Here is a 72,089-nt window from a genome sequence, read left to right as displayed (position 1 = left end):
GACCCAGTGATAGCACTCTCAGACATATGCCCAAAGGATGCTCAACCATACCAGAAGGACACTTGCTTAACTATGTTCATAGCAGCATTATTCATAATAGCCAGAACCTGGAAACAACCTAGATGCCCCCCCAACCAAAGGATGGATAAAGAAAATGTGGTATATCTACACAATGGAGTATTACTCAGTGGGAAAAAAAACAGTGACATCATGAAATTTCCAGGCAAATGGATGGAACTCGAAAAAAATCCTGAGTGAGATAACCCAGACCCAGAAAGACAAACACGGTATGTACTCACTCATAAGTGTATATTAGATGTAAAGCAGAGGATAACCAAGCTACAATCCTCAGCCCCAGAGAAGCTAGGTAACAAGGAGGACCCTAAGAGGGATGCATGGATCTCCCTAGAAGAAATAGATGAGACATCCTAGGTAAAATGGGGGCAGGGAGAAGTAGAGCAAAGGAAATGATGGGAACATGAGGGATCGGATGGTCAAGTTTGGGGTGGGATGGAGGGGAGAGTAGTGAAAGAGATATCTTGAGAGAGGGGGTCAATATGGGATTATAGAGAAACCTGGTACCAGGAACCCACAAGGATGACCCCAGCTAAGATCCTAGCAATAGTGGAGAGGGTGCCTGAACTTGCCATCCCCTGTAATCAGATTGGTGACTCCTCTAATTGCCATCATAGAGTCTTCATCCAGTACATGATGGAAGAAGATACAGAGAACTACAGCCAAGCACTGGGCTGAGCTCTGGGAGTCCAGTTGAAGAGAGGGTGGAGGGATTATTTGAGCAAGGGAGGTCAAAATAATGATGGGGAAATCTAGCGACAGCTGACCTGAGCTTGTGGGAGCCAACATGGGAACAACCTAGGCCTTCTGCATCTAGGTGACAGTTTTGTAGCTTGGTCTTTTGTGGGGCCCCTAGCAGTGGGACCAGGACCTATCCCTGACTCGTGAGCTGGCTCTTTGGAACTTATTCCTTATGGTGGGATGCCTCACCCAGCCTTGATGTGGGGAGGAGGACCTTGGTCCTACCTCAACTTGATATGCCATGCTTTGCTGATTCCCATGGGAGGCCTTACCCCATCTGAATGAAGACGGAAGACTAGATGGAGGGTGAGGGGAGAAGGGAAGGGAACGGGAGGAGAAGAGGGAGGGGAAACTATGGTTGGTATATAAAAATAAATTTAAAATGATGAAAAAATATTTTCTGGGCCTTTGAGCAGAGATTCTTCTTATTCCTAGTATTCTTAGGTTTGGCCTTTTCATGGTGTCCCAGATTTCCTGGATGTTTTTATGTCAGTAAGTTTTTAGATCTAACATTTCTTTGACTCATCTCAATGCATTAGATTCTCTCTTCCATGTCTCACGTTCTGTTGGTGATGTTTGCATCTGTAGTTCCTGAGGGGTTATAGACTTTTTTCAGGATTCCTTCAGTTTGTGTTTTATTGCTTCGATTTCCATTTTCAGATCTTGAACAGTTTTATTCATTTCCCTCAACTTCTTTTTTCTTGGCTTTAAGAGATCTACTCATTTCCTCCAATCGTTTGTGTTTTCCTGGATTTCTTTGAGGGATTTGTTCTTTTCCTCCTTAAGGACTTCTATCATCTTCATACAGTTGGTTTTAAGGTCATTTTCTAGTGCTTCAGCTGTGTTGGAATATTCAGGCCTCACTGTATTAGGATAGCTGGGTTCTGGTGGTGATATAGTGCCCTGGCTGTTGCTGATTGTGGTCTTACACTGGTGTCTAGGCATCTTGGTTTGGGGTAATTACAGGACGAGGTATCAATTTCTGAGTTTATCTTTGTTGAATGGGTGTTTTTCCTTGGTTTCTGTTTCCTCTCTGTGGCCTATAGTTAAGTAGTGTCTCTATTTGAGTTGGGGGCTGCTGTTCTGGCAGCTGGCATGGCCTCTGGTCTATCGGGGGGGGGTCCTTCTGCAGGAGTTGGGGTTGGGATATGGTGATGAGGAAGCGTGGGGGTTGGAGGTAGGCTGGGCAGAAGGAGTGAGGACAGTGCTGGGCTGTGCAGGCTACCTGTGGTTCTCTGGTCCAGCAGGGTGCCTCTGCTGGAGCTGGAGGCCAGATATGGTGATGAGGAGGGAAGGGCTTGTTTGGGATGGGTTGGGTGCACACTGAGAAAGTGGGAGTGGTGTTGGAATAAGATTGCCATACATGGGATAGGAGTGACATAGGTTAATTTTATTGGGAAGAAATCACTTACATGAGAAACCAACAACCCAGGGTCAGCAATCCGAGCATCCATGCTCAGCTACCCTCCGAGATTTGACCAGAATGCTGAAAGAGTGAGCCTGTCCCTCAGGCCTAAATCTCACACGCCCCATAGGCACCTGTGGCCACACGCATTTGGGCATGGCCACAGTACCTAGTACCACAAGTAACTAGTAAGCGCCACAAGTACCTAGTAAGATCTCCCTACAGGGTGGTCTATGGGCAACCAGTCTACCTGGAGTTCTGGCAGCTAGCCAGAATGGCCTCTGATGGGTTAGAGACCTTCCCACCAGAGTTGTGGGCTCAGATATGGTGACAAGGGGTGGAGGGGAGTTGGGGATAGGCTGTGCAGGCACTGAGTGTTGGCAGTCTGTAAGGGGTGGAGGTTAAACAGGGGTCCTGGTTGCCAGCGTGGCTTCTGGTGGAGCAGGGGGCTTGCACCAGGGTTGTGGACCCAGATATGGTGACAAGGAGAGGGAGGTGATTGGGGGTGGCCTGGGCAGGCACTGAGGGAATGTTGGCTGTCTGCAGGCAATGGGGACAGGGCTTACCTGGGGTTCTGGATGCTGGTGTGGCCTCTGGTAAAACAGGGGCAACAGTTTAAAAATGTTAAAATTGTTTGTCATAGAAAGTCTTTCTATCTCCTTCAATACTGGCAGATAGTTATGCTGATTATATTAGTCTAGACTGGCCATCATAGTCTTTATCTTTTCTTCCAACATGTGTGGCTTGTGCCTGTGCCTGTTCTTCCAACTAGTGTGGTTTGTAACTGTGCCTATAGAGTCTGCAAGGGAGGGCTGGCCACAGGGATGATGTTCGGGTGTGTGGAGTTGGGCAGCAGAGTTGGTCTTGGAAAGATAGAATCCTGTGGGTGGCAGGGGTGGGGCACAGTCTGGGGGCAGGTCTCTCACCTGCTTGCAGGCTGGTGTGGACTGCCATCATGGTCTTTAAGGACTGGGAATGCATTGCTCTAAGCTTTTTTGGCTTTTACAGTTTCCATTGGGAAGTCAGCTGTATTCTGATGGGTTTTCCTTTATATGTGACTTACTTTTTTTAATTTTCTCTTGCAGCTTTCAATACATTTTCTTAGTTATGTATAGTTTGTGTTTTAACTATGATATGCCATGGGGATGTGGGGATTTTCTCTTCTCACTATCTCTATTTGGTGTTTAGTATGCTTCTTGTATCTGTAGGGGTGTGTCTTTATTCTAGTTTGGGAAAGTTTCCTTCTATGATCTTGTTGAAGAGAGATGGTCCATGCCATTAATTTGGGATTCTTCTCCATCTATGCCTATAATTAAAAAGTTTAATTTTTTTCATGGTATCCTACATTTTCTGTGTGCTCCTTCCTTTTATTGTTTTAAATTGTTCATACTCAATGCTTATTTGGTCTAAGTCTTCAAATCCTGATATTCTATACTCTGATTCTATTTCCTACTTGTAAGGCTTTCCTTCAAGTCCGCTAATTGAATTTATGGGGGCTCTCACTTTCCTCTTCATTCCAGCTTGAGCCCTCTTCAATTTTTCTATCTCCTTACTGAATTTTGTTCTCAAGTCCTGGATTGTCTTTGTCATTTCTATCAGCCTTGTTTGTGTTTTCTTGGTCATCACTTAGGCACCTAGTCTCCTGAAGGCCCAGTGGTTGTCACCCTTCCTAATGCTGTGACCCTTTAATACAGTTCCTCATGTTGATGGTCTAGACAGTGGTTCTCACCCTTCCTAATGCTGTGTCCCTTTAATACAGTTCCTCATGTTGATGGTCTAGACAGTGGTTCTCACCCTTCCTAATGCTGTGACCCTTTAATACAGTTCCTCATGTGGATGGTCTAGACAGTGGTTCTCACCCTTCCTAATGCTGTGACCCTTTAATACAGTTCCTCATGTTGATGGTCTAGACAGTGGTTCTCACCCTTCCTAATGCTGTGACCCTTTAATACAGTTCCTCATGTTGATGGTCTAGACAGTGGTTCTCACTCTTCCTAATGCTGTGACCCTTTAATACAGTTCCTCATGTTGATGGTCTACACAGTGGTTCTCAACATTCCTACTGCTGTGACCCTTTAATACAGTTCCTCATGTTGTGGTGATCCCCAACCATAAAATTATTTTGTTTCTACTTCATGATAGTAATTTTGTTGTTGTGAATTACAATGTAAATATATGCAAAATATCCAATATTCAACCCCCAAAGGGGTCACAACCCACAGGTTGAAAACCCCTGCTTGAGCTCTTTCTCCTTAATTTCATTGAGCTATTTCCACCTTCTTTAAACTCCTTGAGTTCTTTGATGAAGTTTATCATTGTTCTTTTAAATTCTGTCCCTCAGGTTCATGTAGGAAATTCTCACTGGCAAACATTTCTACAGGACTGGCACATTTTGGAGAGAAGATACTGGCTTGATCTTTCACACTGTATTTTTGTGATGAGATCTGAGCATGTGGACTTGTTTTGTTTTGTCTAACAAGACAGAGTTTCTCAATTAGCCCTGGCTGTCCTGAAACTCTCTCTGTAGAACAGATGAAGATGTTCTTGACTCTGCCTCCCAAGTACTGGGATTAAAGGCATGTGTCAACACTGCCAGCTATGGATTTCTTTTGTTAGTTCTGACTCTGATAATGACTCTGATAACAGAGCAGATTGGGGCAGAAGAAAGGAAGTGTAGGCAGGTTGGGCCTCGAGGTTGAAAATGGCTTGGATGGATTGAAGTCAGGTAGACAGAGGGGACTAGACTGGCCTACAAAATGTGCTTCCTGGTCCAGTCCTGCAGTGGAAGGGTAGAAGATCTGGCTCAGTTGAAAGATTAGATATATCATGGGACGGTCTTGTGAGTTGTAGAATAGTTAGGGAGGATCCTGGCCAAAGCCTAGAGATCATTTTTGGTGTAAGCAGGAGAGCCAGACCAAGCTGGGCCCCCAGGCTAGATCTGGCAGGTTTGGGAGAAAGTAAGGATAGGGAGGTCATGGGACTCACCAAGCTAGATCCTAAAGGGGAGATGGAAATTTGGGGTGGGTGCAGAGGCTAGATGAAAACAAAAGGGACCTGTTGGTGATGTCAGGTAAGGAGGGTCTTGGGAGAAGCCTAGATGTTGGCAGTAGTGTAGGTGAAATGGCCAGATTATGCAGGAACACAGGATGTGGTACCCAGTGGAGGCCTCTAAACCTCTTTTCTTTCTGAAATGCCCACCGTAAGTATTTCACTGTAGTAGCAAAAAATAAATAAATGGATTGATACAATGCTTATACCACTGTGTATGGTATAGCTATAACAGACACCCTTATTAAGGATTCTTCAGAGAACATACTTGAATATTTACTCAATTTAGTGCAAATCGATCACTTACCCATAGTCATTACCTGGAAATTAATGCAACCTGGATTCAAATCCCAACTTGTTGGACATCAAATCCATGCTGTTTCTACATTACTAACCTTTTATCCTTGACAACTAATAGTAAGCAACAGGGTCTGATTGATGGTGTCTTGGTCCACAGAAATGACAATAGAGTAGGGAGTTTGAGTCAGAGAGCTAATCTGGTAGACAGGGAAGAGGGCAGAGATGGCATATTCCCTAGTGTTGATACTAGCAAAGGAGGTGACTATTGAGCACATGGCCTGTTGACACCACTAGGGACATTGACAGAATTCCTTCCCCTAAGCATGTCCGACTCATGTTTGTCTCAACTACAAGTACTGGCTCCCAGTTGGTCCCCTCCCCGTGAGGGCCCTTGCGTACGTGGATAGAAAGGCATGATGACAGAAAGTATCCTTGCCTGTCACCTCAGACAGACCAGAGAGCTGTGCTGCTGCACCCTTCTGGGGTGAGAGCTTGCGAGCCCAGGGCTACGTGACTAGACTAATGAACAACATAAAAGACAGGATAAATGTATATTTCAAAGAGTGATGTGAGGTATGGCAGAAGTGAGGGCTTTGTCCTTGCACTTACGTGCTGAGGACAAGAGACAGCCAAGGAGATTCAAAGCCCACTCTGAGGGAATTATTTTCCCAAGGCCTTTCTCATTATCAAAGAAAACTGGATTCAGTTAAATTGAACTACAAAAAAGTAGTGAAAACCATTCATAACCCAAAAGCCAGGAGGAAATTATAGTTTGATCTATCTTCTTTATACATACAAATACCTTTGTACTTACATATATAGAGACTATGGGATTTTTTTATAGGTTCCACAGTTGTAGAAGCAGGAATCCCAAGTGTACCCTCTAGTTTTAGACTGTGTAGACACCATGAGGGAAGACCCAGGGGCAGGAAGAATGTCTGGAGGGGTGGAAGAGTGGTGAACTAAAGGGAAACATTTTGAGAACCAATTTTATGTATCTTCAGATGGCAGTGAATTTGTTGTGAATCCAAAGAAGACTTCTGATATTCCTGCCTCCCCTGCCCAGTCACTGGGATTATAGGCATGCAACAGTGGGAATTAAACCAAGGGAGTCATTCTCCTAACTAGTACCTTCCCCCACTGAACCACACCATCAGCCCATTATTTTTATTTAATAGACATAATCGTATTGTCATTCTTACTTGAGAATATGATTTTAAATGGGTATATGATATTCTAGCATATGAGAGTTTCACTCAGTATTTTGCTAGTGTCTGATTGTCTGATTCACAGGCAAAAGTGAATATTATCATTAAAAATATAGCCAATCCAGGGGGATGGTTTAGTAGTGGGTAAAGCACTTGCTATGCAACCTTGGTGATCTGTGGGCAACTCCTCAGAACCTACAGCAGAGCAGAAGGCAAGAACCACTCGCACAAGTTGTCCTCTGACCTCCATCCATGTGTCATAGCACACAAACATACATGCATGGTAACATTTCTCAATTTGAATAAACATTTAGTCTGATATTTAAATTGTTGTTTCTATTTCCTCAGTGACTATGAAGATGGAGCATCTTCTCAAGTTGTCTATTTGCAGCTTTTCTACTATGATTCACCTATTTGAGTCTTTGCTCCAGTTCACTCTTGGGAATTGCTGTCTTCTCTTGTTTTGTCAGTATTTGGCAGTAAGAATATTATCCTAACCCATACACTTCAGAAAACAAATAATGTTCTCTTGGTTTTGCTTTCATGTTTAACTTTCTGGCTGGTATCACTTTAATTTTCAGAAATAGTAAACTTTTATATATTTGAATGCATTCATTTACACTGTCATTGTTCAGCCTTCATTGTATTCTCTCTCTCTCTGTCTCTGTCTCTGTCTCTCTCTCTCTCTGTCTCTCTCTCTCTCTCTCTCTCTCTCTCTCTCTCTCTCTCTCCCCCGTGTGTGTGTGTGTGTGTGTGTGTGTGTGTGTATGATGCTGGGGATTATTCCACAGCCCTGTACATGATCAGCAAGTGTTCTGCTAGAACAATGGCCTCAGTACTGTGCTCTTTGAGGTAAGATACAGAGCCCAATTTTAATAGCCCAACAGTTCAACAGATAAACCACAATACACACAAGCATGCTGTGAAGTGTGCGTGTGCACGTGCGCTTGTGTTTCCGTGTGTTCATGAGTGTGCGTGCATCTTAATTTAGAGTTGTTCTCTTCTGATCAGTAGGGGAAGAGTGAAACATTGAAATGATGCTTAGCCTTTAAAACAATAGGTTATTTATTTGGGGGAAAAAGGTTTAGACACCTAACTTCACAACATTAAAATAAATGCAAATATGCCTAAGAGGTTAAAAATTTAAACTACAAAAGATCTAGGATCAAATATAAACGGATGTTTGATTCTAGCTTCATAACACATTTCAATAAATGCATTATGCTATTACTCATCCAATAAGGCCCTTTTAATTATTATTTCATTTTGTATCTGATGAGTTGTGTTGTACATGTGTATTTACATGTATGGGTGCGTGTATAAGCAAAGACCAGAGGAGAACCTCAGGTGTCTTCCTCTGTAAGAATCTGCTATATTCTGAGACAGGGTCTCTCAGATATCCTGAAGCCTACCATTTCGGTGGCTCTGCTGTCAGGCTTGCAAGTTCCCTGGCTCCATCTGTCTCTTCCACACAGCTGGGATAAAAGGCATGCATGATGGTACCCCATTTTATGTGGGTCATGGAAACTCAAACCCAGGTGTTCATCCTTGCACAGGAAGTCTCTTACCCACTGACCAGTCTCCCTAGCTCATATTTTTAAAACACTGACATATAACTATACAAAATAACAGGACACACTGTGACATTTCAATACATTTCTCTATACTTATGTAGTAATCAGTTCAGGGCAACTGACATATATTTCTTTGTGATGTGAACATTCACAATTCTCCCTACAAGTTTTTAATGTTTAAAAAGTTATTTTTCAACTACAGTTATCCTACTCTGCTATAGAACATTAGAGGTTATTCCTCCTACCCAACTTTATCTCTGTACTCTGAAACCATTCTCTGTCCATCCTCTTCTCCTTATACCCTTCCCAGATTCTAGTAGACAGGATTCCATTCCCTACTTTCTATGCAAACAACTTTTAAAGGTTGCTCCTATCAACCTTTAAATATACGGTGTTGTTTTTCTATGCCAGATACATTTCATATAACAAATATCCTCCAATTCTATCCATGTTGCTGCAAATTATTAAATTGCATTTTTCCTCTTTCTACATTTAAAAAAATGTGTATGTCTGTTTTGTCTGCAAGCATGTCTGTACATTATGTGTATGCCTGCTGCCTATGGAATTTAGAAGACGATGCCAGATCCCCTGGAACTGGAGTTCCAGATGCTTGTGAGCTGCCATGGGGGCAGTGGGAATTCAACCTGGTTCCCCTGGAAGAGAAGCCAGTGCTCTTTACTGCTGAGCCATCTCTCCAGTTCCAAACTGCATTGTTTTGATATTGAAGAATGTTCTACTGTGCATTTGTACAACACTTTCTTTATATCTTCATCTGCCAATGAACACACAGGGTGCTTCCGTATCTGGGCTCTGGTGAATAATACTGCAACTAACCTATGAGTATTGAATCATACTTATTTCATTTCCTCTGGATTTGAACCCAGTAGTGGGACTGTTGTATCATGTGATAGTTCTAGTTCTCATTGTGAGGAATCTTCCTATTATTTTCCACAAATATATGTCCACAGCAACAATTTTCAAATCTTTAGCAGTATTTGTTAGTTTTTGACCTTTTTGTAGTGACGTAGTATCTCACTGTGGCTTCTTTGTATTCATCATCGATGTATTCTCTCAACTGAAGCTTTCAAATCAAAGAATTTATCCCTTTGAGCCTCATGTGTATATCTTTCAAGTGGATTCTGAGACTCACTATGTAACTTCACAATCCAGCCTTCTTTTTCTAACTGATTTCAGTATATGGCTTCTGTTTTGTCTGCTTTAGTTATACATCTCCAGGTTTTATCTCTGCCCCATTCCCTCTCCCCCTGTGATGGCAACATCCTCAATTTATCACCTTAAGGAACAGATTCAGCTTGGTATCATTAAGAAAATATTTATTGCTTACTATATACTTGGTGGCATTCTCTTCAATCTTTTAACTCCACACCGTAGAATGGATTGTTATTTTAGAGATGGGTAAGTTTACTTGGAGAACTTAAGTAAATTGTTCAGGGCCATAGAGATACTTTGTGATTTAAAAGGCAGGTTCAAAAATCTGTTCTGACATATATGCCATACTAGAAGATACAGAGCTTAAAAGACAGCAAATAGGACATTGAACATGCTATCTGCCTTAAAACTGAAAACTCCTGCAGCCAGAGATACAGACTACTTTTTGGAATTAGAAGTGGCACAGTAACTACTATGTTATTCCTTTACCCACCTGGGAAATGGACATTAAAACTACATTGTGATTCCATCTCACACCAGACAGAATGGCTACCAGCAAGAAAACTGATAATGGCAAAGGCTGGAGAGGATATGCAGAAAGAAAAATCCTTACACATTACTGGTAGGGATGTAAACTGGTGTGGCCAGTACACAAATCAGGATGAAGGGCACTGAAAAACACTAAAAATGCAAGTACCATATGATCCAGCCATAACATTCCCAAGTATATGCTCAAAGGACTGTAAGCCCCTACCACAGAGGACCTTACACATCCATGTTTATTGCTGTGTTCTTCATAACAGCTAAGAAACAGATTCAGATCAATGAGTAAGAAAAAATGCTCAATATATGCAATGGATTTTTATGCTGCCTTAAAAATGCAATCATGGGGCTGGAGAGAAGGAGCAGCAGTAAGAGTATCTGCTGTTCTTCTGGAGGACCTGAGCTCATAAGCACCTTTAACTTTCAGCGCCTGAGAATCTAGCACCCTCTTCTGGCCTCTATAGACATCCGCACTCATGTGCATACACACAACACCCAAGTGCACACGTATACATACAAATAAAAACAATACCTACAATACCACTTTGGGGCATATAACCAAAGGAGGTACATTCTTACCACAAGGGCATTTGCTCAACTATGTTCAGAGCAACATTATTCACAATAGTCAGACCTTGGGAACAGCCTAGATGTCCCTCACCTGAAGAATGGATAAAGAAAATGTGGTACATTTACACAATGGAGTACTACTCAGCAATAAAAAATGACATCTTGAAATTCGCACCAAATGGACAGAACTAGAAAAAAACCATCCTGAGTGAGATAACCAAGACCACTATGTACTCACCTATAAGTGGATACCAGACATAAAGCAAAAGATACCCAACCTACAGCCCCAGAGAAGCTAGAACCCTCTTCCAGAAACAGATGGGAGCAGATGCAGAAATCCACAACTAATCAATGGGCCAAGCTCCTGGAGTACAATGGAAGTGAAGGAGGAGCGATAATATGAATAAAGGAGTCAAGACCATGATGGGAAAACTCACAGAATCAGCTGACTCAAGCTAGTGAGAGATCACTGACTCTGGTTTGACAAATGGGGAACCTGCATAAGACCGAACTTGACTCCCTTAATATAGTTGACAATGGTATGACTGGGACAATATATGAGGCCACTGGCAGTGGTCCAAGATCTAACTCCAATGCACAAACTGACTCAGTAGAGCCCATTATATATGGGCTCAGCCTAGACATAGGGGTGTGGGGGTGGAGAGGTGCCTTGGTCCTGCCTCAATGAGATGATGGGACAGACTTAGTAGACTTACTAGGGGAGACCTTACCGTCTCTGTGGAGCAGATTGGAGTTGGGGGGTGGGAGGGATAGTAGGAGGAAAGGACGGGGAACTGTCATTGGAATGTAAAAAATAAATTAATAAAAGGCATTTAAAAGGGAGAATCATAACATTTATGAGAAAATAAATGGAATGGCATTGTGTGACTTAACAATTCTCACACACAGAAGAAAGCACATTCTCAATTCAGGTTGTTAGCAAGGCTCTTGTTCTTTTCCTCATTCTGCATGGCCTGCCATGCAGCTGCCAATGGATTGTCCCCCTGTCCTCTTTCTTTTTTCTTAGGAACCATCTTCATCTGGAAATTCTGATCCTTGGTCTTCTGTCTATTGTGCTGTTGTTGGTTCTTACTAACAATTCTAGAATAGGGGGCTGGAATGTTATACCTCTCTCCACCACCCATCTTCAGCTTCTTTGTCACCTTTCAGTCTGCTTTTCAGATCGCAGGGTTTCCACTCCTTGTCCTCTTCCCTGCTGCCAAGCCCAGGATAAGAGATGTTGCTTTCTGCTAGATCCTTTTCTTTGTCTCAATACATAAATTTTCATGAGCCAATCTGCTGATTTCAGCCTAGGAGCTGAGGCCAACATCGAGTCTCCTCAGCACACAATTCATTTTGACTTTACCAAATCCTAATATGATTAAGTGACTCAGGATTATTTATGCAAAGTACAAATAGCAAGTTGCTTTTCAGGGCTTATCAGCAAAGTAGCCAATTAAGTCAAAACAAATAGTGCCCAAATCAAACATTGAGTATCCTAAAGGACAAGTCCATAAAATAATTATGATCTGATTTTGAAGTACAAAATTCAGAAATAAAACTCACCCCCCCCAAAGAGAAAGAAAGCACATTTTCTCTCTGGTGCATCCTAGCAAAAATACACGTTTTTACTTTATATGTTTGTGGTTTTGTGGGTGTGATTATTGTCTGTAAAACTAGAAGGGAGACCATGAAGCCAATCTATTTATGGAGTATCTGTCCCACCTGGTCCCACAGCCGTTTAGCCTCAAATAAACACACAGAGACTTATAATAATTATAAACCGTTTGGCCGATAGATTAGGCTTCTTACTGGCTAGCTCTCTCTTAATTATTAACCCATTTCTATTAAACTGTGTATCTCCATGTGGTTTTGGCTTACCAGAAAATGCTCCAGCATGTTTACTCCTTCAGCAGCTACATGGCTTCCCTCTGACGGCTCCTCTCTGTGTCCTCTCCCCCTAATTTTCGATTGGTAGCCCCACCTATACATCCTTCCTGGCTACTGGCCAATCAGTGTTTTATTCATCAACCAATAAGAGAAACATATACAGAAGGACAACCCCATCACCAATCCCTTGGGACAAGAGTTACAGATGGTTTTGAGCTGCCATATGGGTACTGGCAATTGAACCCAGGTCCTCTGCATGAACAGCAAGTGCTCTTATCTGCTGGGTCATCTCTCCAGCCCCCACATGTCAATTGTCAAAAATTTAGAAGAGGATCAATGAGATGGCTCAGTGGGTGAACAAAACTGGCACCAAGCCTGATAACCTGGATTTGATCCTTGAGATTCACATGGTAGAGAGCGAACCAACCCCCACAAGTGATCCTCTGACCTCTGCACATATGTGCATGCAGGTTCACCAAGTAAAAATGGGAAAGTTTCAAAAATGAGAATTGGTATGCTGTACTATAGAAGGCTGTAATGAGAGAGTGTGTAAGAGCTCTGGTTTGATGTTTCCATGATACAGATGGTATATGTTTAGCTTTCATTACTAGTTAATGATTAAGGGTAGATGATATAATCTATGTACGACACTCTCCATGGTGCCTGGAAAATATCAATTCCAAAATCTTTTTATTCCAATTTTTAACAACTTTGAAATCAGCAGGACTCTTATGGCTACATTATAATTGGCAATATTGATCTTACAATTGATAGATCTTAGACTTGATGGAGTAAGGCACTTGGTGCTTAATAAATGTTAAGCTATTGTAGGAGATGATTGTTCGTTCATTTAGTAAGTTCTTTTTCCTGAATAAATCATATGCTAGGCAGTAACTGTTTTAGTTACTGGGACAGAATAGAAGATTCAACAACAACTCCTGTTCTTGCTAAATTCATCTTCTAGAGGGAAACATATTTGAAACATACATTAACATGTAAGGGACATAGAATGTCTGATAGAGACACAAAGTAAGGAGAATGGAAAGCCATGGGAATGCTGTTAACGTGTGTTTGTGTGGTGTGTGTGATGGGGGATGGTGTGTGTGGATGTATGCATGTGTATGGTGTCTGTGTATGTGTGTGTGTGGTGTGTGTTCTGTGTGTAGTGTTGTGTGTGTGTGGTGTGGTGTGTGTGTGTGTGTGTGTGTGTGTGTGTGTGTGTGTGTGTTAGTGTATATCTTTGTGCACATGCAAAGGCTAGAAGACAACAAGTGCCCCGGTCTATGTTTTTCTGCCTTATTTCCTTGAAACAGGGTTTCTTTTCTTTTTTTTGTTATTAGAAACAAGCTTGTTTTACATGTCAATCCCGGTTCCCTCTTCCTCCCATCCTCCTCTGTCCCCGATCACACCGTATCCCAGCCACTTTCTGCTCCCCAGGGAGGTTGAGGCCTTCCACAGGGGATCTTAAAAGTCTGCCATACTATTAGGAGCAGGGCCTAGACCCGCCCCATTGTGTCTAGGCTGAGAGAGCATCCCTCTATGCAGAGTGGGCTCTCAAAGTTCATTTGTGTACTAGGGATAAATACTGATCCACTACCAGAGGCCCCATCGACTGCTCAGACCTCCAAACTGACAGCCATGTTCAGGGGGTCTGAATCAGTCCAATGCTGGTTTCCCAGCTATCAGTCTGGAGTCCATGAACTTCCCCTTGTTCAGGTCAGCTGTTTCTGTGGGTTTCTCCAGTCTGCTCTTCACCCCATTTCTCATCACTCCTCCCTCTCTGTAAATGGATTCCAGAGTTCGGCTCAGTGAAACAGGATCTCTTTCCCACCCCCATATATTTTTAGCATGTTTCCCGTCCCCCAACTCCTCCATTTCCTTACCCACCCAACTTCATGTCTTCTCTGTCACTCTCCCCACCTCAATCAAAACAGAACACAGTAAGAAAAAAATTCAAAATGAAATGAAACAATAACCTCCCCACGCACATACATATACAAAACAACGATAACAACAACAACAAAAAAAAAAACATGGAGTTTCTTACTGGACTGAAGTTTGCCAGCAAGCTCCTCCACCATCTGCTGGTCTCTGCTTCCAGTGCTGGGGTTATGAGTATGCATGGCCATACCCAGCTAGGGCTTCAAATTCAGGTCCTTAAACTTGCACAGCAAGTGCTCTTACCCACTGAGCCATTTCTTCAGCCCTGGAGTGCCATTTTAAACAGGCTGGACAGGTAATGCTTCACTGACAAGATGACGGCTTAAAAAGACATGAATGCTCTGAGAGGGTGAGGTAGAAGGCATAGAAAGTGCAAGGGCCTTGAGATGAGAACACCCTTGGAGTTTGGGAGGGTCAATCTGGCTAGATGGGAGTACAGGAATGTACTAGACAAACATGGTGTATAGTCACTTATAAATGAACATTCGCTGTAAATATGCTATGATCCACAGACCTAGAGAGGCTAAGTAACAAAGAGGGCTTAAGGGAGAGCACATGGATCTCCCTTGAAACTCTTTGAAAACTGCTCTAGATTTTGGGAGTAGGAGCTGTGCATTAGGACTCAAACTGCCAAGTGTCATAGCTACGGTGCACTTAAAGCCAAGAGATGACTCGGGGACAGGAGGGACATTAATTTAAGGAAAGTGAGGACAGAGAGAGTTCCATTTAGTTTCTTAAACACACTAATGCACAGTCAAAATGATTCATGATTCAGAAGAACTTAAGGGCAGAAGGATAATGGTACGTGATCAGAATAAGGGAATGAGGCTAGCGTGGGGAAAAAATGCCATCCAGAGCCTAACATCAGATTAATAAGATACACTGCAAACTGGCACTAAACTTGGAAAAGGCATGCTGCCACAACATTCATCCACCCTTCAAAACTCAAGACTAGCAAAGACCATTTATGGATTGATTATAGGCAAGCTGGTTGTGCACAGAAGTCATGCTTCTGTAGCCAATATAAAGCAAATGCTTTATGCCTATCCTTTCGTAGAAGGGCAGGATCTGTGTGGGCAGACAAAGCTGAGCTCAGATGTCAGCTTAGTCACTACCTTCAAAGCTTCGGTGACCTCACCTCTGTAAACTGGGAATGATAATAAGCATCCTCAGAATTTCTTTCCTGAATCAAACAGTGTGTGGCAAGTGCTTAGCACTGGAACTGCTCACTTAAAGTAGAATTGCTACCAGGAGTGGGGGGGGGGGCGGCTTTAACATCAACACCTGGGAGGCAGGAGGATCTCCTGTAAAGTTTGAAGCTGGCCAGGGCTACACAGTAAGACCTTGTCTCAAGTGAAAAAAAAAAGAGGAAAGAAGGAAGAAAAGAAACTAGAGCTGCTTTGCCATTAAAAATGCATTGTGCACCAAAATCTGTTCACTATACATACCTCTTGAAACAAAGCAATCCAGATTTACAGTACCACCAAAATACATAAGCAGTAAAAATAATGGAAAAGAGGAAATGTTTCTGAAGTGTTCCAAAGACAGTACTAGCTTTCAAGGATTAGACACACTGACCTTAAAGGGTGATCCTTCAAGTTGACTTAGATCCCTAGAAAGCCTTACAAACAGCACACATCCTCCTCTTGCTAGGTGGAATCTTGTCTCATTTTGTTTTTGGTTTTTCGAGACAGGGTTTCTCTGTGTATCTTTGGAGCCTGTCCTGGAACTCACTCTGTAGACCAGGCTGGTCTCCACTGAGATCCACCTGCCTCTGCCTCCCGAGTGCTGGGATTAAAGGCGTGCACCACCACCACCCAGTGCTAGCTGTAATCTTAAAGTAAGGTATTGAATTGTGAAATATATTCAATAAAGGAGCTGAAACAAGAAATCTTCTGTTGAAACCCCCTCCTTCCCCAACCAGTTCCACCAAATACTGTGTAAAGCCATTTTCCCACTTAAAGCTATTAAAGCTGCACATGGCAGTACTGCCTATAAACACCAGTACCCAGGAGGGAGAAGCGGGAGGCTCAGTTCAAAGCCTCAGTCTGGGTTAGGTGAGATCATGTCTCAGGAAAAAATGGGGGAGGTGCATAGCTGAGTGGTAACAGTGCACGCCTTTAATCCCAGCACTGGGGAGGCAGAGGCAGGTAGATCTCTGAGTTCAAGGCCAGCCTGGTCTACAGAGTGAGTTCCAGGACAGTTAGGGCTGCTATACAGAGAACCTTGTCTCAAATAAAAAAGAATAAAAGGGGGGAGCATAAAACACATAGCAGTCACAAAATGAAATGCAAACATTTAAGAACAATTGAAGGTCAGTGCTAAATTCCTTCTCCCACCAAAATATTCGAATTTATGTAAACAGGAAGGAGTACAGTTATGTATTACTTAACCTAGTCATGTAGCCAATGAGTAGGCAGAGAGGTTGTAAGGAATTTAGGGAACACTTGTGATGGGGAATGTCCTTCTCTGTATATGTTTATCTTATTGGTTGTTGAATAAAGTACTGTTGGTCAATGAAGAAGCAGGTTAGGTGGGACTAGGAGTCAAGGAGGATTCTGGGAAATGTAGTAAAAGGAAGTTTTGTGATACAGGCAGGAAGTGACATAGCAGGCAGACTCATATAAGTAAGGGCAAGAAGGAAGTTGTTCCTTTTTATCTTCCTCCTGCTCTCTGCTCTGGAGCTGCCAGGTGATCCCAGCAAGAGAAGAGGCCAGCAGATGGTGTCCGATAAGTCTTTATGGTTGATACTTAAGACTGAGCTAGCAAGTAAGAAATCCTAGTCAGTTGGCCAAACAGCATTTATATCTAATATAAGTCTCTGTGTGTTACTTGGGACCTTAATGTGGCGGCGGGGAGAACTCAGGCAGTCTGGTGGGAAGCACCCACGTGGAGGCAGGGCAGCTTGGCGGAAAGGTTTATTGTAACACCCTTGAGCTCCTCTCCTGCCCCTGTTGGAAAGCATGTACTGATCAGAGTGAACTTCAGTAATGAGTACAGGTCATTGGTTCTCACAAACAAAAGAAGTTAGAGTTCTGGATGTTTACATTTGGGTTTGGGTATTTTCTTGGCATTTTCATGACTATATAAGCCCTAATATTTGAATTGTCTAATAAAAAGGTTCTAGTAGCTTCCTTACAATGGGACTCAGTCAATATGCAGACCTCTGACATCATGATTCCTGATGACATGTCTAAAGCACAAGATTTAATGATACAAATGAATCTAAGCTCTTTAGGCTGTGCACAGAGAATAAAAATGAAAGTATCCATGGTGTCATGGAATGCATCATCTTTATTAGTTTAATGTATCAATCCAAAATTACACATAAGAGATCAAACGAATACCACAGTATACTTTATCCCCCCCCCATTCATTAGTTCCTTAATGAACAAATCCAAAACTTGAAAGAGCAGCAAGCATCAATTCTCCCAAAGAGGCTTGGGTGGAAAATGATTCACCATTCCTGAGTTCAAAGCCTTGGTCTGATCCACTGTTTAATTGCTATAAGATGAACTCACAGAGAAAAGCTAATTGAACATTCAACTCAGTTCACAGACTTTGAACTTCCTATATTTGATTGGAGTTGAAGCAGCTTTTTTACCCTTCTGTTATTATTTTGTATTTTAATGCTCAGGGAATAAAAAACATGTCTGCTAATTATCTAAGATTAAAGCCATGACACCTAATGAAGAATTAGTTACATTAGTTTGCTGCTCAAAAAGTAGAAAAGGTTTTAAATAAACCCATACTTTTGGAAGCTATCTGAACATTCAAGTCATATACTTAGCAAGCCAAAAAGTCCATTTAATTAATCAGGCTTCTAGATAATCATCCAAAATGCGTATTGAAATGAAGCCACTGTTCTTTATAGTACCGAGTGACTTTCACTAAATAACAAATAAGCAGTAGCTTTTGGAGAACATCTTTTTAAAAAGCCATTCTGTATATACTGGAGCAAATGGAGCACTTGACTCTGCTAAAGGAGATGGGGTTGAGTAATCCAGTACTCGACCCAGTTGGAAGTCTCTGCTTTTGCGATGGACATGAAGATAAAATAGCAGGGAAGCAAATTGACAAACTTGCTTTCTTTTTAACAGAATTCCCTAACTGCAGTTAATGGCAAAATATCTTGGTATCAGTTAACGAGAGCAGCACAGTGTCGAGAGCCACACTGTGCTGAGAGGTAGATTGGGACTTCATCCTGGGATCTGCTACTAAACTAACATCACTTAGACTTAAGATCACTATTTTAGGCTTAATCAAAATTGCTGAAGTGAATCTTTGGGTTCTTCTGTCTTTAATAGAGAGAAAATAGCTCAAGAAAATCAACATCTGCCTCATGCTAATATCGAGTGTGGGACCTAAACATGCACAGAATTACACGTCAAGAAACCCAGAGGCTGAAGAACCCAGCACACACAAAGATGAGTAGTCTCTAATACCCTACTCCAGAAGGGAGAGCCACTAGTGGCCCCTACAGGGAGAGGCGTCTATCAAGATCAATAAATGTCTAAGATCATCCCAGCCGAGCTTTGGTTAGGCGGCCACCGGATGGATGGCACGTCAGGGCCCACTAAATTCCACAGTTAGCAAAAAAAAAGTATACAGAAGGGTTTTCTTTTGTTATGCAGAGTGAATGAACTCTCTGAACAAGTTACAAGCTGGGAAACAGCTCTAAATCCCAACCTTAAAAAAAACGTCTATTCTGACAGTGTTGCTTCATCTTGCAGTATAAATATGAGCAATACATTCCCAACTGCAGAAGCCAACAAAAAAAGAAAATCCTTGTTAAAATGTAGTGGTTCTAACAGTAATGGAGAAACAGGCAGAGTTTTCTGTTGAGTGCATTTTTGTCTTTAAAAACATTACTTTTGCAGTTATAAGGGTAGAACTCAGAACTCACATATACATGCACTATCACGGGAATATACCCTAGACCCCCCTTTTTTAGTAAAAAGAATTGCAGACTTAGATACTTCTCTTAAGAAGGTGAAAAAACTCATTATGAACCAAATTTTATGTTTGTCCAAGATGAATTCATTAAGTTTTAAGCTTTTATTTGGGGAAGCAAGTTAAATTCTCTATCAGCTTTGATTTTGCAAGTAACATCAAAGTAGCAAAATACAACTAACTGCAACGTACAAAATTATACTTCAGTAGAAATGCTTTCAAAATTGGATCCAGATGCTTAAAATTATTTACTTTAAAGAGACATAGTGTGAAGTGTAGCTTTTGTTTCAATTACATCTTAACAAATGGAGAAGAAAATGAAGAGGGAAGACTGGTCCTAACATTTTTTTAAGTACTACTCATGCTCAAGCCAGCTTGCAATTCACTGAAATCAGTCCATGAATCAATCTGTCACACACCTTTTAGCCAATGGAAGCACTGGACTGATTTGATTATACAGACTGATAGCCAGTACGACTTTTCCTTCTTCCAATCATGTAAGATATAAACACAGCAATTATAAGGAAGCCCAAGGCCACACCCACTGCAACAGGAATAAGAAAGCTGAGGTCAGAGTCAGCAGCACATTCTTCAGCTGTTAGAAAAGAACAGACAGACAGCAAAGAAAGGAAATTAGTAAAGAATGCAATGAGATAGGAAGAAGCAAACAAGACACATTTGGAGAGTGTAGACACATGCTAATCTTTTTAGAACACAACTCTTATTCCCTCAATATCCACCCAAACAGTCCACGGCCACAGATCACTGTTTAACATTTCTTGTAAAATGACCAAATTTCTCAGCATAAAAGGGGAAAATGGGGAAGGGTTCAAATTCAGAATTAAGCTTATACAATATAGTTATGATTTTGGAGTTGCCACATGGCAATAGGGACTGCCTCCGAATCTCATTTCCTTTCTCCCTTGCTACATCTACAGTGACCTAGCTCAGTGCTAGAGTGCTCGCCTAGCATGCCTAAGGCTCTTGGGTTCTGTACAAGTAAAAGGCAGGATCAAGATAATGTCCTCTAGCTCTTTTTTTTTTTTTGGCTTTTTGAGACAGTGTTTCTCTGTGTAGCTTTGGAGCCTGTCCTGGCACTAGCTCTGTAGACCAGGCTGGTCTCGAACTCACAGAGATCTGCCTGCCTCTCTCTACCTCCCGAGTGCTGGGATTAAAGGCGTGTGCCACCAACGCCCGGCTGCTCTGGCTCTTTTAAAGCTTCATTTGTTTGTATTTTATGAATGTGGGTGTTTTGCATATATGTCTGTATACCACATTCATTCAGGGCCCTGGAGTTACAGGTGGGTAATAGCTGGTATGTGGGTGCTAGGAACCAAACCCAGATCCTCTGCAAGACCAACAGATATTCTTAAGAATCTCTCCAGTATCTTTTTGGGGGGGTAGTCTGAGGGGGTTTCGAGACAGGGTTTCTCTGGAACTCACCCTGTAGACCAGGCTGGTCTGAACTCACAAGAGATCTGCCTGCCTCTGCCTCCCAAGTGCTGGGATCAAAGGCCAGTACCACCACTGCTTGGCTTAGTATTTTTTTTAATATAGGCATTCGGTAGTTCACAGGCTTCATGTAATTCTTTCCAGCTAACTGATGGCCTTGCTGAAGAATAATCTAAGGCATGCAAGTCAACCCCATGGAATCAGACTCTGCAGTATTAACTTCAGGAAGACTTTGTCATGTTACTTAAGCTGGGCCTCGCTTCCTTCAACTAGTAAAAGGGAATACTGACAGCTACATTATAAGGGAGTTCAGGAGTCAATATATTTTTAAAGTATCTGACCCACAGCAAGTGATCCACAATTACTCATTCCCTTCTCTTTCCTTCCTGTATTTATGATTCAGATGCTTGGGTTTTGACAGCACAGAAATTTTAACATGTGTGTCTTAGTACAGGACTGAGAAGGAAGACCTATATTCATTAATTCAAAATGACTGAAGCAAAACAAAGGACAACTCAAAGTGCCTACCTCAGGTCTCAAAAGTTCAAGTTTAAATCAGTCATCAGGTTACTATTGAACAATTGCATTTTATTCAGATTTTAATCCAAATACTAACAGGTTCCTTGCTACCAGAAGTCATGTCCCTTTCCAGACAATTCTGGACTTAAGAGTAAACAATCTGTAAGGTCTTTTCAGTACAAGGTTAAAGCAATGAATACATTTTAATGTTTCATGTGATCTCTGATCGTCAACAGCCTGCCTATATCCTTTGAGACTTCCTCTTCTTACACTTTTGTCATTCACAGAAACACTGCTGTGGCTCTGAAAACATAATGTGAATTTCAGTAACTACAATTAGCCTTTTTTTTTGGAGGGCTACTGTTTTACTGAAAGCTCCCTAGCAGACACTGACAGCTGGGTACCTAAACACATTTGTACTGTTAATTAGTACGTGACAGAAACTCTGCACAAGCCAATATACACATTAGAATGAATTAATGATCTTTTCAGTATGAACATGGCCTCATCTGTTAAATCTTTGGATTTATTTATATATTCCGCCAGCGCCTCACTTCTACCATGAAAATGTTCCAATCTGGACTAGCTGTCTAGCTAACGTTAATGCCAACAGGCCCCTTTGACACCCCTCTCAGCACTGTGCCCCACAGCGGCTGTCTTGGAGACGAAAGAGCATGGCTGCCGTGCTTTGTTGCCTCCCTTCTGAGATTGCTGTTAGCTTACATTTCATAAGTAACAGTCGGATGACAACACTAAATAGATTTTAATGCTCCAGAGATCAACAAGACGAGGTAGAGAAACACAACACAATCTGTCCTAATTATTTCATAGAATCTTCTATCTTTCAGTGTTAATCAGGCATCCAACGAGGAGGAAAACAAAGCAAGTGGTTAAATGTTTGAATCTTTTCAGTCTATAGTGCTGAAAAAGAAATATATTCTTTAAAAGCCCAGGCTGGCCTGTGATCTCCGCATTTGGCAAGCCAACACAAGTAGATCTCTGGGAGTTTGAAGCCAGCCTGGACTCCATAGCAAGTACCAGAGCAGCCAAGGCTACAGAAACTCTTGACTCATAAGACAACAACCCCACCCCCACCCCTGAGCCAAAAAAGCCTCTAAGAAGCCAGATTTGAGTTCTGTTTTAGCCTCCTGAGTCTGTTTTTAAGGGGAAAAAAATCACAAGCTTGAGAATCTAATTTCATATTTAACTTGAACTCAAAGGCAACAGTGAAAGTCATAACAGTAGAAAAATGTAAAGCTCTGGTTTCTCTTCAGGTCTTATAAAAATGTGGATGGCTGAGGACTATGTGTACTTCAGACCCCTGAAAAGCAAGTCTAAGCATAAGTGATAGGCATTTTAAGCCTTGAACTATCTGCAAAGGCATAGCAGTGATGAGCTGAAATCAGGACAGCTGTCACACAGAGAAACAGAACACCAGTGGTGAAGCAGTATTTATTAATTCCAGGAAGATACAACTCCATATATCTTTTTATAATGGTCATATTAATAAGTTTAAGGCATCTCAGGTTAGGATCCCAATTTGGCCAAAGCTTCTTAAGACAGACCTTAATACACTGCACATACTGTCTTTTTTTTTTAAAGCCAGTATGCATTTTAAGCTGATCAAAGAAGAACAGTTTTTATGAAAAATAAAACACTGATATCAAAATGCTGGGGCTGATTTAGGAATGAAAGTTCCAAGGTGTGTGTTTTAAGGAGCACTGACAGGCAAGAAAACCTCGTTCTTTGAATGTATTTTATAATATAATCAATTGGATTGCAGGTCCTAAAACTGCTCATATCCAGTATGATGGCGCTTGAGGCCAATAAAATAAGCCAGCAACACTAGAGCAAGTACTCCTGCCAGAGCTGCTCCCACCGCTATGGGCACAAGGAAGTTGTCTTCATCTGCACTGCAGTCTTGAGCTGGATGTGGAGAAAGGACAATTGAGAACAGAAACAATGACACTGCAAATGTCTCCATTTGAAGTTAAAATACAGCACTTCCCAACATACATATTTGTACATCAAAACAGCAAAGTCATTTTGGCATTCATTATCAGTAAAGGAGATGTCTGCAAAAAGTGATCCCTTAAAAAAAAAAAACAGACAAAAACAAAACAGCACTTTTATGCAGTCACCCCTCCTTAAAAAGCAGTCATTGGAGGGAAATATATATATTGATATATTGATATATATGTATATTGATATATTGATAAACATACTCCCAGGCTTCTTACAGAAAGTGATAATGAATAAATATAATTTGATTTCCCTTGATCAGCCTAGAGCTTTCAGAGCTAACTACTATGTTGAATGCTGAATGGTATGTGGCACTAAGTCATGAAATGAATAGCAGCTATTTCAGCTGACACGAGGGCACAACACACAGCATGTGCACTCACTTGGTAATGAGGAAAGATAATCTGGCCCTACTGATGTAACTGTTGGCTTCCTGATGTGTATGTAGCGTAGGGAAAGGGGAACACTTATTCACTACTGGTAGGAATCTAAATTTGGTTTAGCCATCATGGAAATCAGCATCAAGTTACCACAGGGGATGGAAGGGAGGTAATCATGAATCTGGAAAAGGGACTGGCCAGGAACGGGGGCACATTGATAAGGGAGGGAGGGAGAAAAAGGATGCTGGAGAGAGTCATCAGAATACAATGTACAGATACATCAAATTGTCAAAGAAACAAAATTAATCTGAAAAATTAAAAAGAAATACCATATATACAGTGATCCAGGAATTCTATTACTGGTTATGTATCCACAGAAAATTAATTCAGCATATCAAAACAAAACATCTCCGTATGATCTAGCTATACCACCCCTCAGTATACATGCAAAAAATAAATCAACATGTCACAGAAATAAATACCTGATCGTTCACAGCACCATTCACAGGACGGTCAAGACCTAACTTAGACATCCAACAAGTGAACAGATAAGGAAAGTGTACTATATATACAAAATGGAGGTTTATGTAGCAATAAAAATGAAGTGCTTCCATTTAAAGGAAAACGGATGGATCTAAAAATAGCATGTTAAGCAAAATAAGCCAGGCTCACACAAAGCCCACTTATTTATATGAAGATTGTAAATGTGTGCATGAATACAAAGGAGACCATGAAGGGTAGAAGAGCTTCTGAAGAGGCAGAAGAGGATATAGATGTCTGGTACATAACGCCATAGAGATGACATGAAAGCAGAAGGGGAGGCTATCTGTCAAGAAGGGATAAGCAAGAGGGGAGCAGGAGGGACAGGGAGGGCACTGGGGACGGGTAAAATGAGAACAAAATAAAACAGAATATATGTATGAAATGCTATCATAACCAGCCGGGTCTACAGAGCTACTTCCAGGACAGCCAGGACTGTTACAGAGAAACCGTCCTGAAAAACAAAACCAAATGCTATAATAAAACACTGTATGCTAAATTAGAAAATATGTGTAGTCTAGTGTGAGAGTGAAACAAAGAAATCAGTGGTTAGAAATGCAAGATATGCTATGGTAGGGCAAGCAAAACGCAAAATATCATGGAAGTAGTTCAGGGACCCAGTCAACTCAGCTTTGTTAGCTAAGACACCTTGGAAAGGTGACAGCTGAGCCAAGTTTTAAGACAATGCAGGTAGTGGGAGGCAGGTGTAAGAAATGGTGCAGACAAAGCGTGGGGGGTAAGAAAACATGAAACTCCAGGGAGCAATGCAATGAGGGTGACATAGAACAGTGGATGGGTTGGATGGAAGCCAGAAAGAAGGGATGGAAGATCAGCTCACAAAGTACTCTGTGGTTCTGCCTTCTCCCAATGGAAACAAGCAGCAACAGAAATTCTAGCAGAGTTAACTGTTTCAGAACTGCAGATTGCAGGTAGTAAGCTAGGAGCCACCTCAATTGCTAGCATCCAAGTGACCAACATAGTTTTCCTGAACTGGGTTAATGAAGTGTAGATGCAAAATGGAGAGACCACAGATCCATTTAGAAGGCAAACTTGACAAAAATGGATGTAAAAACTTGGCAAAAATGGCTGCAATAGCAGGATGTTTTCCAATTCTACACTTGAGTGGTTACGGAAATGCTGGTGCTGTCAATCATGATAGTAATCCAAAAGAAAGAAATGTGAATTTATTGTAGTCTTGCTGCACTTGTAGTTATTGAGGATGAGTGGAATAGAGTGAAAGAGGGTAAGTAGAAGAGGAAGATACTCACTTTTCGATTGAATTATAGATGTCTGTGTCCCCAAATATACCATTCCTGAGTACATACCTAAAGGGGTCTATCCTACCTGCTGCACTGCACATAGTAGTAAACAAATACATGGTAGGAACCGGCCTACATGTCTACAAAAAAGTGACTAAAGAAAGTGTGGTACATATACACAATGGAAATGAAATCATTCCACTTGAAGGAAATTTGATGGACTAAAATGAGCATCTTAAGCAAAATAAGCTAGACTCAAAGACAAATGCCACATGATTCCTCTCACACTCGGAGACTGTATTTTAATTTGTATATACAGTCATGAAACACGACCATAGGAGGAGTAAGCTAGTTTTAAGGAAGGAAGACTGTGATTCAATATATGTGGCACGAAAGCAAGAGAGGGAGGGAAGGGGAAAGAGCATCACTAAGAATGGGTGTGTAGAAAAATAGACTGATAGCTGGGAAACCAGCACGGGACATGATCCAGACCCCAGGAACGTGGGTGTCAGTGAGGAGACCTTGGAAATCTACGGGACCTCCTGGAGTAGTTCAGTCCTTATCCCTAGCATAGGTGTGGACTTTGGGAACCCAATCCACATCCAGGGATACTCCCTGAGCCAAGACACATGGAGGTGAGCCTAGGCCCTATCCCAAAGTATATGATAGACTCTGAAGACCCCCTATGGAAGGCCTCAGCCTCCCTGGGGAGCAGAAAGGATATGTGATAGGTAGAGTTTTACTTGGGGGTTGGTAGGGTCAGGGGAGGAGAGGTGGGAGAGGGAACTGGGATTGTCATGTAAAACAATCTTGTTTCTAATTCAAATAAAAAAAATCTGCAAAAAAAAAGAAAAGAAAAAAGAAAACCTGTACCCAGTGTAGTTTCCTTAAACACTAACAAAACAAAATACCTGGGTCCCAACCAAAATGTCTATAAATTGGGACAAGTAAAATGAAAAGGGTCCATAGAGAAAACACCAGGAATACTAATTTTTTGAGATGTAGGAAAGGCAGGTAGAAGATGGTATGGCAGATTAGGAAGGGGAGAGCTCCAATTAGCATGAGAGAAGAGTTTAATACATTAGAATTCTGAAACAATGTACATTGGATCTAGCCATGTGCTGGATGAGGTATGAGTCAAACTGCCGCAAAGACGGGTGAGTGGCAAGTGAATAGCTAGTGATCAGTCACAGCATCAAGGACTAAGGAGAAAAAGTCATTTCTATAAATTTAAGATCCAGAAAAAGAAAACATGGATGTACTTACAATAGGGACATAAAGAAAAGGTGACATTTGGAATAAAGAAATACGTTTGTAAGATGAGATAAAGGGGGAAGGAAAATGTTCATAAAAAGAGTGAGGCTAATGTTTCTCCCCTGGTTCCTCATGGACAAAGTGGAGCTTGCTGGAATGTGTGTTCTGTGTGTTATCTTAGCAGATTAAAGAGCAGATATGGAGTAACAGCTTCCCTTTATGAAAACATGGGGGTTTTTAGAACTTGGTGTCTCTAATTACCATCTTCAGTTTGAAGAAATTGTTACATTTAAGGAAAACAACAAGTAAATTTTTTAAAAGAGCAAATCTAATGACATATTGAAGATGTTCAATGGAGGGTTTCCTAGGACATATGAGGAATGAGATTCTAGAAGTACAGATCGTAAAAGAGAAAAACCTACTGTGACTGCAGAGATAGATGGATAGAAAAGACATTTGCAAAGATTCACAAAGAGGATCAGGATGCTAAAATACCACTTATCTGTATTCCCCACTCCCTTGTCTCGTGTTGCCTGCAGTTTTCCTCCAGGGACTGGACTCTACCAGAGGTAGATAAATCACAAAGTTAAATAAGTTTACTGGGATTGTGTCAAAATAAGAATGAACGGCATTGGAGTTAAGAGCACTAACTGTTCTTCCAGAGGACCTGGGTTTCATTTGCAGCATCCACATGGAAGTTCACAACCGTCTGTAACTCCTATTCCAGGGAATCTGGTGCCCTCTTCTTCATTCCACATTGAAAGGGCACACAAGTGGTACACAGACATGTAGGCAAAACATTCATATACATAAGACAAAAAAGAATGAATAGGCTGAAATGAAGTTCTGACCATGACTTGCAATCACAAAATATGCCAAGCTCTTTTCTGACAGCCAGCCTCTAGGGCAATAACTGGAAATGAGATACAACCCTGGAGTTTATAGACAGTCTGACATTGATTCTGGTTGCCAACTTGATGGTCATTCTAAACTGGGTTCTGTTAAGAATCCACACAGTAAACAATGCTGGATTAGACTTGTGAAGAGATGCTACTAAAGTTCCCAGTTAGCTCAGCCCCTTCAATTTCCCAAATTACTGCCCATCCTATAAAATATGAGGTGGCACAGACCATACAGTATTATGCCTTAGATTTAATACCTCTGGATTTTAAAAAATTCATTAGTAGATTAATTTCTTATTTTGGCAAAAGTCTCAACAGTTCTCTTGTTCCCAAATTTGGGTGCTTGATCCAATACTGAGATGACTTTCATAAATACTGCCAATAAGGCTTTTATATAAGACAAATATTCCCAGAGCAGATCAAAAAGGCAATTCCACTAATACAAAGATCTTTCTAGATGCTGTCACTTACTTAAAATGCTCACTTAGTATGTGAAACATTAATTTAGAATTATTGATTTTATGAATTCAACTATAAGAGTATGTAGGTAATTGAAACAAATTCTGATTTTTAAAAAAAGCAATTGTTTTACTCTTTGTTCTTTGTTTTTGAAACGGAGTCTCATGCAGTCCAGATTGGCCTCAAATTCACTATGTGGCCAAGGATGACCTAGAAATCCTGGTCTCCTGCCTCCACCTCCCAAGTGCTAAGATTATGAGTGTGCTCCACCACTAAAACAGTTAATATTAATAGGACTGTGTCCTGAAGAAAAGAAAAACTCATTAAGTAGGTCAATTTGACCTCAGCTATTTGCTTAATGTACACTTAATACTATAATGAAAATGTTTCTGAGAAAGGAAACTGTATTTGTGGGATTTTCTTGAGACAGGGTCTCCAGTCTCAGTGGCTCATCTTGTTTGACCTTAAACTCACTACGAATACCAGGCTGGACTTGAATTTGCATGGGTATCTGCCTGCCTCGTTTTCCCAAGTGTTTTGATTAAAGGAATGTATGGCACGTTGTCTAACTGTTGAGATATCCTACCCCTGCCACTGGGACTTGAACTCAGACCCTGAATACATGCTAAGAAAGTGCTTTATAACTCAGATGCCCCAACCCTGTGAAAAAGTTTCCAAGCCACAGAAGCAATAATAGTTTTAAAGATACTGGGCGGTGGGGCTACACGCCACTAATGCCAGCATTCGGGAGGCAGAGGCAGGAGGATCTCTGTTGAGTTTGAGGCCAGCCTGGTCTACAAAGTGAGTTACAAGACAGGCTCCAAAGAAAACACAGAGAAACCCTGTCTCAAAAAAAAATTAAAGATTAAAAAGTTCCATGGCCATTAAAATTTAATTAAAGTTACCTATAGAGAAAAAAAATAAAACCCTGCTAGTCTTCAATTTTCTACTCAGAGATCTTTCAAAGATAATTTTCAGTCTAAGAATTCGAAAACACTTATCTATAACAAAATATGAAACTCGTCTTAAAAACTAATTGAGGGTTTTTTTAAAGAGTCACCTTCTAACGTAACATTTCATTTATGTATCTTTTACATCAAGTACATCACATGAAGCTGAACAAATACTTGAGGCTGGCACAGCAGAGGTGGGTCGGTCAGTAAAGTGTATGTTGTGTAAGCATGAAGAACTAAGTGCAGATGCCTAGCATCCACCGTGTGCATCTGCAACCCCAGGTCAGCACTAGGGGATGAGACAGTGGATCCAGGAGCACTCTGGCCAATGGCCTAGTGAAAACACTGAGCTTCAGGTTAATGAAGAACCTGTCTGAAAAGATAAGGTGGAAAGCACACAGGAAGAAACTTGACCTTGATGTAGACTTCTGCCCTTCATATGCGTACACACAGACAACCACACACACACACACAATACACACACACACACACACACACACACACACACACACACACACACACACACACACACACACACAATACACACACACACACACACACAGACAGACACGCTCGCGCTCGCGCACAAGTACACATGCATGCACACACACAAAATATTTGAAGCCATTCAGTATAACATGTCTACGCCAATTTCAAAGACAATATATAATGATTAGACAGGAATTTAGCTACCCAAGTAAAGAGAAAGGAGATAAGTGGAAAAGAAATGAATCCAAGACATCTTTCTCTACCTAAGCAAACAGAGGAAGTGCTACAATCTTAAAAATAGATGTATCTTCTAAGAATTCCTCCTGGCAACATGCAGGAAATCGAAGATGGTGCACGGTTCACTGAATTTAAGTATGCACTTGAAATATAAACCATGTGGCTTCTTAGCAGGTTCCTTCCAAAATACTCAATAGCGAGTTTATCTTTTCTGAAATGGAAGGTACTACTAAAAGTAGGGGGCAGTAGAATTTTCAAGCCTCTAATCCCTACATGAAGAAAACTGTGAGGCTACCACCCCTGAAGAAGTTCAGCAACTTGGCCCAGTCTCACGGTAGCTAACAATCATGTTGACAACTGTGATATCTGTAGTCCCATGGTTTACCTCAGGAATCCAGGAGAAACCTGCCGGCTGGGTGCTAAACTGCCTTGTATGACACACTAACATGACTGAGAAATTACATGGAGATTGTGGGGATAATCTAAGAGAAAAATTGTGTTATGAAATACTGCCCTCGACTTAGGAGTCGACAGAAGTGTACCAAAAAGATACTATGAAGCTTTTAATATGAAACAAATAACCTAGATCACACACACACACACACACACACACACACACACACACACACACACACACACACACACACACACACCACAGACTTGCCAAATGAAATCACCCAGACCTGCAGCCTACGTAAAGAAGCATGTCTCAGGTAATTCTTATTCTGCAGCCATCCTGGTGTCAGTCAAGCCTTACATATGGGACTTTCTTTCCAGACAGCAGCACACAGACAAAATGTATTGAACACTGAACACAGTCTAGTTCTTCTCTTAAGGTCATTTTTTTCTGTTTGAAACTGCCATCATGTAATATACAAAACCTTCACTTTAACCAAAGGGAAAAAATGTGAGCAAATTTCCTTAAGAAATAAAAGATCTTTATTGATTTAGAAGCAATGTTGGGCAAACAAACAGGCAAATATCTGAGAAGAGATATCGTACATCAACTAGCACTTTAAACATTTGAAAAAAAAATGTGGGAAGTACTTACATGGACCAGTTTCTTATACAAGTGCTAAAGCATGGAAAAGCATCCCAAATCAAATAGAGTATTATGATCAAGGCGCAAAACCAGTAAAAACAAAACAAACAAAACAAAAATACAAAAGATACAAAGATAATGTGTCTATAGGAAATAAAAGTGTAAATAGCAGTACACAAACTGGCCCATGTAAAATACAAAAATATTCATTGAAGTCAGATCTTTCTAGAAAACAGTGCTTTGGAGGTATTTTAATATGAATCCGGTATATAATCTAAATGTAAAAACTTTTAAAAACATTAACAGCATTAAGCCAGTGCCACCCACTTGTTCAATTAGTCTTTTTAAAACGCTGTTTTGTTGACTCGTGACAAAGGTCTAATACCTGTGCTTTTGAAAGCATAATCCTTTCTTTTAAGATTAACAAGCTTATGCTAAAACAGTTTAAATGGAAAAATATTTTAAAAATTAGATTTCCATTTCATTCCTAACAAGTGTTTTAAGCTGGCCATGCAGTTCCCTGTTGCTTTAGGAGACGGTTAGTCAGAAATATGATTCTGAACCAATAAGGTTTTCAGGCTAAGTGGACAGCAAGTTAAAGTGACACAATCTCTGTCACTTCTATATAACTCAAAGGACAGTTACAGACATACACATGCTAACATGCAATTGCCTATAGGTATATGTATATGTATATGTATATGTATATGTATATGTACCATGTATTCAACATTAGCATTTTGGAAGCCAGACAGTTCTTCATTTTTCTGGTGAATGAAAGGCATATAATCTGCCCTTCCCAAATAACAAGAACCTTCTACATATGGCTGCAGATCAATATTTTAAGAAATGTTTGCTGAGTCTTACCAATATTTATGTATGTATGCATGCATGCACGAATGTATGTATGAATGCATATATGTATGAAAGATCTCCTAGAAGCTGCAAGGAATACATGATGTGTTAACTATCAGGCTGAAATAATTTGCTCTCATATAAGCATTAGCTGATGCATAGCAAATGAGCAACTGGTGCCATCTCTGCACACAAAACTGAATACAAAAGTACTACAATGAATAGTAACAATGTAAGTTTTGATTATCACAGAACCATTTAAACATGAAGCCAAATTAGTAAATGCGGTAGCAGTCGATGCAAACTGGAAATGAAGACGGTGTTAATGGACTAAGGCAAGACCATGACCATGACTTTTGGATTAGGTGCAAGCTATGTTGTGAGTGTAAGTGCACTTCGTATTCTAGGTTCTAAGACATACTGACATTTCTTGAAGAAAAAAAGGAAAGAACAAAGCACATTACCACCAACAAGGAAGACTGGAGGGTTCAAGAGAAATCTGCATTCATCTTAGTGCTGCATAGAGAGGCCAATTTCTGGGCACAAAGCACTAATGCCCTCATTTGGCACTGCCTAGCAATTATCTCTAAAGCACCTAAAAACATTGAAATGCCCAGTTGGAACTGCCTTGTGTCTTGCAATTTAAAAGATTGAAATATCCAGTTTTTTAAAATATTAAATAAAAAGATTAACATCTATTCTAAAATTTAAAAAGCTTTTGTGTTTTTGTCATTTCAGCCACATTAAATACAAATGTATTCAAAAAGCATGAGAAAAGGATTTTACTGGCAAGAGTGTGATACTGCTGGGCTCTGCTCAAATCTACTGATACTTCTTTCACAGGTCAAATATGGAGCAATGCCAAAGTAGCTAAGCCAACCTGCAAACAAAAATCCCAAACAATGCAAAAGGAGCTAGTACAAATTCTGGAGATCAGGTTGTTCAAAGTCAACCTCATGCAGGCAGAGAAAACCTTCTCTTTTTCCTACCCTGTACATTCTCGTCCAAATTTTTAAGTCAAACACTGAGATACAAATTCCACCCAGTGAACAAGAACCTGTAGCCCAGGTAATTTTGTACACGCCTTTTGCTATAGAAGTTTTAAACTCCCTTGTCAGGGAAACCAAACTCACATGACTCATTTGTAGTTGACAGTACTTGGGATTCTTCTGTTAAAGTTTGAAATCTACCATACCACCCATCTGAGAGCAGGACTGTAACTAAGTGTACCTTCAATAGTATTGCATACAGAAACTTGTACTTGCTTTATTATTTTGTAACAGAGATTACATGTGGATTAGTGTTACAGAGTCTGATATCCAGCATAACTCTTTCTTCTGCCAATTAGGTAAGCAATCACTATAACGATAATCAAGCCTGAAAGACCAGCACCAACTATAATTGGTATTAGAATGGTGTCATCATCCAGCGAACACTCCTGGGCTGTAGGTGAGAAAAAGTGTGTAACAAATAATGAGTATAATCAAAAGAGAATGTCCAAAAGTAAAGATGTTGATTCAAAGTCAGAAATGCTCTTACAAAATAAATTTCAACAAAAGCAGGCATATTTTTATGATAATGTAGAGAAAGTGATGACCGGTTAAAGTTAAAATCCGAAAGTGTATCTGTCCTTTTGTTTGTGAGTATATCAGAGAGTATTCCTATGTGTCAATAATGGATGCTCATTTATTGCTCTGCGTAAAACCATGTATCATATGATATACACACTGCATTACACTACTAAGATAGGAAAACTACTTTATCAGAAATGAAGAGACCTAAACCAGCCCATGTCTACAGAACCAGCTTAACCTCTGAGTGGGAAAGTGGACATCTCTGGGGAGATAAAGAACACCAGGGCTATCATTGGACTAAACAACTGCTGCCTCTGGAGTTCTTTAACAGTGGGGATCAGCAAACTACAGCCCATGGGCCAAACCTGGCTGAAGAACTAAAAGTAGCATGAATAATCAATTTTAAATGATTGGAAAAGAAGGTATTCTTTTGTGAAACATGAGCATTACATGAAATTCAAATTTTCATATCCCTAAAGTTTTACTGGAAGGCAGCCACACTCGTCTGTATGAATTGCCTAGAGAGGTTTCCAAACTACAATGGCAGAGTTAAAGAGTTGTGACATACACCATACGACTTCAAAGCTTGTGAAATCAATTTAGACTTTTTCTCAAAAAGCTTGTATGTCCCTGGCTTAAAATATGTGAAGAATTAAGAAACTAGGACCTCTTACAATGCTAAGTGTGTTTACTATGTGTTTTATCTCTCTGGCTCAGAATAGCAGGCCAGAGGGGCTTTTTTTTCTATTTATAGCAAGCAGTCCTATCTAATAAAATCCAATCAACGCTCTTCAAAATGACTGCAATTCTATTTCCTCCCTGAATACACTGACGTATTACCTGGGTGTTATATTTATAGTTATCCACAACCAAGAACCTAGTTCCATAAATAGATTGTGCATTCAGTATCAGTATTAAACATTCTATATCTCTCTGGCACCCAACCTTTCAAATTAGGCAAAGAGCATAGCTCATCTTGGGCCACTGCCAACTAGATAAACAGACCTGAACTGAGACTAATACTGCAGATGATTTTAAATTCTAAATACAAATTCAGACCTCAAATTAGAATAATGATGTAGGGGAGCTAGATGAAGATTTAAAAAAAATAAATCTATTACAAGATCAAAATAATTAAAGTAATACGCAAAACAAACACACGGGAAGAGATTGGATTCTATTTTGGGTTTTGGGAAGCAGGATTTCATAGACACCAGCCTAACCTCGAATTGACTATGTAGCCAAGGATGACCTTGAACAGCTGCTAACCCTGCCTTGACTGCCTGAGTACTATGATTATAAGCATGTCACCACTCCTGGCAAAGCAAATGGAGTCTTGAAATTTTGAAGCTATGAATAACCTTTTGTCCCCACAAGAATGGTAGGGTAAATAAAGGTCCGACTATGTGTTTGGTACTCCTGTAAATGTACCGAACAGTTCACAGCTGAATAGTTCACAGCATATTCACTTTAATCACAGCTTCTCCATTTACTTATAAACCTCGAGATTAATTGTTTGAAAGGATGGGGATGACTGAAATAGTTCTGCTCAGCAAAGCTCTGCTCAACAAACCCCCAATTTTAAGTAATTGGTTTAAAAGCATAAGTCACTTAAGGAATTGGCTGTACTTTTTTCTGTCATGCAAATTTTAATCTGCAATGCCAAATGCATATTTCATATTCACACAAATACAATATAATGAACTGTACATGAGGATTTCATTAAAAACCTGATAAAGGCCACCATTAGCCCAAACAAAGTGGGTCTTCAAAAAGTCTTATTTGAACTTAGACTGGCTTTAAGGACTGTCTATGTCATTTTGGCTGGCAGGCTAGGATTCATGGGATATGGGCCTTTGCTACCACTACCACCCTTTATCTTGTGTCTTGAGCAAATCAAACCAAACTGTTTTCATCTGGGTATGAAAATGTTTCCCAAGATGGTCCCCAGAAGGCAGCTATAAGGTGCTTGAAGCTGTTGCTCCAAGTGCCTCCCCTCCCCAAACTCAACCTTAGGGGATAACCTGTTTCTTAAAATGATTTTCAGATTTTCAAAAATTACATCTACTTTGACCAAAATGATGAGCCAAATGTAGTTACACAATTTGTCCCAGGCTCTGAGAACTTTCTATCGAATCGAGAGGGGAATTTGTATTTCTCTATGCTCATGGACAGAATCCCCCGAGACTCGGAGGAAAAGCCACCTATAGGATGACAGAAGAACATAGTAACTACAGTTTGTTTGCTTCTTACCTGTGGCATACTTTCCTTTCGTCACATTAAAAGGTTGCACCTTTAGGTTAAAGGTGTTTATCTGAAACGTTCTAGACACTGAAACAACCTGCTCTTTGTTGCACATATAAGAACTTCCAAGAGGGGCATCCCAGAAGCTAAGGTTGTTATTTGCAACACTGAAAACTGCAGGAAATAAAACAGGCTAATTAACTTCTTAATCTAGCAACATAAGAAAAATGAGACAGTCTCTAGGGTTGGAAGGGTTTTAGTAAAATATAGCAGTTTGAAGTCAGGCTCTGACCCCCAAAAAGCAACTCTTGCCATCACTAAGTTCACTTAATTTGTTTTCTTTTGCTTGGTTTCTGACACAGGACCTCACTATATAGCCCAAACTGACCTAGGGCTCACTATGCATCCCAGGCTGTTTTCAAACTTATGACCCTCCTTGTCCCTGCTTCCCAAGGCTGCAATTCCAGGAATGTACCACCACATCTGCTTCTCCTTAGTCTTTCCATCAATGCTTCTGTAGTCTAAATTTCAGGCATTTCATTAGCAATTACCCACCATACTTTGAAAAGATGATTCTGCAGAGCAGATGATTCTACAAGGGATACACTGTAGTTCTATACTACATAGTACGGTCTAGTTCTACAGTAGACTCTAAGCTGTGATCAAGAAGTATTTTTACATAGCATCTTCTATTTCATAAGACATGATCTGGCCATAAGCTAATTATCACTTCCACTCCTTCCATAAATCCAGAACTCTTCTCCCCCAGGACAATGCTGTGCTTACCTGAGCCATTAGCCATATACATGCTGACGTTAACTTCCTTCAGATAGAAATGGCTTTCACTTTTCTGTTTGAAAAAGAGCTTCCAGTTAATAACATATCACAGCTGTCTAAATAACAGTTAATATCAGCAGAAAAGCAATCTAGCACTGTTATACAGATGAGGACACCATCAGACATCAGCCAGCAGTATAAACTACAACTTAAGTCTTGTCGCTAATTGTAACAAAACCATTTTCCAATGCATTTCATTTCTAAACTCTTTGAGCACATTATTCAGGAATTCCTGTATACAGGATGATTCATTTCCTCTGTTTTATTCTTCTTGTCACTTGCTGAGTCCATACTATTTGGCGTAGGTCACAGTGTGACCTTTTTTGTCTTTTTATTTTGGTTTGGTTTTTTGACTCAGGGTTTCTCTGTGTAGTCCAGGATATCCTGGAAGTCCGAGGCTGTCTGGTCACTCTGTAGACCAGGCTGGCCTTAAACACAAAGATCTGCCTGCTTCTGCCTCCTAGGTGCCACCATTCCAGGCTCACAATATGACCTTTGAACTGTGTGCCCTGCTTTCAGATCCTCCAGTTCGGTTCTCTTACTTTTCTTATTATCTATCATATCTGCTCATCATATTGGTTTTCCAATACTATTACCTTTGCATTCTATTTTTGCTTTCTAACCTTTGTGTTTGGGGCTGGAACCTAGGGCTTACTGCACATAACATGCAAGCGTTATTCAATTGAGGACATCATCAGCCCGATGTTTGTCTAATACAATTTTCATTACAGTTATTTGTTTTGTGTGTATGGATGCATGAACTTATAATGTGTCATGTGTGGAGATCAGAGGACAATTTATGGGACTTGGCTCTCACCCTCTACCATGTTGGTTCTGGGGATGGAACTCAAATTATCATCAGGCTTGGCAGCAAGTGTCTTTACCCACTGACCCATCTTGCCCCAGTTTTTTTGTTGTTGGTAGTTTTTTTTTTTGAGACAAGGTTTCTCCAGGGAGCCTTGGCTGTCCTGAAATTCTCTCAGTAGACCAGGCTGCCCTTGAACTCACAGGGATCCACCTGTTTCTGCATCCCAACTGCTGGAGTGAAAGGTGTGTGCCACCAAAACCCAGCACTTAATTATATGTATTAATGGCGCTCGGTGTGATACCCTGATACATGCATACAGTGTGTACTAACCAAGTAAGGGTAATTGGCATTCCCCTCACCTTAGAACTGTTAATGTTTGAAGCTTTGATGTCCCCTTTTCTTGTTTTTTTTTTTTTGGTTTTTGTTTTGTTTTGTTTTGGTTTGGTTTTCCGAGACAGGGCTTCTGTTTAGCTTTGGAGCCTGTCCTGGAACTCGCTCTGTAGACCAGGCAGGCCTCAAACTCACAGAGATCCTCCTGCCTCTGCTGCCCCCCCCCAATGTCACCTTTTCTAGATCTTCATAAAATATAAACTAGGGTACTCTGAACTAGTCATCCCATTGTGGTAAGGAACACTTTCTGTATCTTATCCAGTATCCCTCTACCTAGCCTCCCCTCCTTATCTTTCTGAAACCGATGAACCAGCCATTCTAATAATATAAATGCTTAGCATATACCAAGTAACACATCTAAGTGCTCCATGGAACTAACAAGGTGAAACATACTTGTATATTGCCCTCTTAGTGCTGGTAATGTGCCAAGGAACATAAGATAAATACATAGGAAATTAAAGATACAGCTCAGTGGTGAAGGGCTTGCTTAGTTAGCATTTATGAGCCGTGGAGTTCTGTTCCCACACCAACCTCACTGGTCTCTGGACTGGAAAGAAAAGACATATAAATAAGCTAATCCTGTTACAAAAAAAAAGTAGCAAGTTAAGAAAATTGACAGGGTCGGGCACTGGTGGTACACGCCTTTAATCCCAGCATTCGGGAGGCAAAGGCAGGCGGATTTCTGTGAATTCGAGGCCAGCCTGGTCTACAGAGTGAATTCCAGGACAGGCTCCAAAGCAATAAAGAGAAACCCTGTCTTGAAAAACAAAAAAAGGAAGAAAAAGTAAAGAAAATTGGCAGGAATGATATTATTTCCAATGGGGAATTTGGTTACAAAACAAGTAGATATATTCGAGAAGGCAATAATCGAATAAGGAAAGGTGATCAGAAATAAGCATTATCTACACACTTGAGAACTAAGTGCCAACCATTGTTCTTTTGGTATGTGAGACAGTGGATTAAACCCAGCATTCTACACACAGTGGGCAAGCATCCCCAGCCATTTTATTTGCTATTTTGAGAAAAGGTCTCACTAGCCCATACTAGCACTGAAAACGTAACACAGGCTGGCCTTGAATTTGCAATCCTCTTATCTCAGTCTCCCAAGTAGCTGGGAGTATAATACCTATGCCACCAGCCCTGGCTCCAACACCTCTATACTACTGATGCCATTATTGTGCCCAGTTTAAAATGAATCATTCAGGCAGAGAGTTGCTAAGTGACCTCCCACACTGATGCCAATTACTAATCGTCAAGCTGGAATTTCAACCCAAAATCTGGCTACAAATATATGGACTGGTTACTGTCGTGCTCAGACTTCATAAGCTATGTCTCAAAGTCAGAGTAAAGGAGAGCCTGTTCTTGCTGTATCCAAGAGGCTAGTGAAATACCATAGTGACATTTTTTGTTGAGTGTTATTTTTTTGAGACAGTGCCTCACAGTCCAGCTAGCCTTTGATTCTTCATCTTCCTGCTTTACCGTAGGTAGATGTATACCTCCTTCCCTGTCCACAGGTACTTCTTATACATCAGATACTGAGACTCCATCCCAGGCAGGCAGTGGTGGCACACACCTTTAATCCTAGCACTCAGGAGGCAGAGGCAAGCGGATCTCTGTGAGTTCGAGGCCAGCCTAGTCTACAGAGCGAGTGCCAGGATAGGCTCCAAAGCTACACAGAGAAACCCTGTCATGATAAACCAAAGAAAAAAAAGAGACTCTATCTCCATCCATACATATAGTAATATGATTGACAGCTAAAGTAGTTTTTATACAATGATATAGCAGTTCTGCTCAAGAATGGTGGTGACTCCTCATCTTCCCTCACTTGAAAACTATGGCCTATTCTTCATTCCCATTTGCTACTATGGCACACATAGAACCACACAACATTAAAACTAGTAATTGTTTCTGACATGGTAGAAATTAGGTCTCCAGTTACTAACAGCTGCTAGCAAGGAGAACAGGTGTGCCTAACAGCTCCTAGTTCAGATCTTAACAAAAGCATAATCAACAAAAAACTGTATGCTGGCACTATAAAGGATCCTGGTTTAATGAGTTAATGTGTGCACTTAACACAAAGCCTACATGTAACAAGAGAACTGTCCCTCAAATTCTCAGAGGATCAGCACCAGGATCTACTAGAAATACCAAAATCTAGGATGTTCAAATCCCTTTTTCAAAATGGTGATACTTGCTTACAATTTACACACATCTTCTGTATACTTTCAATCACCCCCACATTACTTATGATCCTTAAATATAAATGCTATGTAGAAGGAATAGTGCATCGTTTACATTTTAATAACAAGAACTATAACTATAAATGCAATTTTTGTGGCTCTGGGGACAAAACACAGGGTCCTGGGCATTCTAAGCAAAATTGTCTGCCACAAATCTTGAACCACAGACCTTTTTACTTGATATTAACTCAAGGTTGGTTTAATCTGTGTATGCAGGATCAAAGGTGTGTACCACCATCACTCAGCCTGACTATGCTTATTAATGCTAGCTATTACTAGTACAGACACTATTATCTTGTAGAGCTGGCTCAGCAGTTGGGAGCAGTAGCTGTTCTTCCAGGACCCGGTTTCAATTCCCAGTACACATATGGCTGCTTGCACTGGTTTGTGGCCTCAGTTCCAGGGGATTGGGCACCCTCTCACAGACATGTATGCAGGCAAAACACCAATGTACATAGTAATAAATATATCTTTTAAAAAGAATCTTAACCTGGGTGGTGGTGGTGCAGGCCTTTAATCCCAGCACTCAGGAGGCAGAGGCAGGCCTATGAGTTCAAGACCAGCCTGGTCTACAGAGCGAGTTCCAAGACAGCCTCCAAAGCAATACAGAGAAACCTTGTCTCAAAAAAAAAAAACAAAAAAATACAAGTCCAGCCCATAGACAATGGAACTGACTCAAAAATGAACAAGCATAAGTGAGCTTTCCTTCATAGTAGTTAGGTGTTAAAAGTGAAAAGAAATCCAAATATCACACACACATACATCTACCACTGTTTAGACTTTCAGATATACTTGTCAGAGAAAGAACTTTAGAAAACAGTTGGTACTCACCACAGCAAAGATAAAGTCAAGATACTTAATTTGGCTGTTGTTCAGCCTAAGTTGAGCAGTTTGAGGATGACAGCTGCCGGTGAAGTTAGTTGTACTGGGGTTGATGTTAAAAATGAAAGGCACCTTCAGGAGAATAAGCAGAAGGAAGATACAGATTAACTCAAAGTCCATAGCAAAGCCTTATACTCTGATGGAACCAACCTCAATGTACAACAAAAACTCCTTTGTTTCAATACTTGAATTCCTGGTGTCTTTCTTTCACGAGAACTTGGCACAAGCCCTCAAGCTATGACTCAGCCGACTTCAACAACAATAACAAGAGAGAAACTTCCTCAGTAATGAGCCAGATAAAAACACATTTTTACAGAGCACAAGAGCCATCTGTCTTGGCTTGTTTCAAATCACAGGATCCTGAAAATGGGATTTGTTCATTGGCACTCCCCCTGGTGCCCCAATGAGGTACTGCAACCAAACGAGTACTTGAGAGCTGATCTACGGGCTCTGACTCATCAAACAGCCTTGCTCCTCCTGCACGCCAACCTACAACGTGGCTCAAAGAAAAGGGGGAAAGAGTTTTGGATGGTTTTGAATTTTTGCTGGCGTTGGGATGGCACCCGGGGTCTTGTGCATGTTATGCAAGTGCTTTTCCACTCAACTACATCCATTCCCATTCCCAACTTGTACTGACGGTTGATAGAATCTAAACCATGAAGAAGTCTTTCAAACCGGTAGGTTTTCTGCTGGCCAAGGGGCCTTGAAGGTGACATTAACTCTTCGTGGTTATAGTCATTCCAAACTAAGCAAAACTCAAGTCAAATGAGGAGACCTTGGAAATCTATGGAGCCCCTTGTAGTGGATCAGTACTTATCCCTAGCATAGGAATGGACTTTGGGAGCCTATTCCACATAGAGGGATACTCCCTGAGCCTAGGCACATGGGGGTGGGCCTAGGCCCTACCCCAAAGGATATGACAGACTCTGAAGCCCCCTATGGAAGGGCTCACACTCCCTGAGGAGCAGAAAAGGTATGGGATGGGTAGGGCATTAGTTGGGGGGGGCAGGGAAGGAGGGGAGGGAGAGGGAACTGGGATTGACATGTAAAATAATTTTCTTTCTAACAAAAAGGAAAAAATAATAAAAAACAAAAAACACATTTGCATGAAAAAGATTAAAAAAAAAAACTCAAGTCAACACCAAACCTGCAATTAAACTTGACTCATTCTAGTAGCAGTTCTTAAGTATGTGGTAACCTATACATTACCTGAGATGAAAGTCTTTTAAAAAAAGGTTTATTGATAAAGCAGACAACCCTACCTTCTCCTCAGTGACATTCAGCTGCAGTCCCATGGTAGCCAGCAGACAGGTAGCATTGCCATTACTAACGGAATAGTTTCCAACCTTTGGAGGCAGTGGAGTGGGTGTCGTAGTAGGAGGTGGCACAGTAGTGTGAATGATGGGTCTTACAGTGGTGACAGATTTGTCTTCCTCACACACAAATTCTAAAACAAAGGATAAAATAAGCTATGGTAGTCTTCTTGCTTTATCAGGCCAGGGGAGAGCAAACTACTTCTCAGAGTTAGGTTTTCACAGTCTATGAGTGTTAATTCAAGCAAATGAAGACCTTGGTGGAATATTTTTAAAGTGGATGAAACAGGGGTTCTTTCACTACTGTTTCATATACAGGTAATCTCTTGTGAGTTTTGACCAGAGTAGACAAACTCAGAACACATCAGAAGGTTATAGCTACTCAAGTATAACGATATATTCTTTTTTCAGGCCCACAAAGGTATTTATTGCAAAGAACTTCACCTGCCTCTGATGGGAAAGTCATAGCATGTCTGAGAACACCCCCAGCCCCAGCTAAAATGTCTTTTCCTTCCAACATACAACCACTGTGAGGAAGGACACTGCTTACTAAAAAATAGTTTGGAAATCGTTAAAGAGTTTTGAATACAACGGAATCTTTTCTTTCCATTACCCCACAGCAGGTCACAGGCACTGAAATCCCTTCTTAGGAAGTATTAGTAGTTTTCCAATAATGAATATGAGATTATTACATTTCTAGTAAAAACCACATAACATTGTTTTAAAATCAACTTCTAAAAGGTCAAGGTTAGAACACAGAAATCTGATTTCTAAACTTTGGGCACAGAACTGCTAAGAGCACATGGTCAAGCAATTTGAGGAATTGTTCAATGGTCAGGTTTTACAGGCTGAAAACATCAGAGAAAGTATTTTTAAAAGATTATTCCAAGGGCTACATAAATGGCTCAGCAGTTAAGAGCACTATTTATTCTTCCAGAGGATCTGAGTTCAAGTTCCAGCACCCACATGGTGGCTCCCAACTGTGTCTAGCTCCAGTTACAGGAGATCAGACAGCAGGCACACATCTGGTGCACAGACATACATGCAGGCAAAACACGCATACCTACAAATGAAAAAACACCCCAAATGACTATTCAGAGCCAGGCATGGGAGTGTATTTTAGTTCAAGCAGTCTAAGAAAGAGAAAGAGGCAAATACATCTCTGGGAGTTGGAGGCCAGCCTGGTCTCTATAGTGAGTTCCGGGCCCTGTCTCAAAAAAAAAAAGAAAAAGCCATTCCAAGGCTGAGGCTGGAAGATATACCTCAGCTGGTAAAGTATCTGCTCTGCAAGTCTGAGACTTGAGATAAAACCCCAGAATGAGCCCGGAGCTGATGGAACACACATTTGATCCCAGTACTTGGGAGGCAGAGGCAGGCGGATCTCTGTGAGTTCAAGGCCAGCCTGGTCTACAGAGCAAGTGCCAGGATAGGCTCCAAAGCTACACAGAGAAACCCTGTCTTGGAAAAAAAACAGAAATAGAAAAGAAACTCCTGTAGAAAATAAGCATGGAGACATATGCTTTCAATACCAGTGCTGAAGGAGCAGGTAGCCACAGGAAGATCCCCACAACTCCCTGGACAGCCAACCTAGCCCACTCAGTACTTTCCAAGACAGTGAGAGACCCTATCAAAACCCATGTGGATTGGACCTGAGAAGTTATACCCAAGGTGGACCCCTGGCCTCCAGGCACGACCCCCAACTCTCACACACCATTCCTTATATATAATCATAAACCTGCAAGTGAAATTACCAGTAAGAAAGCTATGACTTTAAACAAGGCATGATGGCCAGACCTTTAGTCCCAGGAGGCAGAAGACAGGTCTCTGAGTTCAAGGCCAGCCTGGACTACAGAACAACCTCTAGGATAGCCAGGACTATGCAGAGAAACCCTGTCTCAAAAAAAAAAAAACAAAAACAAAAAAGAATTATTACCATTTTAAAAATATTTAGACTGGCCAGGTGGTAGTGGTGCACACCTTTAGTGGGAGGCAGAGGCAGGTGGATCTCTGTTAGTTCAAGACCAGCCTGGTCTACAGAATGAGTTCCAGGGCCGCCAAAGCTACACAGAGAAATGCTATCTCAAAAAAAAAATAAACTGTGTGTTAAGAAATGTTCTCAGATGACCACATCAATAATACAGTTGGCCCTTAAAATAAGAGCATATAAATCCATACTTTGAGCACTCACCTTCTTTACTCACTGTGCCATTTTGAACAAAAGCTTGCAGGTGAATATCCCAATAGTTCTGGACCACATTACCCGTCTTGAAAGTTAGTAAACTATTGCACCTAAAGATGTCATCCAATGGAATTTCGATGCTCTGAGAACTGATAACAGTAGCACTTCCTATAAAACAATATTAACAATGGCATTTCCAGGAAAACATGAAAAACTGCTAATACATTAACATACAAATGTAGGTTCTTTTCTTCTAGGCCTCCCCCCTACCCGACCATGCCAAATGTGGGGCATGTTGACAGAAATGACAAGTTCCCTGTAACTGAAACTATAGGGAGCAGGGAAGACAAGTAATAAGACAGCAGTAAGACTGGAGGGATGACTCAGTGGTTAAGAACATTTCCAGCTCTTCCAGGGTTCCAGAGTTCAGTTCCCAGCAACCACATGGAGGTTCGAAACTGCTTGATTCCAGTCCTGTGTGATTTGACACCCTTTTCTAGCCTCTGTGGGCAACAGGCATGCCTGCAGGCTTTCCACTTTAGCTGCTATTATTTTAATTGTTTTGGGTGTATGTGTGTTCATTTGCATGATGGTTATGGACACAAACACACGTTGGGAGGTCAGAGGAGAAACTGCAGGAGATGGCTTTCTCTTTCTTGCACAGGTTCCAGAGTGCCAACTCAGCTTGTCAGACTTGCACAACAAGCGCTTTTACACACAGTCATCTGGACAGCCCCACATCAGTTTTTTATATATACAATCTATTCTCATCACGTTTTCTCCTCTCTCAACTCCTCCCTTTCCGTCCCCACCTCCCTATCCACCCAACTTCAAGTCCCTTCCTCTCCCTACTCCCGCTCTCTCAAAATAAGCAAGAGCACAGCAATGAAAATTGAAACAAAAAAGTGCCAAAACAAAAAGTCCACAAAGACACACACACAAACAAAACAAAAACAAAAAACAGGAGTCCATTTTTTTTGCTGGTTAACTACCAGCTGGTACCAATTACAGATAGCATGCTTAGGAGTGGGGCTTAAAAGAGGAAATAAGGTCTAATTTCTTTTAAGGGCTGTAACAAATATGCAGCAATAAGCAGAGAAAACCCCAAATTTTAATTAGCAGGGGAAACAGAAGGCCAATGGGCTACTTAGGTAAAAAGTGAGAGTGGAAGGGAGGGGGTTGCCAACACGAAGATAGTGATGACCAGGAGGAAAGGTCAAATTAAAAATGCCTCTCCAGCCCGGCCGTTGGTGGCGCAGACCTTTGATCCCAGCACTTGGGAGGCAGAAGGAGGCTGATCTCTGTGAGTTCGAGGCCAGTCTAGTCTACAGAGAGAGTTACAGAACAGGCTCCAAAGTCACAGAGAGACCCTGTCTCAGAAAACCAAAAAAAAAAAAAATGCCTCTCTAGGTAGGAGAGGCCTTAGTGACTATAAGAAAGGAAGAGTCCTGAAAACATAGCTGAGTGGATAGAGTGCTGACACTCTACAGGTACACCAGAAGCCCAGGTTCAATACCCAGTACCCCACAAAATGAATCAGGTGGTGGAGCCAAACAGGCAAGTACTGAAATCCCTGCCACTCCAGAGCTAGAAGCTGGAAAAATGGGACTTCAAGCTCATGCTTGGCTTCAGTTGGCTAGAGGCCCACCTGGGCTTCATTAGAAAGACAGAGCTCTCCTCCTCCCTGGGCTGCAGAGGTGACTAAAGGAGTGACTTGGATTAATTCTCAGGGCCTACATGAAGATGAGAGAACTGACTCCACGAAATTGTTCTCTGACCTCCACATACACACACCATGGCACACACATTCACACACATCATAACAGTGATGATAACAACTATTTTTCAAAAGATAGTTGGATTAAACACAGTTTTGTAATGATCTCTATTTTTGTGGCACTATCCACAAGTATGTTACATCAACTGTAATTTATTTATAAACTTATTCCTAGATGGAATTTAAACATGATTCCAACTGGGCGTTGGTGGTGCCTTTGATCCCAGCACCCGGTAGGCAGAAGCAGATAGATCTCTGTGAGTTCGAGGCCAGCCTGGTCTACAGAGTGAGTTCCAGGACAGGCTCCAAAGCTACACAGAGAAACCCTGTCTCAAAAAACAAAAATGAATGAATGAATGACAAAGAAAAATAAAGATAATTCCATTTCAGGAAATCTTTAGGTAAAAGAAGTTACAACGCTATGAACAGAGTTCTTATTGGAATGCCTACAGTGAAACTTCAAAATACTGATTTCATACAAATCTAAATAGCTTAATCTCTTGGAGAAGCAGAAAGGATGGCATTAATGATCATTAATAGAGGCCTTCTGTGCCTCAACATGTAACCAGGTAGCCACTTAATGCTATCTTGGCACCCCCTAATGGGCAGATGAGGTTTGAGGGTTTTTTTAAATTTGAATTTGTTTTCCTAAAATTGTTGCCTTCTTATCAAAAAAGGAACAGATGTGAACTTGCTATATAAAGACGGACCTCAAAACACAATGAAGGGGAAACCAGGCATGGTGCTGCATGCCTTTACTTCCACAACTCAGGAAACAGGAAGATGGATCTCGGTATGGTTGATGCCAGCCTTCTCTACATAGTTGAGTTCCAGGCCAGCCAGAACTACTTGCTGAAACCCTGTTTCACAACAAATTAAACAAACAAAAACAATGATGGAGGCACCAGGCCCACGCCTTTAATCCCAGCGCTCAGGAGGCGGGGCAGGTGAATCTGAGTTTGAGGCCAGCCTGGTCTATAGAATGAGTTCCATCCAGGACAGCAAGAGCTGTGACACAGAGAAACCCTGTCTTGAAAAAAAGAAACTGATGGGGAAAAAAGTTCTAGTCACATTAGGGTTATACTATGAAACTATATAAAAGTTACAACTATTATTTATGAACATAGATAATACACACAGGAATGCTACTCCCTAAATTTACAAGGCTGGTTGCTTCTAGCAGGCAGGGAGGAAAGTGTAGCTGAGGAGTACCTTAAATAGATCTGTAAAGTTTGTTTCTTTAATATAATGAAGCAGCCATTTTAAAACTGCATTTATTAGGCCAGGCGCACGCCTTTAATCCCAGCACCCAGGAGGCAGAGGCAGACAGATCTCTGTGAAATGGAGACAAACCTGGTCTACATAGGGAATTCTAGGACACTTAGGGCTATACAGTAAGGCTTTGTTTAAAATAAAAAAATAATTCTGAGTAATGTGTCTCTGTAGGTCTGCTATATTATTCTCTAGTTTTTTTGTATTTTAATCATGAAAACATTTTTAATAGCAGCTTCAAAGTTACTTCAATTAGTAAATGCCTAAAAATTAGTATTTCAAAATACTAAATTATTTCAAAGGCAATTCCCTAAAGTACATGTAAGGAAAGTATTTTCAATTCCAAACAGTCTTGATAAATACTTTATTATACAGAAGACAATCATAGAAAAATTCATCAAACACTAGTTTAAAAACAAGGAAGGGGCAGCATGTCAGTGATTTTATCCTTTAACAGTTGCCCACGTGGTTGGGGCATGCATTACGTCATCTCCTGATTATTGCAACAGCCTCTGAAACTGGCTTCTCTGCTTGTAGTCTCCTCACTTCCAAATTAATCGGGCAGTATTCTCTATAAACCATTCCCTTTGCTTTGCTTATATCGTTTTTCTGGCTTAGGAAACTTGCCACAGTTTCCCTGGTGCCTACCCCATCATGCTAAAGGCCCTTTCTTGGCTTCTCAGGACCCCTATTATGAGGCCCACTGCACTGAGCCAATGGTCTTTGCCTCCTGCTACACGTACAGACAGCCTGGATTTAATCAGGCAACTCGCCAATGGCTGCTGCGCATCCTCTGCTTCCCCCTGGTGGAAACACTCTGCTCAACAGTTTCCCACTTAACATTCTACCATTAGCAACTACAACTCAGGACCAATTTCCCCAGCAAGCTCTTTTACTCCTCCATCACAAACTGACCCCTCTCTTTCTGTTTCCAATGTCTTCTCTCTCTGCCCCTCATCAGGATCACTAGTGAGAACACTCAGAAAGTAGGCAGGCACTCAGCCCAGGAATCCAAAGAGACAATTGGAGAATGCATATTACATTCTAAATTTACTGTATGCTTTTTTGTGGTTGAGAAAGAGAGTCTAGAACCTTCCTCCCATGCTCAGAAAAGATGTATGAAGTCTCTACCCACTCAAACAGAAACCACAAACAAAAAATTCAGACTGAGCTCCGTGTTCTCCCTATCACTTCGGAATACAATTAAGCTTTGTCTCCCTCAATGATTTCTAAACCCCTTGAAAGTCAAGGACAAATCTTATTCTAGTTATTAAAGATAATGCAACCATGCCTCACCCACAGAGATAATATCTAAAATAGCCAATAAACTCTTGCCTCAGTTATTCTCTCAAATTAAGAGATTAGCAGAATTAAAGCTTGGATTTGCACAAGAAAACCCACAGAATCAACTAACCTGGGCTCACAGAGACTGAACTGACAACCAAGGAGCCTTCGTGGGACTGACCTAGGCCCTTTTCTTTTTCTTTCTTTCTTTCTTTTTTGAGACAGGGTTTTTCTGTAAGTTTAGAGACTGTCCTGGAACTCTATTTAAAGACCAGGCTGACCTTGAACTCAGAGCTCCTCCTGCCTCTGCCTCTCCAGTGCTGGGATTAAAGGTGTGCGCCACCAACGCCAGCAGGCCCTTTTAATATATGTTCTGGTTGTGTAGCTTGGTCTTTGTGTGAGACTCCTAACAGTGGGAGCACGGGCTGTCTCTGACTCTGTTGCCTACTTTTGGGACCCTTTCCTCCTACTGAGTTTTCTCATTCAGCCTTAATAGAAACGGAGGTGCCAAGTCTCACTGAATTTGATAACCCATGGCTGGCTTATAGCCATAGAGGGCTCCATTTTTCTGAAGAGAAACAGAGGAGGATTGGAAGTGGAGAGACTGGGAGAAGAGGAGGGAGGGAAAATAGCAGTTAGGGTGTAAAAATTATTTTTAAAAAGCTTGGGTTTGATTTTTCAAGTCTTAGTTTGTGCTAGCTCTGAAGTTTAACGTGAAACTCATTCACTTCTGAGTCTTTGGGGGGAGGCAGGGTGGAGACAGGATTTCTCTGCATAGCCCTGGCTGTCCTGGAACTTGGTTCTGTAGACCAGGTTGGCTTTCAACTCAGACATTCACCTGCCTCTGCCTCAAGAGTGCTGGAATTAAAGGTATGCGCCACCACCACCTGGCTCACTTTGGAGTCTTTAGGGCATGATATTTCCATCCACCAGTCCAAAGGTATTATTATTAAACCCCAAATCTAGGCACCTGATGTTAATCTGTCAGTGTTTGTGCAGTCAGAATGGCATACGAGATGAGAGGTGCTAACTACTCCAGACACCATACTAATCTAATCTCACGGGAGAGGGTTGAAAGGAGAGAACTATGGCCCTAATAAAATCAGCGTCATATACTAAACATGGTGGTGTGCAAACAGCATGACCTCAATACTTCAGGGTGCTGTAAGAAGAGTGTGTATCGTAGGCCAGTCTGGCTTGCATGAGAGACAAAAAACTTAAAATCTCCACTATACACACTTTCAAAATACCTTATCTTGTTGTAAGAACAAGATTGCCAGGCAGTGGTGGTGCACACCATTAATCCCAGCACTCAGGAGGCAAAGGCAGGTGGATCTCAATGAGTTCGAGGCCAGCCTGGTCTACAAGAGTTCCAGGACAGCCAGGACTGTTACACAGAGAAACCCTGTCTCACAAAACCAAAAAGGAAAAAAAATGACAAGACTGGCCTAATTATCTAAGTTGTTCCTGACCTGAAGTTGTCTCAAAATAGCAAATGTTGACCTTAGTTCACTTCAGTCACTATTTCCTTTTCAAGTAAAAGTGCACCCTGAAAGAGATCTGAAGGGGAGGTATTTCTTCTAATCTCAAATTACTGAACTTGTATACTTCCAATTAGTAAAGAATTTTCTCATTTGCTGAGTGTCCATACTAAAGTGTATGAACTCTATAGCTCAGTAAGCTTTGCTTCCAACACTAGCTTGTAGGGAGACACTGTAACCACACTTCCTAAGGGCTGGCTACAGGTGTGCCTGACCACACCTAGGTGTGATCAAGGTGAGGTCAGAGTGACCAGGCATGGGCTCTTAAGGACCTCGAGCACATGGAATGCTCTCATCTTCTGCGGCCCCTACTCCCTGGCCTCACTGCTCTGGCTTGCGTTTGGCTGATATTTATCTGAATAAAGGTATCTTGAATCTACAAGCCTTCTCCTTCACTAGCTTTTCACTCCCTTACTAAATTTGGAGCCTTTTGGGAAAGTCACCAAGCCTCATTCCCTTTACTTACTTCCCAGGGTTGCTATAAATTGGACACTCAGTAAAACACTGCATGTGACAATCAGGTAATCAATGGTATAGAGTAAAACACTCCAGCAATGAGAGTCAATATCACTTTGTGCCCAACACTATTCTATTCAGGAAGTCAGGGCTGAGATGGGTAATAAAACTGATTTTTCATTTTTATTAAGAAGACAGATGGGCATATTAATGATTATTTTGTTATATTTCTGTTACTACCAAAAGCAAGAGAATGTAACATAAACCAATTCTGAAGGTTACCTTTAGGGATAGCACCAGGAAATGTTGTGTTATCACTAGTGTTGTACACGAGCCAGATGCTGCCAATAACATAATGAGATTCTTCCTTAGTAAAAGTCACATTCCAAGAAACAGTGGATCCAAATTGCACAGCTATTTTAGCCACACCCTGGTCATCACCACAGCTGCTTCCATTATATGTCACATTGTGAGGTTCTGAAATGGTTACAGTTTTCTAAAAGATAAAAAAAAGTTTAGGATTGAGTGAGAAAAAACAACAGTGTGCCCCATACCTTTGTCCGGTGTGCCAAGAAAAACAATCTCAGATTCTTTAGTTACACACCAGATGTCTGGACAAGTTCGAGTATGTCTAAAAAAAAAAATAGGAAAAGTTACCTGGACTCTTCTAATCTATCCGCTTGCTCATTTCTGCAGACCTGGAGATGGAATTCAGGGTCTCATACACAAGGGCAAGTGTTCTACCACTTAGCAATTTCCCAGCTTGTACTGTTTTTGTAAGTGATGTTACAGAGAGGGCCTTAACAAAATGAAGATAAGGCAAAAAGACCAAGAAAAGAACATCGAAAAGGCAGATAGAAATAGCAAACTAGTTTTTAGAAGTTGAGAACTGGACAGACAGCTCCGTATTTAAGAGCACTGGCTGCTTGTCCAGAGCACCCAGATTGGATTCATAGCACCCACACTACTGTGGGCTCACAACTGTCTGTAACTCCAGTTCCAGGGAAGGCAATGCCCTTCTCTGTCCTCCTCTGGCATCAGGAACAAATGATGCACAAATGCACATAGAAAAAATTTTAAATCCACATATCCATACACACACACACACACACACACACACACACACACACACACACACACACACAAAATTTTTTAAAGATGGAAAAAAGAAATTCAAGATTTAATGTTAGTATATTATTTCAGAAGTGGTTAGGACTGAAATACCATGAAGTCTTTCCTCATTGGAATATACCATCTCCAAGGAAAACTCAAAAAAATAAATCAACGAATTACAAGTATCCACTCCAAATCTGTATTACACAGTATATTTTTAAGAGTATAATACTTTTTAAAAACATAGGATTATTGTTTTATAAGAGTCCCTAATGTTCATAGCAGCACTATCTGTAATAGCCAGAAACTGGAAGCAACCTAGATGCCCCTCAACCGAAGAATGGATGGAGAAAATGTGGTACATTTACACAATGGAGTACTACTCAGCAGAAAAAAACAATGGAATCTTGAAATTTGCAGGAAAATGGATGGAACTCGAAGAAACCATTCTGAGCGAGGTAACCCAATCACAAAAAGACAAACATGATATGTACTCACTCATATGTGGGTTTTAGACATAGAGTAAGGGATTACCAGCCTACAATCCACTCTGCCAGAGAAACTAGTAAACAAGGAAGACCCTAAAAGAGACAAACATGGTCCGCTGGAGAAGGGGAAAGGGTCACTATCCCCAGAGCAAATTGAGAGCATGGGAAGTGGGGGGAGGGAGCTACGAGAATGAGAAGGGAAGAAGAGGAAAGATGCAGAGGTCATGAGGGAGCAGAAATGTTGAGTCAGGTGTAAATTAGAAGAAAGGACATATGATAGGTAGGATTTTAGTTGGGGGGGTGGTAGAGGAGGAAGGGAGGGAGAAGGGAACTGGGATTGTCATGTAATTCAATCTTGTTTGTAATTCAAATATATAAAAAATAAAAAACTAAAAAAAATTGATTACACATGGGGGTGGGCCTAGGCCCTATCCCAAAGGATACAATAGACTCTGATGACACCCTATGGGAGGCCTCACCATCCAGGGGGAGCATAAAGGATATGTGATAGGTAGGGTTTCAGTTGGGGGGGTGGTAGGGGAGGATGGGAGGGAGAAGGGAACTGGGATTGACATGTAAAACAGTCTTGTTTCTAATTCAAATAAAAAAATCTGAAAGAAAAAACATAGGATTTAAGTATTAGATCAATTAACATGAAATCTTACTTTGTACTCATATATCTAAAGGGTAAAAAAAAAGTCTACACATAAAGCCAGGTGTGGTGGTGCATGCCTTTAATCTCAGCACTCAAGAGGCAAAGGCAGGCAGATTTCTGAGTTCGAAGCCAACCTGGTCCAGAGTTCCAGGACACCCAGGGCTGCATAGAGAAATCCTGTCTCAAACAAAACAAAAAAAAACCTAAATGTAAATAAATCCCTACTATAAAATTCAACACAAGCCTTTAATCCCAGCACTTGGGAGGCAGAGACAGGAGGATCTCTGTGAGTTAAAGACCATCCTGGTCTACAAGAGCTAGTTCCAGGACAGCCTCCAAAGCCACAGAGAAACCCTGTCTTGGAAAAAAAAGAAAGAAAGGAGCAAGGAAGGAAGGAAGGAATAAAGACTCCTCAGTGGTTAACAGCAGTAGCTACTACTCTTCTAGAGGATTCCCAGAATCCACATGGCAGCTCACTCTCATCTGTAATTCTGGTTCCACAGGATTTGATGCCCTCTATTGACCTCTAAGGGCACTATACGAACATGGTACACAGATACACATTCAGGCAAAACACCCACATACATAAAAAGTAAACCTCAAAAATGACAAATGTTTACTTACAAGGGTTTTGTTTGTTGTAGTTTCATAGGATATTGTGAAATTCATCTTCCATTTGGCAAAAAGGCAAGTAGCTTTTGAATCTGGCAAATTAAGTTCGAATGCATAGGACTGAACAGCTCCTAGATTTAAAAAATATGTACAATGTAAGATGAAACTAAATTCTAGCTACTGCTGAAGTTCAACTCTAAAATGAAACCCGTATGTTCAAGTATATGGTGTCCTGGTAGTTACTTTCTTTGTAGTTTTTAACAGAGCACTAGTAATAAAGGTAGCATTTTCTCTTCTGGAAATCAATGGTTGCTAGACCCTTGATGCTTAGGTGATGGCAGAAACTAGTGACTTTCGATTCCCACATTCACTTGTGCCTTTTTGCTGTTCTTGCTTGTTTCTTGCAGTGCTGCTAATCAAACCAGGGCTTAATGCATTGCCAAGTGCTCTACTGAGCTACACCCAATGCTTCTTTTAGTTTTGGGGGTAACTAAGGTAGGGGGAAATTTGGAAAGTGGATTAAACTCCTGCTTCTCAGCTAGGCAGTGGTGGCACACGCCTTTAGTCCCAGCACTCAGGAGGCAGAGGCAGGAGGATTTCTGTGAGTTTGAGACCAGCCTGGTCTACAAGAGCTAGTTCCAGAACAGCCTCCAAAGCTACAGAGAAACCCTGTCTCGAAAAGCAAAACAAAACAAAAAACCCTCCTGCTTCTCTCAAACCTATCAGTGAAACTTTGTCTGCAATAATGAAATAGATCAGATATCTTATGTTTTTTCTCAGAATTCTGTTGTCAACTGTATGCTAGGACACATGGAACACATGGAAGTCTTCCCAAATGAGTTTTCTGATGTGATCAGGGTTAGCTTTTCTAAACACATGTATCACAAGTTCAGAGAAGCAACATGTCACCAGGCTGTTAGAGCTGGAATCCGTAAGAAAAGTCAATCTTTACAAACGCAGAGTTCATAAATCTATTTCAGTCTAAAATTGAACTGAGTGTCAGGAGGTGATAGCACTCACCTTGAATCCCAGCACTTGGGAGGCAGCGGCAGGTGGATCTCAGTGAATGTACAGGCAGCCTGGTCTACAGAGAGAGTTCCAGGACAGCTGCAACTGTTTCACAGAGAAACCCTCTCGAAAAACCAAAACAAACAAACAAAAAACTGAATTGAATAAAAAGGCAGATGAACCTTTCACATGGACCCACAATTCCTTCCTAAATTCTCAAACCTACTCCTTCTGTAAATGGAGAAACTTTTCAGGCAGGAATGCTTTGGGACTTTTCATCCAACTTACCTCTCATCTATACTTAAAGGTTACTGAAGCATTACCCATTAAACTCCAGTGCTCAAAGCTTCAATATTCTAAAGGATAAGGGGGAAATAGGACAGCAAATAGACCTGCAGCATAAATAACAGGCAACCATCTGAGAATTGTCTTGCCTGTCTCATACATTACCCTAGGGAAAAGTTGTTTCCTGTTAAGATAGCTGCACACCCTTTAATACTATCCGACCAGTACAGTGTCATCTACAGGTAGGGACATGTTATTAGACTAGAGAAAACTCCTGAGAGGAATACCAAGCTGGCATGCCTCAGCAGCAGCTTTCAAGCTATACACAAAAGCCTCCCTTTCATGCTGCAGAGACTTGGCTGCCTTAGCAAGCCCAAACACTATGCTAAAGCTTGTGGTTGCTGACAGGGACTAAGTACTGGCAAGGGTTCAGAAAGACCCTGTATGAGGGACGTAGGTTTTTTCCACCATCCTTTTCTCCATAGACATGGACTGGAACTGTCAATCTGATCCAAGTCTACCCTGGAGAGTGCTGCTGAGAACTCCAACTTCCAATTTTCCCACTCATCTAGAGGTTTGCTTTGCCTGTGCTCCATCCCTGCCCTTGGCATAAAGGTCTCCAGCTTGTATTCCTGGTATAAAACCTACTTGGTCATGAGAAATGATCTTTTAAATATGTTGCTGCATTCAATTTGCTATTGTTTTATTAATAGTTCGCATCTATATTTACTACAGGGATCGGTACAGCTCTCTTTGTTGTACTCCTTAGAAGTTGAGGCTGGAATTGTGGTCACAAGAAGTTGGGCAGAGCAGATGAGAAGGGGTGAAGAAATGCCAATCAATGGAGACCAAGTTACAGCTAGGACAGTTAGGAGTGAGAAACCCTGATGTGCTTCAATGCACTACAAAGTGGGGTGACTGGAGACAGCAGCAATGTTTCAAAAAGAAAGGATTTTCAAAACTTTCCCCATAAAGAGATGAGCAATGCCAGGAATCAATGTTTAGTCTGTTTCTTTAAAAATCATACAATACTCATGCACAAAAATCATAATACCTCATTTTATTGTGTACAATTTTGTTTAATGTATTAGTTGAAATCAATTTTAAAATAAAGGGTACTCAGACACCCACAGATATACACTGAGCTGAAATCTGGAACTTAGTTGAAGAGAGGGAGGAATGAAGAGCGAAGGGTCTGGACCAGGTTGGAGAAACCCACAGAAACAGCTGGCCTGAACAAGGGGGAGCACATTGAACCCACATGCTGTCTGGGAGGCCAGTACAGGACTAATCCAGACCCCTGAACATGGATGTCAATAAGGAGGCCACTGCACTCCAGGGAGCCCCTAGTAGTGGATTAGTATTTTTCCCTGGTGTAAGAAGGGACTTTGAGGGCTGGAGAGATGGCTCAGCGGTTAAGAGCACTGACTGTTCTTCCAGAGGTCCTGAGTTCAATTCCTGGCAACCACATGGTGACTCAAAAAAACACCTTGAATGAGATATGGTGCCCTCTGCTGGCATGCACGCAAAAGACTTTAAACATAATAAATAAATAAAAATCCTTAAAAAATTAAAAAAAAAAGAAGGGACTTTGAGAGCCCATCCCACGTGAAGGGATACACTCTGGCCTTGGACACATGGAGAAGGGCCCAAGCCCAGCCCAGGAAGATTTGGTGGACTTTGCAGAGCCCCCGTTGAGGGCCCTACCCTGCCTGGGGAGTGGAGGGTGGATGGGTTGGGGTAGGTCAGGGTGGGGAGGAGGATGGAGGGAGGGGAGGGAGAGGGAGAAGGGATTTACATGTGAAACAAGCTTGCTCCCAACTTGAACTAATTAAAAATTTTTTTAAAAAATTAAAAAAAAATAAAGGGTACTCTTCTTCTACTCAAACCACCCAAAACTATTATAAAAATAATTGAGGGGGCTGAAGAGATGGCTCAAAGGTTAAGAGCACTAGCTGCTCTTCCAGAGGCCCTGAGTTCAATCCCAGCAACTACTAGGTGGCTCCCAACCATCTGTAATGAGAACTGGTGCCCTCTTCTGGTGTAAAGGCAAACATGCAGACAGAACACGATATATTTAATAAATAAATAAATAAATCTTTTTTTAAAGAAAATAATTGAGAAGCCATGTATGGTGGTGCACACTTAAAACCTAGCATTCAGGAGGCTGAGGCATGAGGCTGCTCAGTGATGGCTGAGTGGTTAAAAGCACCTGTCGGTCTTGCAAAGGACAGGGTTTGAATTCCCAGTTCCCACATGGCAGCTCACAGTTCCAGGGATCCCGTGTCCTCTTCTGCTTCTCTGGGCACATAATTATACACATGCAAAACACTCATATACATAAAAAGTAAATCTGAACTACTAAGGAAAAAAGGATGGGCTGGAAAGATAGCTCAGTGGTTAAGAGCATTAGATGCTGTTCCAGAGGACCTGAGTTTGAGTTCCAGCACCACATGGGGGTTCCCAATAACCTGTAACTCCAGCTCCTGATATCCTCTTCTGGCCTAGGCTGGCACTAGGAGCACAAGTGATGCACAGACATATACACAGGCAAACCACCTATGCCCAAAAAAATTAAATTTTAAAAATTTAAAAAGAGGCTGAGACAGGTGAATTACATGTTCAGGGCTAACCTAAGCTACAAAGAAAGATGGTCTCAAAAACAGTATTTGGAGGCAGGTGGATCCCTATGACTTTGAGGCCAAACTGGCCAAATAGAGCAAGTTCCAAGACTCCAAGACAGCCAAGACTACACAGAGAAACCCTATCTTAGGAAAAACTTTATGAAAAAAAAAATTGTCTCAGTCGGGCGGTGGTGGCGCATGCCTTTAATCCCAGCACTCAGGAGGCAGAGGCAGGCAGATCTATGTGAGTTCGAGACCAGCCTGGTCTACAAAAGCTAGTTCCAGGACAGCCTCCAAAGCCACAGGGAAACCCTGTCTCGAAAAAAAAAAAAAAGGCGTTTCATATGGCCAACTATTTTCTTCTCAAAGATATTAAAGTGACAGGAAGAAAGTTGCATAAGATAGTAATGGGAACAATGCACCCAAGGTGAGAAAGTAAAGATTTTGAGAAGAGTTCAAGTAGTTACTCACATTTATCACTTACAATCAAACCCAGGATAGCTAATCTACCTCCTGAAGCCTGGAAACCAGAATACCCTGAAGACCACACATACCCGTCCATCCCTCTCCAAGCCCACCAGTATAGTGGCTGCTTTTCCTCCAAGGCTTATCAATTGAACAGTTTCACAATCCAGATTCATTCTTCCACTTCCTCCTCCAAATGGGCTCCCTCCTCACCCCCATACCTTGAAATAGAAAAGTAAAGCCTGGCATTTTTTTCCTACTTTTATTCCCAATCAACCACGCCATCCTTATGCTACGACAGACCCCTCTGGGATGTCCCCGAAAAGCACTGCTAGATACCACTTCCTTCTCCAAAACACCCCTCTTTAAATACTTACTAGTTCCCAAACTAAATTTAAATTCCTGTCTGACTTTCAAAGTAATCTTTAATCTTGTCCCACCCGATGACTTCAATGTCACTCAGACCAATTTTTTCCAGAGCACACCCTTTAACCTGGTTGAACTTGTTTCCTTCCACTGGGCCCAAAGTCTACACTCCACTCAGTGGCTTCTATTGTTTCTAGCACTTGACATCCACTTTCTCTTGATGGCTTAAGTCTTTCAAGGACTGCATTCTTTGGGGTAGTAAGGTGAAATAACTGAGCCATGGCAGTGGTGGCACACACGTTTAATCCCAACAGAGGTAGGAAGATCTCTGTGAGTTCAAGGCCAGTATGATCTACAGGGCAGAGTTCCAGGACAGCCAAGATACACAAAGAAACAAACAACAACAAAAAAAGTCTAACTGCTGGCCCACATCTCTGGCTGCTACGTGAACTGAAAATGTTGAGCACTTGCTTTCCCAACCTTCCTTACAGCTAAACTAACAAAGAACTCTATCCCAGACTTAAAGTAAAAGCACTGAGAACAGAGTCAGCTATAGACAAAGCATCCTATGGTTAAGGATATGGCTCAGAAGATTCAAGTGCCCAGGCAAAAAGGTGACACAAGCCAGTGGTAGGAGCTTTTTTTTGCACTTGGTCATAACAGTGCAATCCAGTATTGAACCGGGTTTTGTTATACAAGGCCAGAGGGGTTCCTCTTTCTAAGTAACTTAATCTACTATGCACCTTTGTAAATCTGTGCACATTATTTATTTTGTGGTTTGGGTACTGGAGATTGAACTGGGGAGCAAGTGTGCTACATGCCCAGCCCTTGCTCACCTTTTAAAAAAGCAAAATATGTTATTAAGATGTAACATTCACAACATAACATGCAAGGAAAAGGTGTACACAGTGTTAAGTACAGCTCAGAGCATGTTTTTATTACATGAGCAAATGAACCCTCCTTCAAGAAGCAGAACATTACAAGTACAGTCTCGGTATCCATGGGAACATGGGAACATGGGAACAGACTCCAGGACTCTCAGAGGATACTGAAGTTCACAGGTGCTCTAGTCCCTTAGATAACCCATCCACATCCTCCTATATACTTTCAAATCTCCCCGGATCACTTACATAATACAGTGTGAATGTGATGGAAATAGTTGTGCTATATTGTTTAGGTAACAGCAACCAAAAATGTCTATAATTCAGCATAGATACTATGCTTTTCTCTGATACTTTGATCCATGGCTCCTTGAATTTGTGGATTTGCAACCTACAGAGAACAAAGAAGGCTGAGTATACCCCCAAAGTTCCTATAGATTCCCCATTCAGTTACTATTCCCCTTCCAAGGTAAAATACCACCCTCACTTGAAACAATACAGATGACTACTGCCTGTTGTTTAGCTTGATATGAACAGAATAATTTACTATGTTCTCTTTTTGGGGTTGGCTTCTTCAGATTCACTGTGATGTGTGTAACTGCAATTAATTCATTCTTTCTATTATACTGCTTCTGATTATGGGGTGAATCTTTGCTATGTATCTGCAGTATTGTTGATGGACAGCTAGAAGTTTCCAGTCTGTGCTGTCACAAACGCTGCTGTAAACATTCTTTCAGTATTGGTAAACCTGTGTGTGTTGAATATTTATCTAACAGTGGAATTGTGGTTTCAAAGAGTATGTGAATATCCCATTATAGTTTGAGAGTTTTGTTGTTGCTGTTTGGCAGAGAGGAGGTTGTTTGGTTTGTGTGGTTTGCTTGTTTGTTTTGAGACAGTCTTTTCTTCCTTTTTTTCTCCTTTCTTTTTGAGGTAGTTCTTACTATGTAGCCCCACTGGCTTAGACCTCACCATGTAGCCTAAAATGGCCTTGAACTCAAGATCACTTGCATCTGCCTCCCAAGTGCCAGGATTAAATGAGTGAACCACCACACGTAGCCAGCCAGCCAGTCTCAGTATGTATCCCAGGATGGTCTTGAACTCAGTTTCCCAGGCTAGCTAAGAACTCCATTCTCCTGCCTGGAATTACAGGTATGTGCTATCAACACTTGCTCCACTGTTTTCAGTAATTTCACTTTGTGCTTGAAACCCATCAAGTTTTCTTTCTCGTGTTTGTAACTGAGAACCTGGACTGAAGCTGGGCATGGAGATAATCCTAGCACTTGGAAAGCTGAGGCCGGAGGATCAGGAGATCAAGTGTATAGTCAAGGATAGTAAAGCCCCTTAACCCGTTAAAAAACAACCAGCATCCATGCTTGAATTTTTTAGCAGTCATTTCACTGCAAACTTCCCTTGAATAGAAAAGCCCTTACACATCTCAGTGGACTTTACACTATCTGGAATTACCCTTATTTTTTATGCTTTCCTTATTCATTATATGGACAAATGACAGATAATTTTCAAATGAAGAACTACAAATAGCCCATAAACACATTAAAAAGTATTCAACATCATCAGCTCTCTGGGCAATGCAAATCCAAGTTATTTTATATCATTGAATCCTGTTGCTCCTATTGTCAAAAGCTCCAAAACAGCACTTTTGAACAGTCACTTCATAGCAAACTAGTATGCTGTTGAAACTGAAATACAGTAAGCGATTTGTTACTAATAAAACACCAAAGTCTGTGAGTGAGTGACGTATGTGGATAAAGATTCTCTTTTGCTAGTGTTTCCAACACTCATTTGAATTCCAATATGCACCTTTCACCATAAGATCTTATCTAAGCCACAGTCCCTAGGAGTGTGTCTTTTATACGAATGTCATCTATCTTGTCTGTCACGTTGGAGAAGAGGTCTATTACTTTTCCTCTATCTCCTGTCATTCCTAATAGTGCTGAATACATATTAGGTTTTCAATAAATACTGATTGATTATATCAAAGTGAAAATACCCTGCAACATGGAGCTGAAGTACAGCTCAGTCTAATTACAGTTCTTTTGAACTTCCAAATCTCGGATTTATCAATGTTCTGGATACTGCCTCAAACCTTGTGTCAGTTTTCCATAAACTATGACTCAGATGTCAAGCTATGAATAATGCTTTTCCCATAAACTGAGAGATTAATTTGGAAATGTTACACTTGAGGGATCTTCACACTTAACTGCTATGTTTGACTTTTAAATATCCAAACTATTTTAAAGGCTATAAGGCCTTTAAAAGCCATAGCTGACTATATCTTAGAATGTGTAATTATGGAGCTCAGAGTTTATTCTCAAAAGAAAACAAAAGAAGGGCTGGCTGGAGAGATGGCTCAGTGGTTAAGAATACTGGCTGCTCTTCCAGAGGACCCTGATTTAATTCCCAGCATATACATGACAGCTCACAACTGTTTGCGACTCCAGCTCCAGGGGATACAACTCCACACAGACATACATGCAGGCAAAACACCAATGCACATAAAATAAAAATAAATTAAAATATACACATAAAAGCTGGGTGGTGGTGGTGCATGCCTTTGGTCCCAGCACTTGGGAGGCAGAGGCAGGTGGATCTCTGTGAGTTCGAGGCCAGCCTGGTCTACAGAGTGAGTTCCAGGTCAGCCTCCAAAACAATACAGAGAAACCCTGTCTCGAAAAACCAAAAACACACACACACACACACACACACACACACACACACACACACACACAGAGAGAGAGAGAGAGAGAGAGAGAGAGAGAGAGAGAGAGAGAGAGATCATGCCTCAAAAATCAACATTCTTCCATGTACTTATCTTCTCAGTACTGCTCCAAACAGGTCATTTATAGGTTCATTTAAAACTCAGACTCAGTTATCCATAAACAAAAAGCATTGTGCTGGGTGGTGGTGGTGCACGCCTTTGATGCCAGCACTCAGGAGGCAGAGACAGACGGATCTCTGTGAGTTCGAAGCCAGCCTGGTCTACAGAGCCAGTTCCAGGACAGGCTTCAAAGCTACAGAAAAACCCCGTCTCGAAAAAAAAGCATTGTATTTTTAAAAAGTGACTAGGTTTTTACAAGTCTGTTTGACCCAAATATACCTAAAACATATACAGATTAAAACAAAGGCCTGTGGTGTTTGCATGCCTTTAATCCCAGCACTCATGAGGCAGAGGCAGGTGGATTTCTGTGAGTTCGAGACCAGACTGGTCTACAGAGTGAGTTCCAGGACAGCCAGAACTGTTACAGAGATCCTATCTCAAAAAAAGAGAACTACAGATAGAAGATAGTTTTAAAAAATCCATAAGAGGGAATGGAGAAATGGCTCAGTGGTTAAAAGCACTGGCTGCTTTTCTAGAAGACCTAGGTTCAATTCCCAAGGCCTGCAAGTCTTTAATTCTAGTCCCAGGAAAACCAACACACACCTTGTGGCCTCCACAAGTACCAGGCATAAATATGATACATAGACATATAAACAGGCAAAACACTCAGATAAAATTTAAAGACTAAAAATAAAAATTAAAAATCCACACAAGGCAGGGACCTCAGAATCAGTATAATAAAGTGATGAAGAGAACCCATCTGTGGAGCTGAGAAGCTAAAATTCCACTCAGGAAGCCAAGCTTACTAGCTGTGAGACTCTGGGACGGTTACCCTTGCCAAGAATTACAGTGTCTATTTGTCTAATAGGTTTTTCAATGGGATATAAACATTCAAACTAAGAGATATTTTCCAAGCAAGTTAGGGATCCTATTTATAGCCTGCCTTTCAGTCAACACTGGAGCTTAAAGAAAGGGACCCTTTTCCATTTTAAGGTATAGCTTTACTTTCACCATATTAAGTCCTAGCCTAAACTTCACCCATTTACCTTGATGTTGGCCAAAAAGGGTTTTTTTTTTGGGGGGGGGGGAGATGGAGTTGGAGAGACGGTACAGTGGTTAGAGCACTGTTCTTGCAGAGGACCTGGTTTCAATTCTCAGCAGGCATATGGTGCTCACAACCATCCATAACTCCAATTCCAGGGAATCCAACTCCCTCCTTTGATCTCCAAGGTTACCGGGCATGCATGTAGTACACAGACATACATGCAAGCAAACCATACAAATAAAGTAAATAAAATCTTTTTTGGAGGCATAGGGCGAGGAAGATGGCTCAGCAGGTAAAGGTACTTGCTAACCTGATAACCTAAGTTCAATACCTGGGGCCCACAGGATAGAAGTTGTCCTCTGCTTTCCACATGTGTACCACACCACACACGCACGCACGCACGCACGCACGCGCGCGCGCTTTATAAAACAGCCATAACTTATGATCCCTACACTCAGGAGGTTGAGGCAGGAGGACTGCCATGAATTCTAGGCCATCCCAGGCTACAAAGTTAGTTCCAAGCAAGAGCTAAGAATGAGACCACTTAAAAAAAAAAACCAAGACATAAAGGGAAATACTTTTTCTTCCCTGTTTAATGATGGCCTTCCTGTAAGTTTACATCCAATTAGCTGTTCTCCTGTTTACCTGTGACACACATTTTTCTTTTTGTTAGGTCTGCTACAACAAAAAAACAAGGTTTTAAGCTATGAATGTTGGTCGTCTGAAAAGCAACATTTAAAATTAACAAAACAGCCGGGCGTTGGTGGTACATGCCTTTGATCCCAGCACTCGGGAGGCAGAGGCAAGTGGATCTCTGTAAGTTCGAGGCCAGCCTGGTCTACAGAGCGAGTGCCAGGATAGGCTCCAAAGCTACACAGAGAAACCCTGTCTTGAAAAGCCAAAAAAAATTTAACAAAACATACTATTCTAAACTGTGAAATGACTTCCTTGATTAAGGTCAGAGAATATGTAATAAGACCGTACTGAAGTAATGGAAAGTGCCTATTGCTGAGCCGCATTTGGCAGGCCTCCAGGGTTCTTTTGCAATGCACAGTGGGATACCAACAAGTACTCATAAAATACACTTTTGGAATTGGAAGAATCTCTGGTCACTTTAGTACAAAATTGTGATTAGGAAGGATAGCCTTCCTGAACCACCGTCACAGAAGTTATCTCCTGTGCTGTGAAATAATGCTGGGTTACAGACAAAAGTCCACCACACATAACGGGAAAAGAAGGCTAGATACACAGGAATATATTTGAATATTATAACCCTAGCAGATGTGTTAACCAATGACTAATAGATTAATGTCAAGCCTGTCCTTTCAAGTGTCTCTACTACAGATAGACGAATTTTAACTCAACCATGAATTCAAAGTTATCAGTTAAAACAAAATGTGCTAAGGCTGCAGAAAAAACAAACAAAAAACCCAATACTTGCCGGGCAGTGGTGGCACACGCCTTTAGTCCCAGCACTGGGGGGGGGGGGCAAATGGATCTCTGTGAGTTCGAGACCATCCTGATCTACAATAACTAGTTCCAGGACAGCCTCCAAAGCCACAGAGAAACCCTGTCTCAAAGTAGCCCCCTCTCCAAAACCCCAATACAATTACCCACAGCAAACCTTTACTGACCTTTAACCACTAGTCCATGGGAAAGACCAGCAGCTAAGTTTGCCCCATCCTCTCAGAGTTCTAGTACCATAAGGTAAAGAACAGAAAATAGGCTAGTATACCTAAGAATTTGGGAGACAAGATTTATTCTCTCACTTTTTAGCTTAAGCAATTTCTTTTATGTGTTTGTTTTATTTTTACTGAAAATTCATAATATATTCTGATCAAGGTTTCCTCCTCCTGACTCCTCCCAGATCCTCCCCACCCATCTTATCCCAAATAGTTGTAGGTAGGGCAGACCTCCTTCCAGCACCAAGGTCTCTTCCCAAATGTCACACAACACCAGAAAGCACTACAACCACATAATATAAACACACAGGTCATCCCTACCACCTAACCATCTCGCCTATTCACTTTCATTCCTCATTACCTGCTTCCTGTTTGTTATGGTCCTTTTCACTATCTAAAAATGTTATTTACCTGTTGGCCTATCTTCCTCCTCTAAAACGAAGATTCTATGACAGCAGACCCTCCACTGTCTTGTCCATTGCTGTCTGCCTTTCATCTGGTTGTAGTTAGTGGTTAAAAAATAATAGGCAGTTAATAAACATCTGTGGGAAAGCATGGTCCACAACCCTACACTCAGGATATTTATCAAAGGCTTTTTTCCACCTCTAAGAGGAGCCTCAAAGCTTTTTTAACAGTCTCATTCAACCCTTTAAAAAAACAGAAGTTAAGCCAGGAGTGGCAACACACACCTTTAATCCCAGCACTCGGGAGGCAGAGGTAGGAGGATCTCTGTGAGTTCAAGGCCAGCCTGATCTACAGAGCGAGTGCCAGGATAGGCTCCAAAGCAATACAGAGAAAGCCTGTCTCAAAAAACCAAAAACAGGAAGTTTAAGCTAGTTATAAAAATATCAATGACCACAGAATTCTGTCACTAAGGAAACACAATTAAGCAACAATATTAGGAAAGGAATTTTATCTGTTGCCCTTTTCATGTTTCTAGCTCATAAACTTTTTTCCAATATTGTCTTTCACTGGTTATAATATATTCAAATTAAAGCCAGCAAAAGTTTTTTCTGTGAGCAGTGGTGGTGCAGGCCTTTAATCCCAGAGCCCCCCCCCCAAAAAAAATGAAGAAATTTCTGTGAAAAACACCAACATGAAGTCTAAGAATATTTTCTATACTTATTTTATTTTATTTTGGTTTTTCAAGACAGGGTTTCTCTGTGTAGCATTGGAGCCTATCCTGGCACTCGCTCTGGAGACCAGGCTAGCCTCGAACTCACAGAGATCCACCTGCCTCTGCCTCCCTAGTTCTGGGATTAAAGATGTGCACCACCAACGCCCAGCTTTTTATCTCTATACTTATTTTAAAGCAAGGGGTTTTGGTCTTCCTTTTTCACAATGCTGGAGATTATACCTAGGGCCTCATACATGCTGTTCAAGGTACAGGCCCAACCTTGTAGATTTTTTTTTTTAGTTTTTCAACAGGGTTTCTCTGTGTAACACACCAGGCTGGCCTGGGACTCACAGAGATCCACCTGCCTCTCCCTCCCAGAGTGCTGGGATTAAAGGCATATGCCACCACTCAGGCTAAAGAAAATATTTTTTAAGAGGCTACTAATAGAGCTGGGGTAGTTATAAAGTTGGAAATGAAACACCAGTACACTAATGGTAATGAGAGTACACATTAGGACTGACACTCAGTTAAGTCCCAGGTACACAGTAAGTGCCTACTGGGTTTTCAAAACCCTATTCTTGGATGTCCATTTTGGCATGGAAATATAAAAACACAAAATCCAAAAGCAACTGAAGACTTGCAAAATCCTTATGAGTATAAGGCACACAGGATCTTGAGCCTCAGAGTTGTCTGAAAGATCAGATGTGCAGACTTTGTTTTTATTTTGTTTTGTTTTGGCTTTTCAAGTGTATCCCTGGCAGTCCTGGAACTCACTATGGCAGACAAGGCTGGCCTGAAGTCACAGAGATCGGCCTGCCTCTATGTCCTTAGTACTGGGATTAAAGGTGTGCGCCACCACCTGGCTTCAACTAGATCCTGGGTTTGAAGAGGTGACTTAGTGGTCACTCTTCCAGAGAACCCAGTTTTGATTCCCAGTACCCACACTGCACCTTACAACTGTCTATGTAAACTCCAGTTCCAGGGGATGTGCTGCCCACCGGCACCAGGGACACAGGCAGGTATAGAGGTATACAGGCAGACATAAAATAAAAATAGATAAATAAAAAATTAACCCTGAATCCTACATTGTTAAATGTTGCTCCTGTAGATCCCTTTATGAATGTGTGAATGGAGGGGATCAGCTTTGGAAACCATCCAAAAGGATGAATCTAGTAACTCCGGATTCACTGGGTTTGAGGTTTCTTCTATGTACTAAGTTTCGCCTGTTTACTTTCTGCAGTGAGCAAGCACTGCTTTTATAAATGCAAAACAAAAGACTTCATTAAAAAATTTAATGGCACAAAAGCCAACATGTAGGTCAACTATTTTTCTCACTTTCTCTGAACAATAATAGCGTTGTGTTTGTGCAGATTCAATTGGCAAAGAATTACTGATTAATAGGTGCCTTTGTCAGATGAGTTCTTGTCACTGATAAGGTGTTTTCCACTGTAAACAAGTCTCTTGTGGGGGTCAGCCAGACCTCAGCAAGTGCTCCCCAGGTAAGGATTAGAATTAAGTGTTCATGCCAAGCCTCGTGGCTCAAATTCAGAAGTGTTACAGACGGTCTTGCTTACACACTATGGTCAGCTAGGACCTGCAAATATTTTAGAGTCACAATGTCCCATCTACAGAAGACATCACAGAGTGTCGTCGGTTTAGGTGAATTATATTTGCTGGCACTTCTGTTATTAGAAAGTTGAGAAATAAATAAGAACACTGGAGTATTAGGGTGGTGATATCATTACATATTATGTAGCTTCTTACTCTATATAAGCAAAAGGCTGAGAGTGAAAAGGAGAAAGATCTTAGTACTGTTAGGGAAACTTTTGATTGCACAGGCTCCCTAGCAAGGTCCTTGAGAATTACCGGATAAACTCATCAAATGCTATGCTTGGAAGCTGGGCTCCTCACATCTGGCAGTGGTAATGTGTTGCAGATAACTTTTTACTGTTTATTTTTATTAATTTTTGGTGTTTTGAGGTAGAGTTTCTCTGTAACAGCCCTAGCTGTCCTGGAACTCGAGCTTTAGACCAGGCTGGGCTTGAACTCAGAGATCTGCCTGCCCAAGTGCTGGAATTAAAGGTGTGTGCCCAGTTGGAGACAACCTTCTAAGAAAGGCTGTCCTGTTCCTATAGGAAGGTTAGCAGGACCCCTGACCTCTATTCACTAGAAGCAGCCTTGTGGGACAAGAAAAATGCCTCTATGATATAGGTGTATACACAAATACATATTTGCATGAAATAACAATAGATGAAAACGAGGTCATGAATTTGAAGGAGAGTAGGGAGGGGTATATGGGGGGATCTGGAGGGGGTAAGGGAAGAGAGAAATATAATCTCAAAATACAATCTCAAAAATAAAAAAAATAAACTCAAAAGCTATTATGGAAAAAATTTTAAATGGCTCTACAAGATCTTGCCAAATGCCCACTGGATCAGAACACACTGTTCCAGCAGATCCTATTCCACTTAAATGTGCCTCAATAACCTATCTCTCCACCCCATCCCACTCTGGGTCTTTTTTGTTCTATCCCTTCACTAAAGTACAAACAACAAGAGCCACTGGATAACAATCAGAGTAAATCAGGTCAGGAAGACAGACACACTGTGACCAAAGTTCAAGTTTAGGTTGCTATGGACTCTCGGTGTATTGCAGCAGTTCCCAAACAACCAACCTTAACCCACTTACTCTTACCACCTAGTCACAAGTCAATCCCTTTCCTACTACTTTGAAACCACAAATAAGCCAACTGCGGTGGGATAGGAGAAAAAACAGGAGGCTCTGAAGAAAAGGAGGTAGTAAACAAAAGTCAGATAAATAACTACCATCTTGGAAGCTCCCTGGGCTTTACATCTAGCAGGATTTTTCTGACGGGAGTCTGGCTAGGAGGAAGTAGCAAAAAGTTATATGAGAAAGAAAAGCAAAAAACAAAAAAATCCCACGAGATCCTGAATACCTGCAAGTCAGATATTCACTCCCCACCCAAGTTCTCATCCTTCAGTCTCCAGAGGTTGGGAATGAATTTTCTTTCCAGGAAGTTACTCGAGTTACCTTCAATCTCTCTGCTCTCAAAACTCCAAGACCATAGGGAAAGTCCGCACTACTCATCTCATTTCCTCCTAGCCTCCAATCCCACCTACAAAGCCCCCAAACGCTGTCTCTACCCCTTTAGGCCCTACAGTCCTATCTGGCCCGTATTCTGGCCCAACAATTTCACAGGAGTACAGGTCTTCCCTTCCAAATTTCCTTTCTCACGCTACAGTTTGCCCACCATCTTCAAAACTCTTCCCTGATCCACGTAACCAAGGCTCCCCGGGGACTGGCGACTGTTTCCCTGCTCCCCAGGACTCTTTTCCAAGTTGCTCCCTCTATCCCAGGTGTCTGGAACTCTTCACTCATTCTTGCCTAGTCCGCGGCGGTCCTCCACATCCCTGACTTGCCGGGTTGTTACTCTCAGGGGCCCTCCCAGTCGGCCATCCCTTAGTCAGGCCTTCTCTAGGTCACTGCTCAAGTTCCACCCCCTCTCCTCCCCCCCCCCCCGCCCGTCCCGGCCCCGAGCCGCCGCCGCCGCCGCCGCCGCCACCGCCGCCAGTGTCAGCTGCACAGTCTCTCACCGCCTTCCCGAAGACCAGTCTTTCAGGTTGTGGCCTTCGAACCCCCGTCCCATCCCCCCGGGCCCAGCTGAAGACACTAAAGGAGAGGGCCCGACAACTCACCCAGGAGGAGACAACACAGGACGAGCCCCGAGCCCGAAACCGGAGAGAGGCGGAAGCACATCATGATCCCGCAGGGCAGGAGTCGACCTGGCCGGCAAAGCTAAGGAACACCGTCACAGCCCCGGGGAAGGCGACAGCGCAGGTGACCACCGACAAGAGCACCGAGAAAGCCAGGAATCGCCGCTTCAGCGCCAGTCATAAGACCTGGGGCGGGGCTCTTTCTTCCTTCCAGCCAATCACCACGCTTGAGAGCTGTGCGAGGGATGGGGAGGGGGGGGTCCGCGCACGAGGGCGGGGTGGCCACGCCCTGTATTTCTGGTTCACGATCCTTCTTACGCGAGAAAGATCTAAGCGCGGAGGGCAATTTTTAAAGCTAACAGGACAGGAAAAGACGAACTTTTGAGGTTTGTAGATAGTGGGTAATTTCTGTTCCTGGTCCTTGAGAACAAACACCATTTTTCTGGCATCAAAACAGTTGCAAGATAAATCTAGGCAAAAAGAAAACACTATTATTCTCCAAGCACGGAGGCTACCTATGAAGTTTATGCTATTGATGGACGGGGAAGGGAGGGAGGGGGTAGCGTGGGAGTCACTGACCAGCAGATCAGCCCCTGCTCTTGAACTTGACAAAGTTACAACATTCCCTTTCCCAGATGGGGAAATTGAAGCCAGAAAGAGGAAGCATATTTTTAAATAGAGGAAGAAAAAGATGAGAGAAATAAAACAAGAATAAAAGGAAATAAAGAACATTCCCATTATTACCCAGCGATGATGTTTACAAACTCAAACTTCCAGATATTTTCTATGCATATATAAAAATGTTGTCTAATGAGTTCATACTAAAGAGTATTCTGTACACTTGCCAAGTGAACAGTAAACAGACACAACTTGAACCAACTTAGCACAACACTCCAGCGTAAAACTCAAGAGTTGGAATAAAGCATTGACCCTCAAATGTTTAGTTTCCAAAACACACTACAGACGCGCGCGCGCGCGCGCGCACACGCGCGTACGCGTACACAGACACACACACACACACAGACAGACACACACACACACACAGACACACACACACAGACACACACACACACAGACACACACACACACACACACACACTGGTCTAGGCTTTTAGAACATTCTTTTGTTTTTTGTTTTTGTTTTTCTTATCTGATGCCTCAGAAATTCTGGAATAAATGGCCTCTGTCTGTGCTACAAACTTAATTTTTTTTTTCTTTTTGACAGTACTCGAGGTTGAACCCAGGACCTCCTCACACATGCTTATAGCAAGCACTGAGCCCTTTTGGAAAAAAAATTGAGACAGGCTCACTAAGTTTCCTAGTTTAACCTTAAACTCCCAGTATAGCTGTAACTCAGGCAGAACTTGAACACATGGTTCTCCTGCCTCAGCTTGTCAAGTAGCTGGGATTGCAGGCTTTCACCTCCAGTCCCGTCTTATTACTTTCTTAAACACTTGGAATGATTCTGATGCTATGGACCATGGACCACACTTGGAAAAGCACTAAAATATAGCTTCAACACGGTCCAGATCTTAAATCTGAGGTTTCTGCCTATAAGCAAGCTGGAGCAGAAGTATGGGACAGCTAAGTGATTCTCAGAAATGACATGAGACACGGATGAGGTTTCTTCTGTAGAACTTTAGTTAATTCTCTAAGGGGACTGGTGACTACCCATCCTAGCCCCCACTTCAACACCAATATTAATAGCCACGGATCTGCATTCACTGAAAGTAAGAACACTTGCTGATGAATGCTCTATCATGGGTGAAACTAAGTCATGAGCAAGTGACTTGCTGAGCATGGAACTACTAAACTTTACAGCATTAGTCATTAGCTTTAGCAAAATGTCATTTGATCATTCTCCCTCCCATAAAAGCTGGCTGAGTCTGCAGAGAACATATGACTGAATCAAGCCTTCAGAAGTTGCCCCACCAATCCTTACATTTATGAACTCCATCCATTTTGGGTCTTTTCTTTTCTTTTCTTTCTTTTTTTTTTTTTTTGATTGTTATTTTTTCTTTGGTTTGGTTTTGGTTTTTCAAGACACGGTTTCTCTGTGTAGCTTTGGAGCCTATCCTGGCACTCACTCTGTAAACCAGGCTGGCCTCAAACTCACAGAGATCTGCCTGCCTCTGCCTCCTGAGTGCTGGGATCAAAGGTGTGCGCCACCCACCACCAACGCCTGGCCCTGTTTTGTTTTGAGACAGGATCTCACTTTGTGGCCCTGGCTGGCCTAGAACTTTTATAGACTAGGCTGGCCTAGAACTCACAGAGATCCTCCTGCCTCTGCCTCCAAGGCTGGAATTAAAGGCTTGCACAACCATCCTGGCTGGAAAATAACCCTTTCCCCAGTATCAGGACAATGAATGATATAATGAAGACACTGTGAATATAATCAAAGTTTCTCGTATGCACATATGAAAAGATCAAACCGAAACCCATTAGTTTATACAAATCACAAGTATTATTTATAATAAAAGAGATATAATGGCCAGGCATGATAGTGAACAACTTTACTCCAGAACTAGGGAGTCACAGGTAGGAGGTTCTCTATGAGTTTGAGGCCAGCCTGGTCTATGTAGTGCGTTCTATAACAGCCA

At 41.5% G+C, this 72,089-nt stretch overlaps 1 protein-coding gene across 1 annotated transcript; it reads right to left on the bottom strand.

Annotated features, from left to right (window-relative positions):
• Positions 1 to 23,093: 23,093 nt before the first annotated feature.
• Positions 23,094 to 69,642, bottom strand: Lamp2 (lysosomal associated membrane protein 2). The gene is given in 9 exon segments (NM_001246749.1): positions 23,094 to 23,315; positions 35,609 to 35,773; positions 36,386 to 36,449; positions 40,706 to 40,828; positions 42,019 to 42,203; positions 44,258 to 44,416; positions 50,861 to 51,074; positions 53,459 to 53,577; positions 69,472 to 69,642. Coding segments are annotated over 9 exon segments (1,233 nt in total). The 5' UTR covers positions 69,536 to 69,642; the 3' UTR covers positions 23,094 to 23,175.
• Positions 69,643 to 72,089: the final 2,447 nt, after the last annotated feature.

This window comes from Cricetulus griseus, chromosome X, assembly GCF_003668045.3.
Source record: "Cricetulus griseus strain 17A/GY chromosome X, alternate assembly CriGri-PICRH-1.0, whole genome shotgun sequence".
Lineage (NCBI taxonomy): Eukaryota > Metazoa > Chordata > Mammalia > Rodentia > Cricetidae > Cricetulus > Cricetulus griseus.
This window is presented reverse-complemented; position numbering and strand designations above follow the sequence as displayed.